This window comes from Vanacampus margaritifer, chromosome 11 (assembly GCF_051991255.1).
Source record: "Vanacampus margaritifer isolate UIUO_Vmar chromosome 11, RoL_Vmar_1.0, whole genome shotgun sequence".
Taxonomy (NCBI): Eukaryota; Metazoa; Chordata; class Actinopteri; order Syngnathiformes; family Syngnathidae; genus Vanacampus; species Vanacampus margaritifer.
In genome coordinates, this window is record NC_135442.1 from 22274834 (window position 1) to 22346922 (window position 72089).

A 72089-nucleotide genomic window follows, 5' to 3' on the forward strand; every position below is an offset into this window, starting at 1 on the left:
TGTAACTGAATACATTTTAAAAGTAACCCTCCCAATTCTATTAGCTAGTTTGAGAACTTTTGACTTGACTTTTGCTGGGCATCTGTATTTGGTGAAGATTTTCCCAGGAGTTCTTGAGACACACAGTCAGAGGCTGTTGATAGGTCAATAAAATCCATGAAAGTGGTAGTTTGTTTGCCGCAGTCGGTGTCTGCTAAAAATCATAGTTAAGGTAAAGTAACTTGTGGAAATAATATTGTCTCTCATGTAGGATCTCCTCAGGCAGCTTCTTTAGTCTATTGTTCATGACTTGGGAGATAATTTTCCCGGCAGTGGCAAATCCAGATTTGACATGAGCTCCAGCAGTCTCGGCGGCCTCCTTTCTTATTGTAAATGGTAATGATTGCGGCATGCCTGAAAAGTCTAACCCTTGCCTGCAAGCTGTTTTCTCGCGTGTGAGAATTTTGTGAGTTCACAAACTCCCGTGAATCCATCTTGAATAGAACCCGCTGATTTTCAATGATCCAAAACACTGGTGGTACAGACCAATCAGAAAGCAATATTGTGTTTGGGGGCGGGATATGCGGCTGTGATGAAAACAAGAAGCGAAACAATGCACAAAATTTACAAAAAAACAACACTGGAAGACTATCAAGAATTAACATCAGTGACTAACTTGAATGACATTTGCATAATTTTATGAACATAAGATTAGAATATGAACATAGTGGATTTTTTTTTATACCACAGTACGATCAAAGGTCTTGTCTAAATGCCAAACTACCTTACACAAATTCAGAAAAGCATAATCTTTCAGTTGTTTTGTAAAGTAGCAAAATGTTTTTCAAAGTCAAGCATGTTGAGGGCAAGTGCCCTCCTCGATTTAACACTTAGAGTTCCTAGGTGACTGAACCTGTCGTCAGCCATTGTTGTCCTGAGGTGAGTTTTAATCAGTTTTAGAGCAGAAAAGCTTGTCTCACAGAAAGTAGTGCTGACCGGAATAACAACAGCAATCTTGCAAAGTCTAAATAGGGAAATTGTCTTTGTAAGGTTCAAGAAACGATGGTCTGTTTAATCTACGTTTCACCTTCCGATCGAGAAGTCCCTTGGCTTGTTGTTCAATGTTGGGGATCAACTAGATCTGACAAAATCTGTGCAAAGACAGAGGATCACTATTTACGAAAGTTGCACTCTTACAGAGAGGGTGCAGAGACTGTATGCCTTGCATGATCTCAACTTTTCTTAGAAAAATGCCTCTACCGCGCAGTTATTAGTCAACAGTGATCTGGGGATGCCCTTCTCATCAAAATGCCTCAGTCCTGCAGCGTTGATCACCAGTGAGTCAATAAATCTTGAGCTGAGTTGTTAGAATAAATGTACATAAATTACAAAGCATGACTCATGCTTTGCAGCTGTAGGGCAGGAACTATGCCTTATCACAAGATAGCTAACAATTGGTGGATGAACTGTTGAACTTTGACTGTTGAAACCTTCAGCGCCGAAGAAAGACATGTATATTATTATCTGCACAGTGACTAATATCCTTGAAGGTTGCTGCTGTGTATTACACCTTCCCTTTAGAGCAGCAACATCTGTGTAACTAGGGAACATTCTATTAAAAGAGAAGACTCGGCGGAGTGTGCTTTGAGAGCGGGTAAAAGATTAGAATCTGTGCACATCTCTGTCCATTCTCCTCGTGAGTAAAAAATAATCTAAGAATCTAATCTTCCTTCCTTGTCTGTTGTTTATTAAATGTTCTAGGTTGACTGAAACTGTCATTAGTCCAGTACATAATGTGTGTTTGTACACCATTTTTTGCACTGCTTAGTTAACTGCTCAACCCACATTGTATAGTTCACTGAAGTAATTCTTATTTCTTTAGTCCTCAAAGGTAGTCTGTAAGGGTACATACAAACGGGATCCACACTCCACAGTCCTTGCTAGAAGAGTGCTGGAATGGAGCATGTCTGAAAAGCATTTGGCATCACCGAGCACCCAAAAGACTTATTTCTTTCACCACGTCTTTACAATGCGAGCTCATGTAACAGTCTTGGAACTGCTGGAAATCTCTCGCTCAAATTAGGGCATGCTGTTTATTTGCTCTGTCAGTGCTACTGTCAGTAGTATTCTCATAAAAAAAATCATTCAATGAAGGATACTTTAGACAGTTTTTGGCATCATACTATCTGAAAAACTTTCTCACCTGTAGCCTACACATTTTCTACATTGCATTTCTGTTACTAATAGCCATCAGAAATGAAATGTCAGGGGTGTAGCTCAAGTATACCCTAGTATGGTAGGTACTTAAACCTAAAATGTACCTTGTTGAAGTTGTCGTAATGAAATTGCAGTTTTGAAGAGACTTTTATCACTCCTGCCTCTATCTCTTGTGTCATTGTAAACATCCTCCAAAGTATGGTTTCTCTTGGATGATTAATTTCACAGATATTGAGGCTCAAAAACTTCAGAGCCATATTCAAAAAAAAACTGACAGCAGGTATGAGGTTCAACCTGACTTTTTTGAAACATTAACCACGTGGGACTGGTCTTTTACCTCATTTTGACATCGTGATTTAAAAAAAAAATAATCGTAATATTGCCAGGGGGATCTCTCGATATTGGTGGGGTTTTGTGGCTGTTTTTGGTACTGCATGTCAAAGCCTAATAGTGAAGATCACAGCAGGTCAATTTACCCCTCTCACTCACTTCACCCAATGTTGAAATGGCTCCCATCAGGCCACAGGTTGAGATCTCCACGCTGCAGAACACAGCAGAGGAGGGCAGAGCAGTAAATCTCTTGAACAGTGACCCCTCCCTGCCCAAACTGCGACTGAGAGACTGACGGAATGCATGTTGCACTTTAACATCAAGCACAGAGCACTTTTACTTGACAGTATTTGGAATAATTTTAACTGCAGCACTTTGTGTATGTTTTTGTTTGTTGGTGTAATGCCTGTCTTTTAATACTGCTTCGTATGCCATTGAATTGCCCCTCGGAGGCAAATAAAGTGTTTTTGAATTGATTTGAAATTGAATTCAAAAAGACTCCCAAGACTTATATTTCTACAGAATTTCATCTTTATATGATCCCTGGCCAATTGAAGCATGCCAATGAGAAGGTTCTCATTGCATCAGATGGGGTAAAATAATTTGCTGCCAACTGATGGTACATTTGAATGCTTTTGTAAGGTTACATTTATCCGAAGCATTTAGTCGCATGTATTTGGTTAATGGTAAACAAAAAACACAATTGAATTGGCCTGGGGTCCATTTCACAAAGCATGTTCAACAAACGCCGAGACTAACCCTGAACAGTGAAACAGCTGGGAGTGACGGTGATTGATTGCTTTAGTGAAAATGGCTGAGAGTGAATGAGTTAATTAAGTTTATGTACATTCTTGTCTAGCTTTATCGGTCTAACAACGTAAGACTTATTTTTCATCAGCAAGTTTCATTATTTTGGTACCACATGCTGCCTCTAGTCAAAATTAAAACAAAACATTTTAGTCTAGATTAATGTAGATTAACTCCAGAATTGGAGTGAGATTAATCTAGATTAAAATAAATAATCTATAACCAGCACTAGTTGAAATATATTTCAGTACATATTAAGCGCACGGAAGATTTTTGCACATAATGTGCTGTTTAATAACAATGCACAAAATGTACAGAAAAAAACAACACTGGAAGACTACCAATAATTAACATCTGTGTCTAACATGAATGACATTTGCATAATTTTATAAATATTAGATTATAATATAAACACAGTAGATTTGTTTTAATACCACAGTAAAACCAAAGGTCCTGTCTAAATGCCAAACTACTTAATACAAGTTCAGAAAAGCTTAATCTTTCAGTTGTTTTGTGAACTAGCAAAATGTTTTACAAAGTCAACCATGTTGAGGGCATATGCCCTCCTTGATATGACCCTTAGGCCAGTATACATGTAGCTGTTTTTTTTTGCAAACAGGAGATATTTTTCTGCGGCTTGCCCTGTCATCCACACGTCCGCTGGGATTTTTTTCTTTACAAACTTAAGTTTTTAAAAACTCCGATCAAAGTGAAGACTTGCGTATTTCTCTAGCTCCGCGGTCGCGTGTCCGTAGTAAAGGCAGTTTTACGTCGTCCTCTACACACGTCACTCTCAATCACTTACCTCAAGTTGTTAAAAAAGAAGGGGGGGGGGGGAGGCAGCGTGGATTCGCTTCACCACCGGGGAGACAATGTTTGTATATGTGTGTGTAGTGAGTGAGTGGGGAAAAAAAGTAAAGTACTATTAAAAAGTAAAACTTTTTAAGATTTTGTATTTATCCTCTTTATTTTCCTCTTTGCTCGGTTTATGATGTACTCATTGACTGTTTACAAGTATTTTTTTTAATTAATAAAAAACAAAAAGTCTTGATCCGCATATATACAGATCAGCGGCTGGCTGACAGTCCGTACCTGTGTGACACGTATGGTGAAGTGACGTCAAGAGATGAGCAGAATTTGGCTAACTACTGCCACCTAGAGGCTTGGCATGCATCTCCATGTAGGTCCAATTTTTGGAAGTGGTGTCGCCAGTCGGAGGCATACTCTGATTGGATAGGATTTGTTGCCACCTTAAGGTCCGGAATTTTTATGAACGTACTTAAAAATGCATTAATGCGGTTAGCTGTGGATGTTTTCTTTTCTACAAATGTGGTTGTGTGGACACTATTTTTTTCTACACCCAGAGGAAGGAAATATCCGTTTTTAAAAATACCCTGCTACGTGTGTACATGGCCTTAGAGTTCCTAGGTGACTGAACCTGTCGTCAGTCAGTAACCCTGAACAGCGAGTTGACATTTACTGAGAGAGGAAACTGCGTTTTCGGTTCCAGGACAGCTGATTTAAGGTAGTTATATCAATGCAGAGTTGTTTCACCTGGCGTTGCCGCCACACTAAAACGACCACATAAATGAAGCCCCGTTTTGCCACGTCACCATGGCAACGGAGAAGCGCTGAGGGCAGCACCACCATCTGCCTCCATGTTGTTGTTTTTTTTAACCCCTCTCAACTGAAAATCTTAATTCGATCAAATGGCAAATTTGAACATGTCTTTAGAAAAAAAGTGCAACACCGCAGCGGCTCCCCTTAGAGGAAGGCGGCGTGGGAGAACGTTGCTGATTGGGTCAATGCGTAAATTTAAATGTAGTCCTTTGCAATCACAATAATATTACACGGCAAACCTGTTGAATTGCATTACATTTAGGTGCAATCCTGCTGGGGAGAATTGCATTTGACTTGAGATGAAATATAAAAACATAATTAAAACGGTTATAAGAAAAAAGCGGAGCGCAACACACAATATATGCTGTGACTATGCCACCGGTAATGTTCCAAATGTAAGGAAGGATTAAGTTGTTTATGTAGATGATCGACTGTGATGTGAAACGGTACCGTTCAAAAAGATAACTGTCCGGAAATGCCAGCATATCTATGCGCGGCCTGATAATAATCTCACGACGAATATTTAATTCCCTGCGCAATATTGCGGCATCTTCATCAATAGTGTCATTGTTTTTATGAAACAGGCTAGAGTTACCTTATTCAGTTTCAGTTATCTCTCTTTCTGAAATAGAAGACTCAGTTTCCCCACATTTTAGAGTTTCTTGACCCAGGGTTCTGACTAAACCTGCTTTGTAAATACACCCCTGCTGTGATGTCTACTAATAGACTATAGCTGCGTTTCCATTAGAGTTTTTCGCAAAAATAAAAGCGATATTGTACCATTTCGATAAAGTACAATTTCAACTTCGATGTTTCCATTGAAGAGCGCAATTCTCGTAACGTCCCGTCTTGCGAGATCTAGCAGTTGTGTAGGAGGTTCTCATGATGTTTACAGAAGACGGACGCCCGGACTTGGTAAGATTACTTTATAAACATCTCTCTCCCATCATCGGGTGAATTCAAGCATTTGGTGTTGCGTGTGCGCTCGCTTATAACTTGTGTTATGGTGCAGACGGATGGATTTCAACGAGGATGTGCGCCGTTTGTCGCTGGATTGCTCGTTGCCCGGGGCCATTTCTTATGCAACGATATGGAAAGTGCATTGAACGGCAGCATATTGGCCCTATAGCTAAATTGATTTGTCCTTAAAAAGACTTGTTATCCCCTCAGGAGGCAGCTCTGAAACGAAAGCGCGTCCCCGAACTTCCTACTTCCTTTCCTCCGTGACCGGGCGGGGGTCACATTACTAAGGAATGTGCGAAGTGTCCATTACACTTTTGCGAAATACTTCTATTTCGACACGTCTCAAAAACCAATTCATGTTAGCGTAAAAACTTTTTGGTGATATTTGAGTTGTTTTTTTCAAAAATCATGTGTTTCTATTACCAGCTAGCTTTTACACAAAACTGGGGGTAATGGAAACACACCTAATAGCAGGATTAAAAAAAAAAGGGGGGGGGGGGGGGGAAATCACTGCAACAAAATGAGACAAAACACCCTCCCAATTTTTAAACATAATTTTAAGAAGAATTTGGTCTTTCAGATACTCAGTTTTTTTAAATGTCTTGATCCGTGTTGTTTGCCTTTTTATTTGGTTTCGTTTCGTGTTATGGTTTGTGTTCTTGTAGTTCATGTATTGTCTTGTTATGGTGTTTTTCATTAGGTGCGAGGTGATTTCTTCACATTATTCAAATTTTTTGACATCCTGTTTTCATGGGTTTTATGAGCTGGAAGCCAAAATAATGTAAAAATGGGCAAATAAGTACTTGAAATCACTTAAATTGTGGGCCTTGAATCTATAATCTATGAAAGTTTGAATTCTATTAGCTGAGCATCAAAGAATTCACACAAAAAAAAACAGTCATAACGCAAGCACACACACTTTAGCTGAGTAATAATCATTTAATTCACAAAAAAGCAAAGTCATCTTTTGAACAAGAAGAAAACACTCGTGAGGTGCAACGTCGGATCCCAATTCACAGAAGGAGCCCTCCACCTCGGACAAAACTTCGTCTGAATCGTCGCTATCATGACAATCAAGTTCAGTGGCTTCCTCTACTGTGTAGCTGGTTTTTGCAAGTCCTTTTGCCATATTTCTAATCAAAAAAAATCCCAAATCAAAGAAGGCTTACGCTCTGTGACGCGGTAGCAGAGAGACGCTTTTTTTGCACAGTAAGCTTGTTACGGTTCAAAGAGGATTTGTATTGCAAAGTATAGTGGCACTTACTTTTTACGCATAAGTCATTCATTGGCTGGTCTGGGTCTTTTCCCAGGGAAAACCCTTGTCGATTGGCTAAAGTGAGGTGTCAATCAAAGGCTTCAAATTTGGCCTTTGTTTTGATATCCCTACATGACTAATCTGCGCATGCTAAGTGAAGCTACGGGCACAAATACGTCAAAAATATTCATATTATATGGAAATTGGTAATGTTTGCAGCTGCAGATAACGTGGCTTTATGGATGTAAAACTTGTCGTGGACTAACTATTTTCCTAGAATACTTTTACTGGACCCTTGTCGACCTAATGGGACCATTTTTGATGGAGTTGGACATTCTCGTGGACATTTGTGAGGCTGTTATGGTGAGTCGCGATTTTTTTTGTTGTTTAGGAATGTCTGACTCAAGTGCTCGCTGAGCCTGCAGCTATCATTGCGAAGTTTTTGATATGATTCACATCTCCAGAAACTCAGTTTTCGAACGATGTATAACATGTTTGAGCACGTAGCCAAGTGGCGACGTGCATCGCCCAGCTTCTTTTAAAAACGGCGGAGGGTTTTCAGAACGATAAGGGGTCTTTTTAAAATGTAACAAGCCTATAACCTAATAACTGACCAATAGCACAATAAAAATCCCGAACATAACAACTTTTGGCCAATATTTTAATTGGCTGGTTACTACATTATTGGCCTGGTTAAAAAAAAAAAAATCTTTACAAACGTAAATGTAATAACTGAGTCAATGTACTAAAATCACTTTGACTATGTTTTTGGATCTAACTGTGAACATGTATTGTCTGTCTGTCTGTCTCGATGTATTTGTCTATTTCCTGACAGACATAACAAGAACAGTGTTGTAAGGATGATAAACTTGAAGAGTCCATGCATTATAAACATTACTTCTGCTGCAAGTACAATATTTTAAGAACAGTCCTCCATAGTTCTAGAGAAATTACTTTTCAGATTTTCAAAAAAAAAATAAAAAAACATTTGTAATGTAATGTCTAGCATTACAAACGTTACAAATTCATAGGCAACTGATTTTACCCCAACATATTTCATCATATTTTCTCACTCCCTAGATTTATCTTTTTAAATTCCTATTAAATAGCACTAAATTCTAAGATGTACCCTTCTTGAGCCCAAATTTTATCTACACTTACATTGAAGCAAGGTGGTGCACACCAGTACTTCTCTGACCTCCACTTACAGCATCAGTATGCACACCACTAATCAGATTAGATGAGACAAGGCTAATGATGCTGGGCTAATGGGGCAAGTAGGACACTGCTACGTCCATTAGCAGGCATAAGTGCTAATTAGTTATTGAAGTTATTTGCGGACAAAACAAGTAACACAAAATTCACCTAGTTCAACATGCTTATAAGTGGTCTTTCCATTACAAAAAAGTATTAGACTATAATTGAATACACAATTCCAACGCCAATGACACCATCATCCACAAAAAAATATTTTACTGATGTAAAAATGTCCAGTGATTGACTGTCTCTTGCAGGTTTTAGGTTTCCGTTCTCCAACACAGCTGATTCATATAGTATAATCAGCTCATTGGCAAGCTCTGCAGAAGCCTGATAACGATCCTGATCTTTAAAATCAGCTGTGTAGGACGACGGAAACATCTAAAACCTGCAGAACTAACAACATCATGGTTTTATTAGGGTTAAGAAGCAAAACATTTAAGGACATACATTGTAAAATTTCAGCAAGACACACCTCCAGATTACAGCAATTGCGCGGGTTAACTAATTCTAAAGGTTTATAGACTTGGGTATCATCAGTATAACAGTGAAAACTAATGTTATATTTACATATAGAATCACTAATCGGAAGCAGGTCGATAGTAAACAACAGAGGGCCAAGTACTGATCCCTGCAGGACACCACAGGAGACATTACACTACTCAGAGGTCACATTCCCATGGATTACACGCTGCATCATTTCTGAGAGATAATATCTAAACTAGCGAACCTTGGTGCTTGAGAACCACTGTCCTGCCTGTTTTCAATGTCTCCCTCCACCGACACACCTGATCCGATGAACAGGATCGTTATCAAGCTTCTACAGAGATTGCTGTTGAGCTAATCATTTGAGTCAGGTGTGCTGGCTGCTTTCGTGTGATTCATGGGAAATGTAGTCCTAATGCTGCGGTCCACGGTCAGACCCAATGCAAGCTGACCGTTCCAGCGGTATATTTACAGTGGTAGAATGCTGGACTGGCGTGGGGTAATAGCTTCCGGGACCAAACAAAAAAATGTGGATACTGGTAAGTGCATTGACTTGTTTAGCACTGTTAAAATGTCACCCAATATAACATTTAGCATAAGCTAAAGGTAATAACACAACCACTGGTCACCACATTGACTAGCGATTACATTTGTTATAGTTAGTTTGTGGTGAGAATTTATTTTATACAGTATTAGATTTATTTATTTTTAGCAAAGTTGTAGTGTCCTAGGCTCAGTTGTTCAATTCTCTGTTATTTTAACCACTGTTCACCCCCTAACCGGCGGTTGAATTCTAAACTCGCCGTTAGCTAACCGGTCGTTAAATATGTGTTGTTCAAAACACGGTTAGTCACACTGTTTATTAACGGCACTGTCAAAGTTAACCGTGCCTTTTACGTCACTGGTTAGCACCGATATATCCCACAATTCCTTTTTTTGTTTATTTCCGGGTCGGCGAAAGAAATGGATACTATCCAAATGACCCTTGGCACTCGGCACAAAAAATAAGCAGGAACTTTTCTGCTGACGAAGAAAACGTTATTTAATCAATGGTTGAAGCAATTTAGGAGCTTGTGTGATTTTTTTATTTTTATTATTGCCAATATTTGTGTAGCATAAGATTGCATGTTTTTTGTCTGATTTTGTTTCTTATATTTTTGTCTGTTTTATTTGTCTAACATATTTGTTTTTTTGATTGATTTGTATTTTTTGTGTAATATTTTGATAGAATAGTTTTTAATTATTTGTCCTGTTTTTGTATTTACATACATCTATGTGTGTATTTTTCGTCTAATATTTATAACTACTAATAATATTTGTGATTGTTTTAAATTAAAATTAATTAAAACAAATTAACTTATTCATTTAAATTTAATAATTAGCCGCTATTCACAGTGTTGTTGTCTGTTTGATTATTGACGTGATAGCAAGCATCACAGGTAACCTCTCTTTGGAATCAGCTCCCACTAAATGCTGGGCAAGCCCCCTCTCTGTCCATTTTTAGAACTAGTCTTAAAAAGCTTTTTTTTTTCCTTTCTCTTTTGAATCAGCATGAGACTTGGCATTGTATTATTGCTAAGTGGTAGCGTGTGCGTAAATCTTCATCAGAATAATCACCAATATCAAAGTCAAGACCTCAATAGACTCTCTCTCATTCTTGCGCTCAACGGGCATCATGAAGGCAGCATTGAGTCACGAACGCAGTTAGCCACACTGTTAAAACGTTAGCGTTGGTCCTTAGGTTTGTTAACTTTAACAGCAAATTAACAGCCGGTTAAAGTTAACAGAGTTTTGAACAACAAGATAACAGTGCTGTTAAAGTTAACCGTCAGTGAAATCTACTTAACCAGTCGATAAGATATAACCGAGTTTTGAGCAACCGGGCCCTGGTTTTTAATTTTGAAAATTTGATCACCCTAGTGTAACCAGTACCACCAGGCAGGAACTAGGCAGGCAATCTATCTTGATGGATGGATACGTTGAAACTTTACTTAACTTTTCTTGAAGCATATCTATCTTTCGTGTACATGTACAGCTTGAATCAGGTATTTGAATCATCGTCTCTCAAGTCATAGGTTGTAGATTAATTCCACAGTTCCTCTGTAGCCCTGCAAAGTGTCCTTTAACAAAAATGTATGAATGAGCAGTTAATTTTTCTTCCATGGTAACAAATACCATCAACATTAATCATTTTGTAAATGGATGAATGTTGTAAAGTATATTGAGTTTAAGTTTTTAGTGGTAGAAAGGCACTGTATAAAGGCGATTTACTCTTACAGTGCGTCTTTTTTCTTCAGTTTTAACTGAATAATATGCAGTCATAAATACACTTTACTAAAGGAATCATGAGAGTGAATAAATACATAAGCTGACTGCACTACTCCAGCTTCTTGCTTGAGCTCCTGCTCGATTTTTTGTGGCAGTTGTGAAATTCTTCTCTTTCGTTCCAGTGGCACTCATGTGGGAAGTCAATGCAAGTGACATGTTCCAACTTCTGACACATTTCATACAAAATGTAGAGCTATAGAGCAAAAATAAATCAACTGTGACTGTGTGTGTGTAATGTCAGAGTTCGGCCTTCATTTTGAAATGATGCCGTTTTATAGTAGAATAGTGGAAATAGCAGGCCAAGATAGACAGATGGAAAATATTTTCAAATGCTTCTATCTATAATTTATATCTCTAATGTAGCATGTAAAACAGAAATGTCCCTCATTCGAAACCATCGCAAGCAGAATACATTTGTTGATTCTGTTTTACTTTCAACTGCTAAAAGACACATACATAGTGAGAGTTAATGCATTTATTTTAAATTACTGAACATTTCATATAATTGCATTTAGTTATTACACAATGAACACATGCACAATTGTATATGTGATGTGAATGCATCTTATTTGTTGTGTCAGAGGTGTATGAATATCCATTTAATAGTTGGCTGCATTGGCAAATACTTGATTGCACTCGCATGTTGAAATGATCTTTTAACGTGTATGAGTCATGACTCATGGGGGGATAAAAGAAATAATGTCATCGCATAAATGCCCAGTTTGCCTGGAGAAACATCATGCCGGTGCATAAATATGCATAAACATGCATACCCTCCAGTTATCCATCAGTTTGGCCTTCAAACAATTCTTGAACACATTTCTCACTCATCATTTATCTGGATTATCAGTTTAAGCTCTCGGACGTCCCGTGCAAGCCATCAAGATCATTCTTCCTTGCAGTAATCCTTCCATTTTAATGCTTGTCCACAGTGGGACTGGCCTCGTTAAACTGTTGATTAATGATGTATTGATTTGGGCTGTTTTCTACCACTTAAGCAAGGTGCTGAGTTGACAACGCACTTGCTTATCTAAACCACACAGCCTGCTCTGAGGATTGTTTCCTCCAGTAAAATAAAACCTTGTATCATGCTGTTGCACAACAGTATCTTTTTATAGCATTAAAATAGAAAGCATAGTTACTAAAAACCTGGAGTTTAAAATTAAATCTAATTGGTTTCCTGTTTGGTGTCACTTTTTCCCAAAAGTGAAATTTAAGTGTTAGAGAAATAGTACAGTTTTCACAGAGCCGCAAAATGTGGTTTAAAAACAGTACGTAATAAATATCCATCCACCCTTCCATTTTCCTAAACGCTTATGTCAGGTTCAGTCAACCTAGAACATTTAATAAAGAGAGAAGGAAGGAAGACAAGAGACTTTCTTCTTACTCGCAAGGAGACTGGAAAGAGATGTGTACAGATTACAATCTCTCACCCGCTCTGAATCACATTCTTCTAAAGCCCTTTCTTTTTATTTCTTTACAGGGCGTTCCCTCGTTAGCCATTGCTCCTCTAAAGGGTTTGGGGCAGCAGCAGCAACGAGACAATCATCCCGGAAATAAGTCTTTGAGCAGACAATAATGCAGATGTTTTTCTTCAGCGCTGAAAGTTTCAGTCAAAGTTCAACAGTTTAACCGCATTATGTTCCAGCTGCTATCTTGTGATAAGGTCATAGTTCCTGTTTTGAAACTGCAGCTTCTGCTCTCTTCACAGATGACCCCAACCCACATGAATCAAACATAGGTCACACTGCTGAATAATTGCTTTGCAATACTATAAGAGTAAATATGGGTTAACTTATATACACTTATTCTAACATCTTATTCCTCACAAGGGCCCCTACCGGCTTCGGGCAGTAGCTTAGGTACACCCTGAACTGGTTGCCAGCAGGGAACACAGAGAATTAACAACCATCCAGACTCACAAGCACACCTAGGGACAATTCAGAGTCTTTGGAATGTGGGAGGAGAGCGAAGTACTCGGAGAAGACCCACGCAGTCATGCAAACTCTACCCAGTAAGGCTGAAGCCCGGAATCGATCTTATGCCCTCAGCACTTACCAGTCATTCCACCGTGCTGCCCTACATGATAAATAATTTCATGAAAATTAAATCCATCCATCTATTTTCTATACCTCAGTCTCACAGGTAGGATTGGATATCAAGAATCACTGGAACTGGGACTAACATTGTGGTTCTCTGAAAGTTCGCCGAGTAGAGGAAGCTGCCGAAATTGAACGAAGACCCAGCAGGAAGTGTGTTCGCACAGCTCGCGAGTTTAAAGAACGGACACTTCAGTGACCAGTGAGCTCAACAGTGTCCTGTCTTTGACTTTCTGCATCAACTTTCTTCCTTCACCTCCTACAACTATCACCTGATACCTCATAGACCACATCAAAGTCTGAAGTAAACCAATAAAACACATCTTACTGAGTCATTGACGCAGCAAACAAGTTGAACTAGAATTAAAACAGTGGGTCAACATACAGTAGATGCAAATGCCCAACTACAGGCTTACATGTATGTTTCCATACATTACGTAGATTATATAGGCTACTGTATAACAACCCAGAGAAATGCTGCTTTTGTATTTGCTGTTTTTCTTTCTATAGGAAACCTGGATGTGCTACTTGATTCACCATAGCATCCAAGGGAAAGATGTCAGTTCACCATATGGAAGAGGTCACTGAAAGGAGGCATATGTTGAAGGAATATTAAATTACTATATTAAGTGTAATCTTTGCGTGTCCAAAATAATTGTATTCAGGATCTGATGAAGAAGTTTTCTTGCAAGAATTTATTTAGAGGCCTCTAAAGACACAGTCAAGACAACCACATCTGTATGCAACGTGGATTCCCCCAAGTGTGTGTCAATTTACAGAATATCGACTCATTTATACAAAAAAGATAAAAGGTTCCTCCTCCTGGCTCTTGATTGAACAAAGGGCAGACATGTCATCTCCTAGTGACCAAATGTTGATGTTATTAGCAAGCAGACGTGATGTTATTAGTAAGCAGAAGTGATGTTATTAGTAAGCAGAGGTGATGTTATTAGTAAGCAGACGTGATGTTATTAGTAAGCAGAAGTGATGTTATTAGTAAGCAGAAGTGATGTTATTAGTAAGCAGAGGTGATGTTATTAGTAAACAGACATTTACATTCAGTTCCCCTTCTTGACTGGGGGAGAAATGCAATTAGGATCTACCCCAGACTTTTAGTCTCTAATGCCAAAAGGCTCTAAATAACATCATGCACATTCCTATCTTCAATAGCTTCGAGGGTGAGAGGATAAAATAAAGTTCACAAAATCATTACTCCACTGTATTCTATTAAACACTCATGATTATATCACATCTATATGTCTATAAGTAAATTCAAAAACAGTAAAACCACAAATTAAAAATATCAAATGTCTTCAGTCCCTTAGTTGAACAAATATATGTTCAAAATACAGACATTTATTCCCTCATCAACGGTCTTAAAGGAAAATTCCAGCTGGATCTTCATCGGATGTTGCAACAGCGGTCATAGCTTTAGAAGTTACAGATTCCATCATCATATAAGACGATATGTTTTTTACATCTTGCTTTTCTATGGCGGCGGAAATAAGCTGCTGGCTCAACGATCTTAAACAAGGAATACAGCAGCAACCACAAGTTGTTAAAAAAGCTGCGAAAACAGATACAGAAATTAAAATTGATGAAACCAAATTTTTATATTTTCCAAAAGCATCCATCCAGGTATCCCAAATTGTCGTATCGATACCGGACTGCTCTTTCATTTTTCTATTAAGTGTTCGGAGTCCCTCAATTGCAATGGTTAAACTTCCATCCGGTGCAGTATTATTAGGAATAAAAGTACAACACTGTTCTCCGAACATTGAACAAACACCCCCTCTTTCGGCAAGTAACATATCAAGAGCTATACGATTTTGAAATGCCATTAAAGATGTGGCAGACAACTGGCCGTGTACAGCCTCAAAACCTGCTTGAGTCCAATTTCCTAGTCTTTGAACATTGTAATGTACATAATTAATCCTATCTACATTTTTGTTAATGGTACACCACCAGCAAATCAAAGATTCAAACCCTGAAGCCACCTGGTCCGCAATCTTATACTCATCTGGAACCCCCCGTGGCACCCCAATCGCATCTATGTATGTGGGAACATTTTGATCCTGCCAGGTGGATCTTTTGGCTCTCTGAAAAGAATGAGGAAAATTTGGTTGCCAAGTATCAACAATATGCAAAAGGTTATTAACCGATGTAGGGAAAATATCTACTGGCAGAAGGAGGGTGATGAGAGCACAATATCCCTTCATATTCAGAGGTAACTTATCAAATATCCGGCTGTCCCCACACCACCACCATATGTCAGCTCTGGATTGAGGCTGAAATTTACTACCCACATTTGTCGCTGAAATGCAGTGAGTGGTGTGATTCAGTTTCCCCAATTGTTTCCCATTACCTGACATTTTAATACATGAAAAATCACCCTCCGCCACTTTATTTGAAAAAATAGGTTTAGTTTTTTGCCAATCAACCAGTGGATAGATTTTATCCCATTTAGAGCATTTATCATTGGGGACAGTTTTATTCATCAGTTCCATTACACATTTATCCTCTATTTTAGCAGGAATTACCCTTAATAAAGGTCTTGGGCCCACACATACGACACAATCTTTCCCGGAAGCATGTGCGGCTTCATTTGCTAACAGTAGCCAATTGTTACTGCCACCAGACAGGCCCGTTGTCACCCGAAACCATTCAACTACTCCGTCTATGTGGAAGCTAAAAGCCTTCACACCAGACTCCAATGTGTATTTAGTCATTTTAGGTTGTTCTGATTTAGTCATAGTTTTATCAATGCAAATTAAAATTGGAAAATAGGGATCAGTACCAGAGAACCATGCCCACAGCATTAGGCCATAACAGAAGGTGTTATTTATGGTTACATTAGGTGGCCGGATATCACCTTCAGGAAGAACCAGAGTTAATTCAAGTTGAGCTCCTATTTTACGCAATGTTACTCTCTTACTAAAGAAAACTGCTTCCCTGCTGGAACCTGACGGCCAGTATCGGCCACTTTGAGTAGTAATAATGGTACTCCAGTCTAGTCTTAAAACACTTCCAGTTAGATACCACCAGTACTTAAGCCAGAGACCTCCCTTAGTTGGCCCCCCACTACTAAATCCCTTCAAAGATTTAATTGGGAGACTGACAGATGTGTTTGTGTTAGGAGCGACGGTCAAGACAATTGAGTTATCATATGCCCAGGACATAATCCATGGAATTTGGGTAGAAATAACGTTTCTTTTATCACGGTGTGTTGTATATGAACTTACGTCAAGGGGTTTCACGAAAAACCAAAATGGCAAAACAATTAACAAGAGAAAAATCATCACAATGCAGTAATTAATAGCAGAGTTCTTCTTTGAAGCCATCTTGAGAAGAAGTTCTTCCGTTGAGCGTTGGTTGATTTGTTTTTCCGTTTGTTTGTTTTTTTTTTTTTTTTTTTTTTTTTTTAGGAAGAGGCGTTGTCAGCCTCTTTCTGAACCCTGGCTCACTGCCAGCGATCCAAGGAAAGGTCACGGGACTTCTTTCCCAGTGTGACTTTATCCTTGTGAATTGATGAAAAGGGGGTTTTGAGTGATTTCCCCCTTTCAAACAGCAGATTGACACTTGATCAGCTTTTCCAACTGTGTCAATCCGTGCCCAGGGAAAAGGCACTCCAACGAATCTTCTTTCCGCGACCTCCTCCTTGTGCCCAGGGAAAAGGCACTCCAATGAATCTTCTTTCAGCGACCTCCTCCGTGTCCTTGGGCAGCTTGTCAGGTAGACACTGGAACCGGGTGTGGTGGGATCCGTTAGATGGCTCCAACTGGTGTTGGCGTAGGTCAGCAGATGGTAGCCCTTGGTGGCAGCGTTGAGCCAGAACCAGCCGGCCTGGTAGACGAGAGATGAAACCAAGTATCCCCTCTCCGATACAGGCGCACCGCACAGGATGTACGTTCTTTCACCTTGAATGGCCCTAACCACCTGGGGGCAGACCATTTACGTTTAGTTACTTTCAACCACACATATTCACAATCATTTATTTTTGTAGGAACCTCTGTTTGGTTATTTGTTAGCTTGGAGAATGTAGATACTATCTCCTTAATTACTGGGGGCCTGGTAACCTGTGATTCTCCCAGCGAAACATTGGGGGCGGGAAATGGCCTGTTTTTGTGACCCTCAAACGGAGTCCAACCTTTAGCTGAATTTAATGACATGCGTACATTCATCAACGCGACAGGCAGAGCCTGCAACCAGTTCAATTTTGATGAAGCTAGTGCTTTTGCCAATTTTTCTTTGATAGTTCTATTCATTCGTTCAACTTGTCCCTGTGATTGAGGATGATAAACAGAGCCAAATGTGTGTTTCAACCCCAATGCTTTTTCAACTTCTTGTAAATGCTTATTTTTAAAATGACTGCCATTATCCGACCGAATTTTCCTGGGGAACCCATGTGATGGTATGTAATGATTAATTAAATGTTTCACCACAACTTCTGCTGTTTCAGACTTGCAGTGATATGCTTCCGGCCATCCGGAAAATGAATCCACAATTACCAGTAAATACCGGTAACCTTCAACTGGCTTTAACATATCAGTAAAATCCATTGAAATTACTTGACCCGGAGCTGTGACTTCGGGATCGTGAGTACCCGGAGGGGGTTTGGTTGTGGGTAAACAATTGAATTTATTACAAACACTGCAGTCCTGCAATTCACTTTTCACGATCTGTTTCATGTAGGGATGAGACCAATTTTGTAGCCTCCTCAAAGTTTCGTCTATACCAACATGGCATATTCCGTGGGCCTCAGAAATTAGGATTTTTAAGTGTTTCTGTGGTGGGATATATTTACCTTCTCTCAGCCAGATACCTGCGTCATTTTGTTTCGCTCCTTTTGTAAGCCAAACACTCTTCTCTTCCGGACTTGCAGTCAGCTGCCACTGTTTAATTGTTTCTGGAGTTATTTCTTGTCCGCCTCCTAATTCACCTTCGCTCACCACAAGTTGAAGGTCTGGGCTGTATCCGGCCACGTATTTCGCAGCTTTGTCTGCGGAATCATTCCCTACTGAGACAAAATCATCATTTTTTGAATGCCCTTTACATTTAATCACCGCTACTTTTCTTGGTAATAATAATGCATCCATTAAATCAAAAATGTCTCGTTGGTGTTTAATGGGAGTCCCAGAAGCAGTCATAAAGTCATTTCTCAGCCATTCTGGGATGGCAGTATGCAAAACAACATGAGCATAAGCTGAATCAGTATAAATGTTCACAGTCTTGTCTTTTGCTAGTGTTAATGCGGAAGTCATGGCGATGATTTCTGCCCGTTGAGCCGATTGTGTCCCTGTCAGTCTCTTTGCCATTTTCAGTTCAAAAGTTGAACCTGTCATTTGCATTACGGCAATCCCTGACTGAAGTCCGTTCTCTCCCTTAAAGCAACAGCCGTCCGTGAATAACGTCAAGTCTGAGTTGTCAAGTGGGATGTCGTAAAAGTCATCCCTCAGTGAGTTGTCTTGTAGAGTTCGCTGAGTGCAGCAGTGCAGTTGACCCTCGAGAAGACCATCCGCCATATTTCTTCCTTCGTGTATAAACAAAATGTGAGGCTGTGTCAAAACGGACTCAATCTTTCTCTGCCTTCCCCCTGTCATCGTGAACGCTTGGCTAGTCACATATTGTATTGTGCTATGTGACGTTCTTACCGTTAATCGATGGTGTAACACGATATGAGATGTTTTCTGAATCAATCGTGCTAATGCGGAAGAAAATGCTGCACATAAATGATGACGCTGCTCATATTTTTCAAGAGGTGTTGATGTGTACAGACAGACTTGTCTGTTGCCATCCACCGTTTTTTGGAAAAGTACAGCCGATACACTTGATGCCTTTTCAGAAACGTCCAAATAAAACATCTTAGTGTAATCAGGAACGACCAGAGCCGCTGCTGATGACAGAAATTGTTTTAGCAAGACAAAAGAAGTCTCAGCATTTTGGGTCCAATCAAGTACATGCGACAGGTTTCTCATACCTTTCTCATTCACCAGTTGTCTGAGGAAATGAGTCAGTTCCGCGTAATCAGGAACATGATGGCGAGAGTAATTGCACAAACCCAAAAAGGATAGCATTTGCTTTACATTTGTCGGTTTGGGATGGTGCAAGATGTCATCTTTGTGTGATGGAGAGATACCTGTTCCATGTTTTGATATGAGACGTCCCAAAAATGCAACCTGTGGTCGGGCAATTTGGAGTTTGTCCTTGGAACATTTCAAACCGACTTTAGCCAGATGGCTGAGCAAAAGCTGTGTAGCTTGCAGGCAGGACTCCTCGGACGGTGCAGCCAGGAGCAGATCGTCTACATACTGCACCAGGAGAACATCATTAGGGAGTTGTAAAGGTGACAACAACTGTTTTAGGGAAGCATTAAAAACTCCAGGAGACAACACAAATCCCTGAGGCAGACGAGTATATGAATAACAATCGTTATTCCACGTAAATGCAAAATACTTTTGCATAGACGCGTCAAGAGGGATGCAGAAAAATGCATTTGCCAGATCAATGCAGGAAAAATGGGTGTGCAGAGGACTGATTTGTGACAGCGCAGAATGAGGATTTGGCACCGGCAAGGCAGGTGTCAAAACTTTAGAATTGATAGCCCTTAAATCGTGTACCATGCGAAATTTTCCGGTATTCTTTTTTTCTACTGGGAGAATAGGAGTATTGTAGTTAGACCTATCAATTTTGCAAAGAACTCCCGCTTTTAGCAATTGTTTCTGAGATGCCAGCTCTTCCGACAGGTTTCATTTGGTACTGCGACACCCAAACGGAGTCGGGTGTTACTTCAAAGGTTACCGGAGCAATGTCACATAAGCCCACATCTGTCGAGTCTGTGGACCAGAATGCATCAGGCAAGGTTTTTAACATTTCAACAGCAAAATCGCTATCGGTTGACTCTCTTCCGTGATGCCGATCTAAGAGCTGATGCTCTAAAACAGACATTGGAGCAAACATGTCAGATTTAATCCAATAGGCGTCAAGTGATTTTGAATACAGCAAATCTAAGTGTATTGAACATTGCCAATCAGTTGCTTTTGTGCACGCGAGGACAAATGGACCCAGATCTTTCGCCGTGTGCTGGGATGACACCCTCAATGATATATGAGGATGGCATGCCGGCACAGATTTGTCAGGTGGTTCTGTCATTGCATACCATTGAGCTTGTTCCTCAGTCAGATTCACAGAAAATGCAACACCAGGCCTTCCTGCGAACAGATCACCTACCCGCAATTCCCACGTGTCGCCCACAACTTTCTGGAAGGCTTCACTGTACATGTCATCGCCTGTCCTGTCATAATATAGAGTACAATGTATACAATCTGTTACGACATCATATGTTCGGAGGTTACCAACCCAACGGGACCATTTTGACCAAAAATTCTCAGCATTCATCCACCCGGAGGAATCAGTGTCGATTTTAGCCCAGTAGATGTCAGCCGAGATGCAGGACATGGCGTGTTGAGGTATCACAGGCAACTGGGAGGAGACTTCAGAGGTAGTGGCTCCGCTGCAGTAGAAGGTATTTCCATCTGGGAATTTTAGAATTTTAATGATAGAGTTGTGCCCCCTACCTTAATATCCAGCATCGGTTCTGAGAGAGCAGATTCAGAGCTCAGTCATTGCGGATATTGTCCTCTAGTTGGCGGCAGGAACTCCTGGTTGGGAATAGAGGGATATTGTTGTCGTGGCGCTGACCAGCCACGTGTAGCTCCACGCCCCCTTTGGTGAAAGAAGCCACGGCCTCTCTGTCTTTCATTCTGCCGTCCTCGTTGCATACGCCGACCTCTGCTTCTGACACCTGATTCCGCCGGGCAAGTGTCTGCCCAGTGGCCTATTTTTCCACAAATATAGCAACGATTCCGACCATATGATGCCCCATTCTGAAACATAATCAAATCTGATCCAACAGTATTAGGGGATGACATGTCCACGGAAGCCGAACTCACAAAGTCCTCCTCTTGTTTTCTCAAAGTTTGTAATTGTAGCATTGTCAATTGTAATTCAGTATTCTTACGTTTTTCATTTTTTGATTCGATATCTGTTGCATACCTTCTCAAATGATGTTTAAGATGACTTAACCACCTTACATGTTCGGCACCTGGCAAGTCCGGATTGGTTTCCATAGCTTGCACAATTTGTTTTGGAGCTCCTTTTAGAATTGCAGACCGAAAAATTTGTGAATACAATACAGAATCGGTTGGCAAGTGTCCAGTCTTTAAGGAGAATTCGACAAGTGCCCGATCAATGAATGTAGCAGCGTCCTCATCAATTTTCTGAGTGAAAAATAAATCCGAAATTACAATTTCTGGAATCGGAAATAATTCACCTAATACTTCAAAAAGTGATAAATAATTCTCACGTGCTAGCGCTTCCTCATTTAGTAGAGAAGGCATCCCAGAATTAGACATTAAGGTCTCCAGTTGAGACAAGGGACACGCCTGTGTTAACAATGCACGCACATCCCCCGCTGTCAAAATCTGACCTACCACCTCTCTCTGCAAAGACCTCAGCCAATTCTGTCCTCCCGCCTGTAATGGCGGCAGTCTTTGAAGTAACACGCTCAGATCTGTAGGCAGAAATGGCTTATATATAGTAGCAGAAGTTCCAGTGGCCGGATCAACTTTCGTCAACATGGGTGCCTGCAAACTTGACTTAGAGCGAGTCACTATTTCATTAGAGGCACTGTCTAAAAGTTCATCTGGTACGCTGAGGTCACATGACCCAGCAACATTCTCCACCGCACATGTTAGCTTTGCTAATTTTCTATGTATATTTTCAATTTGACAGCTAACAGAAGCTTCTCCAGTCATCTCATGTTCTCGCTGTCGGATTAATTCCTCACGTTCGGCCCTCAATGCACAATTTTGTTCAACCAATTCATCTCTAGCGGCCTTTTCGAAACGCATCAGATTAGTACGCCATCTCGAACGCAAAGACTGTGGAATCTCCGCATGCCGAGCCAATTCCAATCCGAAATCTTTTGCCTTATTCAATCTGTCTTCTGGGTCATTTCTCATGCCTAACAATTTATTCAAATTCCATTCCATCTGCTTAATAGAAGCACTTACGCCCGCAGCTAATTAACTAGCCGCCTTCTCAACGGAGTCGCCAGTTAACGCCTCGTCGCGATTCCCCGACTCCCATTTCACATCGAGATTACCACCATTTACTGTCAATATAGGAGCTTGCAAATCCTGTAGCATCTGAATAGCCGTACTATACGGTGATTGAGTAAACAGGTTCTTAGGACCAAATTCAACACTCGCACTGGCTTCCGCATACGCTGGAGGAGTCATTAACCTAGCGTCAGCCATGCGGTCATCAAACACGTTGCCGTTAGCCGAGCCGTGGCTAGCGGACTCGCTCAACACAGCTTTCCGAGCAACTTTCACAGAGCTGCCCAAAGCAAGCATTCTAGCGTTGACCAACATTTGGTCCACGACCTTACATTGTCGTCTAACTTTCCTTCCATACGAAGAAAATATAGATGTGTTTTTCACGGAGTTAGTCAACAACCGGCGTTGTCTTACACACGCAAGCTCCACGGATTTCATTAATGCAATCAAACATACCTTAGACTCCAGACATGGAAACCAACCATCATCACAATTAGTACGCATCCATTCATATAAAAGATTTTTCGACTCACTTCTCTGGCGTGGTGGGAGCGCTTCAATCATCACGAGCGTTGCAGCCTTTATCTGTTCGCTCAGCGAAAGATTCAAAATATGGACCGGAAGTTTATGCAAATCAAACCAGCCGGAATCTTGATCAAAAATGTCGTCCATTATATGTATTAATTAGTCGTTTTCAATATTTATAAAGTCAGTGACGTCTCACTTATGATACTACGATATAACAGATCAAAAATATTCTCATTAATCCCCCCAAAAAAAAAAAATATATATATATTTTTTTTTTTCAGACAAACACAAACAAGACGAAAACGACACAGATATTAAATACCTTTTGCGCGACTTCAACAAATATATCCAGGATCTTCACGGGCGGCTTAAACCACACAGCTCTCGAACGTAACAATGTACGGACGGCTAACATTACACCACACACCGTTAATATACGGGTGTTCAACACAGCAGACGCCTTGTGTGATCAACACAGGCCGCTTAAAGCACAACACACAACAGCACTCACTTAAGTGTGATCAACACTTAGCGGCTAATAACACAACTACAATCAACCCAACAGCCAATCCCCCGTGGTACACAATCTCTTATGCCATTTACAACAGCGGAGCTCTCCTACTTGACGTCACTTCCGTAAACACGGGGCACTTTTATGCGCGACTTAATATTTTCCCGGCTTCTTATTTAACACAACATACACACACCGAGGAATTATGTCCCTCGGTTTAGAAATTCCACACAGCACACACCTTGTTACCATACAGGCGGCTAATCCACTCCGCACTCCCAGTAGTTCATATACTGACGGCTTATTCATACGAAAAAATAAAAACACCACCTATTCCACCGCGGAAAAACTCCCATGCATGGTTCAATGTCGTAGTAATTTTCAAAATCGAGGACTTTCCGTCCCACCGTAAGAAATACTACTACAACCCCCTAACTTGTTCACAGATCCCAAATACAACTTAGCACAGACGAAATGCAACTGTATTGATCCCAAACAACCAGAATTTCTCTACGTGGATAAAATGTCCACTCACCTTGTTAATATTTTTGCGCTTTAGAAATCCGGTGTTCAGGATCAATCACAGCTGTCGAAAAAACGTCTCAATAAGTCCACGTCGGCGTCACCATTTTGAAGGAATATTAAATTACTATATTAAGTGTAATCTTTGCGTGTCCAAAATAATTGTATTCAGGATCTGATGAAGAAGTTTTCTTGCAAGAATTTATTTAGAGGCCTCTAAAGACACAGTCAAGACAACCACATCTGTATGCAACGTGGATTCCCCCAAGTGTGTGTCAATTTACAGAACATCGACTCATTTATACAAAAAAGATAAAAGGTTCCTCCTCCTGGCTCTTGATTGAACAAAGGGCAGACATGTCATCTCCTAGTGACCAAATGTTGATGTTATTAGCAAGCAGACGTGATGTTATTAGTAAGCAGAAGTGATGTTATTAGTAAGCAGAGGTGATGTTATTAGTAAGCAGACGTGATGTTATTAGTAAGCAGAAGTGATGTTATTAGTAAGCAGAGGTGATGTTATTAGTAAACAGACATTTACATTCAGTTCCCCTTCTTGACTGGGGGAGAAATGCAATTAGGATCTACCCCAGACTTTTAGTCTCTAATGCCAAAAGGCTCTAAATAACATCATGCACATTCCTATCTTCAATAGCTTCGAGGGTGAGAGGATAAAATAAAGTTCACAAAATCATTACTCCACTGTATTCTATTAAACACTCATGATTATATCACATCTATATGTCTATAAGTAAATTCAAAAACAGTAAAACCACAAATTAAAAATATCAAATGTCTTCAATGTCGAGAAAAGTTTACATCCTTTTCCCAATGTAGAATCACCAACATTTAGGTCAATAAAGCAATAATGATAGAGCTAAGCTAATTAATAGACAATATTGAGCTCCTGTTACAGTATAGTAAAGGTGGTATGATGCTTGTTTTTGTTTGCTTTTAACATAGTAAAAAGCCTAACCACAAGAAAACCACTGCTCGGTTGTGCTCATGTGGTGGCTGGAGCAGTGTCACCTTATTATCACCTAGCAAATGGTGCTTTAAAAATAAAACTGCGTACAAGGGTTCACACCAATTCTGGTCCTCGGGGTCCAGCAGGTTTTATAGATGTTTCCGCCTACCAACACACATGATAATTAAGATCAGGATCGTTATCAGGCATGCTGATGAGCTGATAATATGAGTCAGGTGTGCTAGTGGGCGGAAACATCTAAAACCTGCAGTACTACGGACCTCGAGGACCAGAATCGGTGAACCCTGGCGTAGTCACTCAGAACCATTGTAGTGTTCCTGCTGTCACCGTTGGCAGAGCTGTTACGTAATACTCTGAGAGGTTGTATTTTAGAACAACAATCTATGTAGACATTTTAATTGGCGGACTTGTTGCTACAATATGTGTGAAACGTACAGAAGATTAAAATTTTATTCCTCTTGGGCACACAATACTACAATAAACAAGTACATCAAGTATACAAATAAAGACATTATATAAAATGAAAGTAAGAAATCCTAGGTGAAAAGGGTACAAAAGAAACACTTGTGCCATAGTACAGTCCAACATACAGTAAGTCACGAGTACCAAGGCACATGATAGATGATAGCACCTTGAGCCGAGTGAGTGAGTGTGTCAAAAGTCCATAGATTTTGTTTGAGTACAGGGAAAAAGAAGAGGAGGAGGCACTTAGTTCAGTTTCCTGATAGCCTGGTGGATGAAGCTGTCCTTCAGCCTGATGGTCCTGACCCACAGGTTCTGGTGTCTCCTCCCTGATGGCAACAGATAGCTTTACGGGTGAGGCAGGAGCTGTAGATGTCCAGGGAAGGAAGAGATGAGAGAGAGTTAGAGGGTCTTGCAGGGTCTTGCAGTTATGCAGTGCAAGGCTCCATACCACACAGTGACACAGCTTGAGAGGATGCTCTCTATGATTCCTTTGTAGAACAAGCACGTGATGCGAGTTAGGGCTGTGGCTTTTCTCAGCTTCAGTGACCTTCCTGTCTGAATTAATCGGTAATCTGTATTCCATCCAATGAGTTGGTCTAGGACAGAGGTGGGCAATCTCAGTCCTCGAGGGCCGGAGTCCTGCTGGTTTTGGAAGTTTCTCGCTTCCAACACAAGCTGATTCCAATCAACAGGATCGTTATCAGGCTTATGCAGAGCTTCCTGATGAGCTGATAATATATCAGCTGTGTTGGAGAAGGGCAACATGCAAAACCTGCAGGACTTCGGCCCTCGATGCCCACCTCTGGTCTAGGAGCAGTCCTCAGTGACGTGCACTTCCAGCAACTGGGTGCTGCTCAGACTCTTTACAGCAGCAACATTAATAGTCAGTAAGAGGAAAGCAGGAAAGCAAGGCAGAATGAATCACTACAAACTACAGGAAATTTTAAAAAGATGACAGCAATACTGAACCGACAGACAGAAAGAAAGCAGGGAACTAGATACGACTACAATGACTGTGTTTACATGTAGGCAATAAAACTTTAAAACCTGAATATTGCCAATATTCAGGTTTTGAAAAGCCATATAAACACGCGCAATAACCTTAATATGCTCTTGTTCGGGTTTTTAAAAACCCCAATAAGACCGTTGGGTCACCCGTTTCATAACCGGAATACTGGATCATATAAACCTAATGGGAATACTTACGATACGATACGATATACTTTTATTTTCCCCGTGGGGAACTTTTTCCTGGACTCCGTCCAGCTGCAGTTTACAGTAAGGAAAAAACAACAGAATAGAAAGAGATAAAATCAAAATTAAATAAGAAGTGCAGCAGTAGTTTACAGTAAGAAAAACAACAGAATAGAGAGAGATAATTAAAATAAATAATACACACACACTCCTATATATATATATATATATATATATATTGCACCACTTAGTTAATGTCGGTTATTAAGCAATTTGATGGATGTCGGCAGGAATGAGTTCTTGTAGCGGTTCAGCCTGGTTCTGGGGGCCCTGAATCTCCTGCCGGAAGGCAGTAGCTGGAACTCATGATGTAGAATGTGAGTCGGGTCAGTAACAATTTTCTGTGCCAGTCTGGTGACGGACTGCTCATAAAGCATCTGTAGGGAAGGATGATTCCTGACCCCCATGATCTTCATGGCAGTCCGCACCAGACCGGCAATCTGTGACCTTGACTGCACAGTCAGGTTTCCGTACCAGGCCGCAATGCCGTATCTGATGATACTTTGCAATGCAGCCCGGTAGAACAACAGCATGATCCTCTGCTCCACTCCATAGACCCGAAGTCTGCGTAGGAAATAGAGACGCTGTTGGAGTTTGGAGCAGAGACTTCCAACGTGTACCCTCCAGCTGAGTGTGTTGACAATGTGGACCCCCAGATACCTGTATGAACCCACCTGGCTGATGTGATTGCCTTTAATGACGACTGGCCCGTGGTCACCCACAGTTTTTGGATCAAATATCACCTCCTCTGTCTTCCCCACATTGAGCACAAGATGATTCCGGTCACACCACTGGACAAATTTCTCTATTTCTGAGAAATAGTCCAGTGGGCTAGCTACTTCAAATGAACGGTGCATTGCTTTTCGTTGTGCGCATGCTCACAACCTCTTCTTCGTCTCCTTTTTCTCTTCTTCGCTTATTTGTACTCGCAAAGATTTTTGTCTTTGATGTAACGACTTGTATGCGCAGCGCCGTCCTACACAAGCCTCGCTTCAATACATACATTTCTCCGCTGCGTTTTCGTGTTATGTTGTGCCTCTATGGCGAAAATGCCACAGTTTGTGACACGTTAACTATTCATGTGAGACAGACGCAACATCACTTGTTATGCTTAAACAATGTTTAGCTCCAGCTTGCACTGTTCAACAATACAGGTCCGTGTAGGAACATTAGATGACACACACATAGTTCCTCTTCATCCAAATAAGTAAGTCCGTGTTTCCGGCGTGTACCGACAAGAACAACATGTCTGGAGCGAGTAGGAAACCGACTACTTTATTTCGCGTGGTGAGTGACATGAATATAATGTATTTGTATACGTACAGTTTAAAGTTAGAAGTGGAAATGACGTCTATTTCTGCCATGACGTCGTCCGTGTTTCTCCCCCTTACATCAGGTTATTCTAAACTCCATCATATATGGGGGTAACTCTGTCAACTTGCGCATTGAAATGTGTTTTTCCGATTGTTTCAGAAACCTAAATTCGGGCCTGAATTGGATTTAATATTTAAGTAATTTTATCTATTTACTTTTGAAATGTAACACAAAAAATCGCCACAGTTTATAAAATTAAACAATTCACTATGTAACTGACTGACATGTTGCATGACAATAGTGTTTAAGAAATACATAATTTGTTCACAGAAAGTTTTCCTATGCTCTAGTGAAATGTACCTCCTCTGTTCCTTTTATCTTAATGTCCAAAGATACTAGACACACTCATGACAAAGCAAATTGAGCAACTTTTAACATAATACAACTGTTTACAAGCATGCTTCACCATCGCTAAAATATCATTTCTCAGAATCGAAGATATGGTAAATGGTACTTCATTTATATAGTGCTTTTCCTTCTTACAAGGCCTTCAAAGTGCTTTACATTCGACTATTCATTCACCTACTGATGATCAGGAGCAACTGGGGGTTCAGTGTCTTGCTCAAGGATACTTCGACGTAGTCGCAATGGCATGGGATCAAACCCACACACGCTGGGTTGAGAGAAGACCACCCTACCACAAAGCCACGCCGGCACCAAAGAACTGTTACTGAAGAGCCAAGCAAAAGGGTCTACCCGGTTATCATTCCGACCGCCCGGCTGCAGGCGCTACGCCATTTTCCAGAGCGCGAATTAGCCTCGGGAGACTTCGCCAACAAACTCTTAGGGGTTGGCTTCCGAATGGCACCTTGTTTGGTCCAATAGAAAGATGTTTTATCGGTCACAAGATCCACGCAACCCAATGGCTTTCTTTGTGCGTCAAATGATCCTCCTTCCACATCTCCCGTCGTTGCTTGAGCCAGTCATAGTGAAAGTTTTTGCCGATGAAGTTCCAAAAAGCTAATCAGATTCTCAAAACATCGACGCAGCTGATTGCCATAGTAACTCACTATTTGAAAAAAAACACCCTCCGCCTTTAGCCCTCCAATGTCATAAAGCCACGGTTTTGGTTGCTGCAACCTGCCAAATACGCACAAGATTCACCCATTTTTATGCTCGTTTGAGTTAGCACTCATGGACTAGCCTTTTCAACTAATCTACTAGCAAAAAAAACAAAACAAATGTGGTCCAAACCCCTAGCCTTCCTTTGTCTATTGTTAGAAGACTATTCGGGTAGAGAGAATCCTGATTTTCTGAATACAGACTGGAGATCGGTGAGCAGGTCCTTCGAAGGATGTATTTTACAGAATATTCTGGACACAAACAAGTTTACATACAAATGGCTGCAGTTCCTCTCGCAAGTGTGTCTTTTCAGCGGACCCATATCATTCTTATACTATCTTGAAAAAGTATTATGACTCCTCCTTTTCCCCCAAGCCGCCCCAGCTACCATATGACCCCAGCCAAGACAGACTTTTACAGCATTCAATACACATTGACAGATGGCCTTTTGATGTTGAAATATAGTAGGTCTCAGCCCCGGGACTTCACCTAGCATAAGATAAGACTTACAAAGGAATCATATTAACACATTTGCTTCAACCCCAGACAAATGGCCCATTGGTGTGGGAATAGAAAAAGCTCCCCCAAACATAATTTAAACACTCACCCAGCTCTACTGAGGAAATCAAAACAGTTATGACTAAATCTAAACAGTTATAACTAAATCTTAAACAGTTATGACTAAACTAAAACAGTTATAATTAAATCTGGGCAGAAGACTCAACACTATCATGGCCAATGACTATTGTTGTAAATGGCGGATTCTTACCATTTGCGTGTTCATGCCGTTGATTAATAAACATACATGAGATCAGTGAATTCAGGCATTTTCTTCACATTTACTCACGACATCGCCGGAAAGGAGAAATAGTCGCCACCCGCGCCATCTTGTATCTCTCAACTGTCCAGTTCCTCCCCCCGCTTGCTGGCAATATCCCTTGTCCTCCAAAATGTTACCTCCCAGAGTCACATGACTATGCCCCCATTGGTCACTATGATGTCTCAATACATTTGCTAGTGGGAATTTAAAGTGACAGAGAATTGTCATACAAAACTATACTGAGTAAATCAAAGCAATTTTGTCCAATTCTAAATAGTTATAACAAATCAAAACAGTTATAATTTAATTGAAAGAAATATTCTTTTTCACTATGCACGTAAAAGGCCCTCCCTCATACAATGCATGAACCAGTCACAGCGATTTCATGGTCATTGACATATTGAACAGCCAATGAGATTCTGAAGACGTCAAATTCTTGCTTGCTTTTTAGGTTTTTTTTGAAAGCCAGTTTGCCATACGTCATGTGAGAGAAAACATCAGAGAGCCTGAACGGTGGGTCATAAAGGCGCATATCTCTTTGATCCCTTACTTATAATTCATGTCAAAATTATGTCTAAATGTGGATAAAGTCTCTCAACTATGTTTAAAAATAGAATAGTAGCAGATTTTGATTTTGGGGAGAAAAATTTGAAGTGTTATCTTTAAAAAGAGACCATAATTATGCTGATAGTCCAAATGGTTCAAGAACAGCTTCAAGTTTACTTTGGGTGCACCTTTTTTAGGCGTTTTCATAAAAAATGACACAAATGGTAAGGGGTTTTAAATGTGCAGTGCAAGTGGCTTGTCAGGAGATTGAAATAATCACAGAAGATATGCTCTTTGTTCTGTTAAATGCTCACAGCATCTCTCCTAATAGGAAGGAAGTCTTCATTTCTGCAGTAGGGGACTGCTGCAAGTATTAAACATATTTTCCATCCATCCATCCATTCTCTTAACCGCTTTTCCTCACAAGGGTCACGGGGGGCGCTGGAGCCTATCCCAGCTGGCTTCAGGCAGTAGGCGGGGTACACCTTGAACTGGTTGCCAGCCAATCGCAGTAAACATATATTGTATTTGTTTATTTGGATATACAAATTCAAATCGGATGGAGGAATAACCCTGAAACCAGAATATATATAGGAGCAGCAGGAATATAATGAGGCACCCTATGCTAGAAGTAGATGTGAGGTGCAATATTTATCATCGATTTTAGTTGTACACTTTTGTATATGTGTATACTACAGAGCAGAGTGCTGTTATTACTGTGAAACCATACAGTATAAATGTATAAAAATCTCATCATATTACATAGACAAAACAAGCATTATGAAGTCACATGCGTAAGAACAGTTTTTTAAACTATTACTCAAGTTTATGTTGGTTGATAAGGGATTTGGTAAATTAAAAAAACATGCTTAAAATATCTTCACTTTATTAAAATTATCATAATTATTTACATTTCTACCACGTAACATAAAGACACATGACACATTTGCTTTAGATCTCTTGGGCCCGCTCTAGCTCCCATCCTTGTGTCTGACACTTGTGCTATTGAGTATTGAAGACATTTAACATTTTCAATTTATATTTTTACTGTTTATGAATTTACTTATAAGTATATAGATGCCATATAAACTGTGTAGTTAAAAAAGATCAACTGTGATAATGTTGTTGTGAAATATATTGGAACTTTTTACTCCCTTCCAGTTCTCATGAAGATAAGAAAGAATGTGGAAGTTCTCATGGAGATAAAAATGTGTGTGCCTTAAAGGGAGGCAAGTTCTCATTACTCATTATGTCGTAAAAACTGAAGGTCCAAGATCATTACCTGTCTACATCATATTTCCGGGCTGGTAGGAGAGCTGGAGTAAACATGTTGGTATATCACATATCTGCTTATTATAATTACTAACCCTTTGTCCAGCCTGTGAGTGGGAGAGGAAGCTTCTTCATGGATAAAAAGAGTGGGTGTTTTCTTATTCGACACACTCGAGGCTTAACATCACCTTTGAATGTAAGCATTTCACCTGTGTCTTTAAGAGCCCTTAAATAAATCTTTGCAAAGAAAGCTTCTTCAGATATCTCAATGCAATTATTTTGAACATGCAAAGATTACACTTAATACAGTAATCATTTTAATACCCTCAAATGGTGACCTCCGACGGCGATAAATTGGGACGTTTTTTGCGACAGCTGTGATGATCCTGGGCACTGAATTTCTAATGCGCAAATATTAACAAGGTGAGTGGACAATTATCCACGTAGAGAAATTCTGTTTGTATGGGATCACTCAAAGCTGCATTACGTCTGTACCAAATTGTATTCGAGATCTGTGTGAACAAGTTAGTGGGTTTAAAGTCGTATTTGTTACGGAGGGACGCGAAAGTCCTCGATTTTGAAAATTACTACGACATTGAACTATGCATAGAAAGTGATGCCCGTTGTATACGGAAGTGACGTCAAGTAGGAGCGCTCCGCCGTTCAAAACGGCATATGATTTAATTCCGCGGTGGAAAGGCTGTTTTTATTTTTTTGTTGTTGAAATAAGCCGCCCGTGTTGATATAATTCCACGGAGTGAGAGCTGTGAATTAAGCCGCCCGTGTGATATAATTCCTCGGTAGAGAGGCTGTGTTGAATTAAGCCGCCCGTGTGATATAATTCCTCGGTAGAGAGTATGTGTTGAATTAAGCCGCCCGTGAAGATCCTGGATATATTTATTAAGTCGCGCAAACGATATTTAATTTCTGTTTCATTTTTTCTTTTTCTTTTTCTGGAGAAAAAAAATATAATAATAATTTTTTTGGGGGGATTAATGAGAATAGTTTTGATCTGTTGTATTGTAGTACCATAAGTGAGACGTCACTGACTTTATAAATATTATAACGACTAATTACTACATATAATGGACGACATTTTTGACCGAGACTCAGGATGGTTCGATTTGCATACACTTCCGGTCCATAGTCAGAATCTCTCGCTAAGCGAACAAGTAAAGGCTGCAACGCTCGTGATGATTGACGCGCTCCCACCACAACGTAAGTTGAAAACTCTTTTAAATGAATGGATGCGCACTAATTGTGATAATGGTTGGTTCCCACCGTTGAAATCTGCGGTGTGTTTGATTGCATTAATGAAGTCCGTGGAACTTGCTTGTGTAAAACAGCGCCAGATGCTGATTAACTCCGTGAAAAACACATCTATATTTTCTTCGAATGGAAGAAAAGTTAGACGACAATATAGCCACGACTCGGCTAACGGAAACGTGGTTGATGACCGCGTGGCTAATGCTAGGTTAAAATCTCCACCAGCTTATGCTGAAGCCAGTGCGAGTGATGGATTTGGCCCTAAGAACCCGTTTATTGAATCACCGTATAGTACTACTACTATTGTATTATGACAGGACAGGAGATGACATGTACAGTGAAGCCTTCCAGAAAGTTGATGGCGACACACGGGAATTGCGGGTAGGTGATCTGTTCGCAGGAAGGCCCGGTGTTGCATTTTCTGTGAATCTGACTGAGGAACAAGCTCAATGGTAAGTAATGACAGAACCACCTGACAAATCTGTGCCGGCATGCCATCCTCATATATCACTGAGGGTGTCATCCCAGCACACGGCGAAAGATTTGGGTCCATTTGTCCTCGCATGCACAAAAGCAACTGATTGGCAATGCTCCATACACTCGGATTTGCTGTATTCAAAATCACTTGATGCCTATTGGATTAAATCTGACATGTTTGCTCCAATGTCTGTCTTAGAGCATCAGCTTTTAGATCGGCATCATGGAAGAGAGACGTCCGATAGCGACTTTGCTGGTGACATGTTAAAAACCTTGCCTGATGCACTCTGGTCCACAGACTCGACTGATGTGGGCTTATGTGACGTTGCTCCGGTAACTTTTGAAGTGACACCCGACTCCGTTTGGGTGCCGCAGTACAAAATGAAGCCTGACGGAAAAGCTGGCATCTCAGAAACAATTGATGGATTGCTAAAAGCGGGAGTTCTTTGCAAAATTGATAGGTTAACTACAATACTCCTATTCTCCCAGTAGAAAAAAAGAATACTGGTAAATTTCGCATGGTGCATGATTTAAGGGCTATAAATTCTAAAGTTTTGACACCGGCCTTGCCGGTGCCAAATCCTCATTCTGCGCTGTCACAAATCAGTCCTTTGCACCCTCATTTTACCTGCATTGATCTGGCGAATGCATTTTTTTGCATCCCTCTTGATGCGTCTATGCAAAAGTATTTTGCATTTACGTGGAATAATGAGTGTTATTCTTATACCCGTCTGCCTCAGGGATTTGTGTTATCTCCCGGAGTTTTTAATGCTTCCCTAAGACAGCTGCTGTCAAATTTACAACTCCCTAATGATGTTCTCTTGGTGCAGTATGTAGACGATCTGCTCCTGGCTGCGCCGTCCGAGGAGTCTTGCCTTCAAGCTACACAGCTCCTTTTGAGCCACCTGGCTAAAGTCGGCTTGAAATGCTCCAAGGACAAACTCCAAATTGCCCGACGGCAGGTTGCATTTTTGGGACGTCTCATATCAAAACATGGAACAGGTATTTCTCCATCACACAAAGATGACATCTTGCACCATCCCAAACCGACAAATGTAAAGCAGATGTTGTCCTTTTTGGGATAGTGCAATTACTCTCAACATCATGTTCCTGATTTTGCAGAACTGACTCATTCCCTCAGACAGTTGGTGAATGAGAAAGGTATGAGAAACATGTCACATGTACTTGATTGGACCCAAAATGCTGAGACTTCTTTTGTCCAGCTAAAACAATTTTTGTCATCAGCCGCGGCTCTTGTCGTTCCTGATTACACTAGGATGTTTTATTTGGACGTTTCTGAAAAGTCATCAAGTGTATCAGCTGTACTTTTCCAGAAAACGGTGGATGGCAACAGACAAGTCTGTCTATACGCATCAACACCTCTTGAAAAATATGAGAAGCGTCATCATGTGTGTGCGTCATTTTCTTCTGCATTAGCACGATTGATTCAGAAAACGTCTCATATTGTGTTACATCATCCGTTAACGGTACGAACATCACATAGTATGGTACAATATGTGACTAGCCAAGCTTTCACGATGACGGGAGGGAGGCAGAGAAAGATTGAGTCAGTTTTGACACAGCCTCACATTCTGTTTATACACGAAGGAAGAAATATGGCGGACGGTCTTCTCGAAGGTCAACTGCACTGCTGCACTCAGCGAACTCTACAAGACAACTCATTGAGGAATGACTTTTACGACATCCCACTTGACAACCCAGACTTGACGTTATTTACAGACGGCTGTTGCTTTAAGGGTGATAACGGACTTCAGTCAGGGATTGCAGTAACGCAGATGACAGGTTCAACTTTTGAACTGAAAGTGGCAAAGAGACTCACAGGGCCACAATCAGCTCAACGGGCAGAAATCATCGCCGTGACTTCAGCATTAAAACTAGCAAAACATAAGACTGTGAACATTTATACTGACTCAGCTTATGCTCATGTTGTTTTACATACTGCCATCACAGAATGGCTGACAAATGATTTTATGACCGCTTCTGGGACTCCCATTAAACACCAACAAGACATTTTTGATTTAATGGATGCATTATTATTACCAAAAAAAGTAGCGGTGATCAAATGTAAAGGGCATTCAAAAAATGATGATTTTGTCTCAGTAGGGAATGATTCCGCAGACAGAGCTGCGAAATACGTGGCCGGATACAGCCCAGAACTTCTACTTGTGGTGAGCGAAGGTGAATTAGGAGACAGACAAGAAATAACTCCCGAAACAATTAAACAGTGGCAGCTGAATGCAAGCCCGGAAGAGAAGAGTGTTTGGCTTGCAAAAGGAGCGAAACAAGATGATGCAGGTATCTGGCTGACAGAAGGTAAATATATCCCACCACAGAAACACTTAAAAATCCTAATTTCTGAAGCCCACGGAATATGCCATGTTGGTATAGATCAGGGGTGGGCAATTAATTTTTATCGGGGGCCGCATGAGAAACCTGAATTGTGTCAGAGGGCCACCAACTTTCTTTCATTGTAAAATGCTCAAATTAAATATTTTGAATAGCTGGTACTGATGATCAGAAGAATAAAACACTCTGTAAATATTTATATTAGGTTATGTGAAATTGTGGTGTATTGGTTAAATAAGAAAAACAATTATTGAACCAGTGCAATTTATTTTTAATTTGTTAATCTCCACAAACAATAACTTGTAATGTTTTCCACCTCATGTTACCTCTTCAGCGAGAATAATCCAGTCTGTTCTGGGCTTGAACAAGGGCAGTGAAATCTGGCGAAATGTCTGAAGTGGCTATGCGAAGGACAGCTGAGAGGTGGTCATCAGTCATAGAGGATCTGTGTTTGGATTTGTTGAACTTCATAACTGAGAATGTCTGTTCACAATGATAGGTAGATCCAAAGAGGACTAGGATCCTCTGAGCATGCCTCCTCAGGTGTGGAAAGTTCTCCTCTTTGAGGGCGGAGTAAAAGTCCAGCAGTGAGACTGACTTGAAGTGATCTGTCAGAAGTGTGTCAGACTGCAGATCAATGAGTTCCATCTGAACTTCACTTGGTGCATCATCCACACTGCAGTTGAAGGGAGAAGAAACCATGTGCATTTCACTCTCAAGAGTTTTGAAATCTTGAAATCGCCTTGAAAACTCTGCATGCAATGCTTCTAACATGGTTGAGTACTTTTGGAGATGATCACCTGATCTTTTGGCTTCCTTAAGTGTTGGCAAGTGGGTCAGAATGTTTTCCTTCACTTGGCTTGAGAGAAGCTGCAGTTTTCTCATGAAAGCCTTCACTGCACTGTACATCTCATGCACAAAAAGGCTCTTGCTCTGCATTTTGACATTTAGTTCGTTCATTAGTGCAGTCACATCCACAGCGAATCCGAGGTCTGCCAACCAGTCGTTATCTGAAAGTTCTGGGACGTCATGACCTTTCTGAATACAGAACTCTTGAATCTGGTCTCTCAGGTCCCAGACACTTTTCAGAACCTTGCCAAGGCTGAGCCACCTAACAGTGCAGTGATAGCTTATGTCACCATGTTCAGCCTCATTTTCCTCCAACAAAGCAACAAACTGTCTGTGATTTAAAGCTCTCGCTCTGATGAAGTTAACTATTTTAGTGACAGCATCAACGACATTTTTCATTTTTAACACTGTCTTACACAACACTTCCTGATGTATGATACAATGCAAAAATGTCAATTTCTGATCAGGGTTAATTTCTGTCACTTTATCCTGCATTCTCTTTAAAAGTCCAACATTTTTCCCGGTCAGATTTGGACAACCATCTGTTGTCACACCTGTAAGCTTGTCCCATTTCAGTCCTAACATGACCATACATGCATTTACCTCTCTGAACAAGTCATTACCTGTGGTTGTCCCTTTTATTGACTGCATGGCTGCCAACTCCTCCGTGATTTGAAAGTCTGCGGTTATCCCACGTAAGATGATGAGCAGCTGGGCGGTGTCACGTACATCGCAGCTCTCATCCAAAGCCAGAGAAAAAAAGTCAAAGTCGGCCGCTCTGTTCTTCAGCTGAAGCTCTAAGTTTCCCGCGATGTCCTCAATCCACTTGGTTATAGTGCGTCGGGAGAGTGACACGTTCTCAAACGCGCCCTTTTTCTCTGGGCACATCAGCGCAGCAGAGTCCAATAAACACTCCTTAATAAACTCTCCGTCGGAAAATGCCTTACTTTTTCTGGCGATTTTGTGTGAAATGACATAACTTGTCCTGACGGCTGATTCTCTGGGAGTGTGAAGTTTAGTGAAAAATCCTTGTTGGGTTTGTAGTTTTGCAAGCAATGCATCAGACTCCATTGCACACTCTTCACCAGACAGATTTCTGTATTTATCTTCATGCTTGGTCGTGTAGTGGCGATTCAAATTATATTCTTTAAACACAGCAACCTGTTTACCACAGACTAAGCACACTGCTTTACCTTTAATTTCTGTGAAGAAATATTTGGCAGTCCATGTCTTGTTGAAAATACGGAATTCATTATCAACTTTTCTTTTCTTGGGGTGTTCTGACATCTTGAGGGTAACCTGGCGCGAGTAAAAGTGCTACGTCTACGACGTGCATACGTAGTGACGTAACACTTTTCAAAATAAAAATTCAAAATAAAAGTTAAAAATTTTTTTGTTTAATTTATGGTGTTTATGATTGGCCTCACGCGGGCCGGACAGGGACGTACAAAGGGCCGGATGTGGCCCGCGGGCCGTAATTTGCCCAGGTCTGGTATAGATGAAACTTTGAGGAGGCTACAAAATTGGTCTCATCCCTACATGACACAGATCGTGAAAAGTGAACTGCAGGACTGCAGTGTTTGTAATAAATTCAATTGTTTGCCCACAACCAAACCCCCTCCCGGCACTCCCGATCCCGAAGTCACAGCTCCGGGACAAGTAATTTCAATGGATTTTTCTGTTATGTTAAAGCCAATACAAGGTTACCGGTATTTACTGGTAATTGTGGATTCCTTTTCCGGATGGCCGGAAGCATATCACTGTAAGTCTGAAACAGCAGAGGTTGTGGTAAAACATTTAATCAATCATTACATACCATCACATGGGTTCCCCAGGAAAATTCGGTCGGACAATGGCAGTCATTTTCGGAATAAGCATCTACAAGAAGTTGAAAAAGCATTGGGGCTAAAACATACATTTGGCTCTGTTTATCATCCTCAATCACAGGGACAAGTTGAACGAATGAATAGAACTATTAAAGAAAAATTGGCGAAAGCACTAGCTTCATCAAAATTGAACTGGCTGTAGGCTCTTCCTGTCGCATTAATGAATGTGCGCATGTCATTAAATTCAGCTAAAGGCTGGACTCCTTTTGAGGGTCATAAAAACAGGCCATTTCCCGCCCCCAATGTTCCGTTGGGGGAGTCACCGTTGCGAGGCCCCCAGTAATTAAGGAGATAGTATCTACATTCTCCAAGCTAACAGATAACCAAACAGATGTTCCTTCAAAAATAAATGATTGTGAATATGTGTGGTTGAAGGTGACTAAACGTAAATGGTCTGCCCCTAGGTGGTTAGGTCCATTCAAGGTGAAAGAACGTACATCCTGTGCGGTGCGCTTGTATCGGAGAGGGGATACTTGGTATCATCTCTCGTCTACCAGGCCCGCTGGCTCTGGCACTGGCTCTGGCTGAACGCTGCCACCAAGGGCAACCATCTGCTGATTTACGCCCACACCAGTTGGAGCCATCTAACGGATCCCACCACACCCGTTTCCAGTGTCTACCTGACAAGCTGTCCAAGGGGGGGAGCTGCACGCAGAGGAGGTCGCTGAAAGGAGATTCATTGGAGTGCCTTTTCCCTGGGCATCATTGCAGTTGATTCGCCTGGAAAAGCTGATCCAGTGTCAATCTGCTGTTTAAAAGTGGGAAGTCACTCAATGGTGATTGAGTCACATGCCCCTTTTCATCAATTCACAACGATAGAGTCACACTGGGAAGGAAATCCCGTGACGAATTCCTTGGATCTCTGGCAGTGAGCCAGGGTTCGGAAAGAGGCTGACAGCGCCTCTTCTTCTAAAAAAAAAAAAAAAATCAACCAACGACTGACAAACATCCTTCTCCTTCGACAAACGAACTTCTTCTCAAGATGGTTTCGAAGAAGAACTCTGCTACTAATTGCTACATTGTGACGATTTTCCTCATATTAATTGTTGTGCCAGTTTGGTTTTTCATGAAGCCCTTTGACGCGAGTTTGAATACAACACACCGTGATAAAAGAAATGTTGTTTCTCCCCGAAATCCATGGATAATGTCCTGGGCGTATAATAACTCAATTGTCCTGACCGTTGCTCCTAACACAAACACATCTGTCAAACTCCCCATTAAATCTTTGAAGGGATTTGGTGGAGGAGGGCCGACGAAGGGGGGCCTTTGGCTCAAGTACTGGTGGTATTTGACAGGTAGTGTTTTACGACTAGATTGGAGTTCACTGATTACCACCAAAAGTGGCTGATACTGGCCGTCAGGTTCCAGCGGGGAGGCAGTTTTCTTTAGCAAGAGAGTAACATTGCGTAGAATGGGAGGTCAATTCGAATTAACTTTTGTTCTTCTTGAAGGTAATATCCGGCCACCTAATGTAACCATAAATAACACCTTTTGTTATGGCCTAATGCTGTGGGCATGGTTCTCTGGAACTGATCCCTATTTTCCAATTTTAATTTGCATTGACAAAAACTATGAGTAAAACAGAACAACTTAAAATGACTAAATACACAATGGAATCTGGGGTGGAAGCTTTTAGTTTCCAAATTGATGGTGTAGTTGAATGATTTCGGGCTACAACGGATCTTTCTGGTGGCAGTAATAATTGGCTACTGTGAGCAAATGAGGCAGCACATGCTTCGGGAGAAGATTGTGTCGTATGTGTGGGCCCAAGACCTTTATTGAGGGTAATTCCTGCTAAAATAGAGGATAAATGTGTAATGGAACTTATGTATAAAACTGTCCCCAATGATAAATGCTCTCAATGGGATAAAGTATATCCACTTGTTGATTGGCAAACAACTAAACCTATTTTTTCAAATAAAGTGGCGGATGGTGATTTTTCATGTATTAAAATGTCAGGTACTGGGAAACAATTGGGGAAACTGAACCACACCACTCACTACATTTCAGCAACAGATGTGGGTTGTAAATTCCAGCCTCAATCCAGGACGGATATATGGTGGTGGTGTGAGGACAGCCGGATATTTGATAAGTTACCTCTTAATATGAAGAGATATTGTGCTCTCATCACCCTCCTTCTGCCAGTAGATATTTTCCCTACATCGGTTGATAACCTTCTACAAATTGTTAATACTTGGCAACCAAATTTTTCTCATTCTTTTCAGAGGGCCAAAAGATCCACTTGGCAGGATCAAAATGTTCCCACATACATAGATGCGATTGGGGTACCACGTGGGGTCCCAGATGAGTATAAGATTGCTGACCAGGTGGCTTCAGGTTTTGAATCTTTGATTTGCTGGTGGTGTACCATTAACAAAAATATAGATAAGATTAATGATGTACATTACAATGTTCAAAGACTAGGAAATTGGACTCAATCTGGTTTTGAGGCTGTACACGGCCAGTTGTCTGCCACATCTTTAATGGCTTTTCAGAATCGTATCGCCCTTGATATGTTACTTGCAGAAAGGGGTGGTGTTTGTTCAATGTTCGGAGAACAACCATTGCAATTGAGGGGCTCCGAACACTTAATAAAAAAATGAAAGAGCAGTCCGGTATTGATACGTCAATTTGGGACACCTAGATGGATGCTTTTGGAAGATATAAAAATTTGGTTTCATCAATTCTAATTTCTGTGTCTGTATTTGCAGCTTTTTTAACTACTTGTGGATGCTGCTGTGTACCGTGTATCAGATCTTTGTGCCATAGACTTATTACCACAGCTATTGAAAAACAAGATGTACAAAACAAGTCGTCTTATATGAAAGTAGAATCAGTAAATTCTAAAGCTATGACCGCGGGTGCGACATCCGATGATGATCCCGCTGGAATTTTTTTCTAGACTGTTTTTTAAGGGATTAAATGTCTGGTTTTGAACTTATATTTGTTCAATTGAGGAACTGAAGACATTTAACATTTTCAATTTATATTTTTACTGTTTTTGAATTTACTTATAAGTATATAGATGCCATATAAACTGTGTAGTTAAAAAAGATCAACTGTGATAATGTTGTTGTGAAATATATTGGAACTTTTTACTCCCTTCCAGTTCTCATGAAGTTAAAAAAGAATGTGGAAGTTCTCATGGAGATAAAAATGTGTGTGCCTTAAAGGGAGGCAAGTTCTCATGCCATTACTCATTATGTTGTAAAAACTGAAGGTCCAAGATCCTGTCTACATCATATTTCCGGGCTGGTAGGAGAGCTGGAGTAAACATGTCGGTATATCACATATCTGCTTATTATAATTACTAACTCTTTGTCCAGCCTGTAAGTGGGAGAGGAAGCTTCTTCATGGATAAAAAGAGTGGGTGTTTTCTTATTCTACACACTCGAGGCTTAACATCACCTTTGAATGTAAGCATTTCTCCTGTGTCTTTAAGAGCTCTTAAATAAATCTTTGCAAAGAAAGCTTCTTCAGAGATCTCAATGCAATTATCAGGGATATTCTCTAGCGCTTCGTACAAAATGTATGAACAGTTGTAAAATAAGCATAGAAAAACATAATTGATCTGAGGTCTATTCAAATGATGATCGCAATATCGCATAAAGTGCATTTAAGTCAACCATTATTTTTCTATACAATAAACATTGCCCATTAATAAAAGTCACAAGAAAGTATAAAGGTCTAAATAAGGCATGGATGACGAAGGGGATAGAGAATGCATGTAAAAAGAAAAACATTTTATACAAAAAAATTATTAAATTGAGAACTATGGAAGCTGAAATAAAGTACAAGACCTACAAAAATAAACTATTGAATATTATACGAACAAGTAAAAAAAGATTATTACCATGAATTATTAGAGCATATAATAATAAGAATAAAAAGCAACAAAAGAATAAAAGCAACACACAAGAAATATGGAAAATACAATAATATAATAATACAATGTAATTAAAAATAGCTAAAAAATAAAATAAAAAAAGATTATCCAGAATGTTTTATAAAAGATAAAAATATTGCTATTGAAAAAATTTCAGACAGAGCAAATTATTTTAATGAGTATTTTGTTAATGTTGGTAGAAATTTGGCAAAAGAAATCCCTGAGCTAAGAAACAAACATGAAATAGTTAAGCATAAATAAAAAAAATCCATCTGCTATGTGGCTTAATGCTGTTAATGATACAGAAGTATTAAATGTTAAAATATTAAAAAACAAAAAGTCCACTGACTGCTTCAATATTGATATGACATTAGTATGCGACTTTTCACACACACACACACACACACACACACACACACACACACATATATATATATATATATATATATATATATATATATATATATATATATATAATTTGTCGTCTAAAGCCGGTGTAGGTCCATTAAAAATGAAAATAGCACAGTTATTCCTATTCATAAAAATGGAGAAAGACATACAGGGTGTCCATAAAGTCCCTTTACCATTTAAAACATTTATTAAAAATGCAATTGATTAGATATTTTATTCAGATTTGTTCTATTGTATTCAGTGTTTAAAAAAACTGTGTTTATCATTACTGACCTTAAGCAAAGGGATTACTGATGCCATTGCCACAATTGATGAGGCTATGCTACAGCAAACATGGCAAGAAATCGAGTACCGTCTTGATGTGCTTCGTGCAACTAATGGTACCCATGTAGAAGTGTATTAACTCTTTGACTGCCAGACGTTTTCAGAAACGGGATGTCGCCAGTGCCAACCGATGTAAGCATTTTGACTGATCTTTCAAGGTCCACAGAAAATGTTGTGTTTGAAAATGTTGTGTTTGGACTATGGAAACACACATACGACCAAATGAAAGATTGAACTCTCATCTTTCATCAGAAAAAAAAAGTTTGTTTCTACCTTATTCTGTTCTTCAGTAATCAACAATAGAAAATGGTTAGTTTCACCGAAATGCTCTGTTTTGAAACAAAAAGCAGAGAAAAAGAGCTTTTTGTGAAACGATGTTATTTCATGCACTCTAGTGAATTGTACACTTCTTTTTGTCCATGAATGATGCCACAAACACCTAAATAGTGCTTTACTTCTGTAAAACGCTATCACCAACAATGAAAAAGTGTTTTTTGGTTGCAAAATATGTTTATTTCCATTCAACAGTGTAACAATTTGACAAAACAATTTCGCAAACTATTTACAAATGTGTGCAACTGTGGTACTATTTACAATTATGTGGATGTTTCAAATACAGTTTTTCTTTTTGTAACGCTCCCATGCGTGCAAGGAGACGCAGCAGGATTTGCCCAACAGATTAGTTTCACTTGCGATGGCTCCTTTCGCGTGCAGACGTTACACTTTCTTGACGGCCTTTTTTTCCGGGGCATAGCAAGTAGCAGACTGTACCCACTCCTCCGATGAATATGCATTGGACACGGGGCACTCTTCGTCGTTCGATTGAACGTCCGCCTGAGCGTGCTCGGTTGTGCTCCGCGTTTTCCGGTGTTAGCATCGCTAGCCGGTGAACCTTTATGACGTCGTCATAGCCGCCGCGTCAACGCTTGCAACTTCAGCGTCAACCTCGGAGTCACCATCATCATCATCGATGATGATCATCGTCGTCATCAATGTGCTCTTTAGCATTGGTCGATGCCTTTCGTCTTTGAAAAAAATTCCCAAGTGTGAGCTGCCTGCAACCGGTCGCCATTGTTCGCTTCTTCAGCCATCTAGCTCTGCCTCACGTCTTCTACTGCCGCGTCAATGCTTCCAACCTCGGAGTCACCATCATCCTCATCGATGATGATCATCGTCGTCATCAATGTGCTCTTTAGCGTTGGTCGATGCTTTTCGTCTTTGAAAAAAAACTGCTCGACCGTGAGCTGCTTGCAACCGGTCGCCATGTTCTCTTCCCTTCCCCAGCCATTGTCCCCTCTAGCTCCGCCTCACGTCTTCTACTGATGCCTACCCAATCTTGTCAAAAGAGAGTCATCGCTGCCATCTAGGGGCCAAAAACAGTCATTAGGCTAACTAGATCTGCTTGAAATTTTCACAGCAGCTGGCCAAGGCTTTCCTCCACCCATTTCAATTTTTTATTTTTTTTTTAAATTGGATGACGTCTTTTAACGTCATTGGCGGCCCTCCGTAGGTTTTTACTTGACGTCTTTTAACGTCCATGGCAGTCAAAGAGTTAAAAGAGGTAAAAAAAAAAAAACCTTTAATAAACGCTGAATGCAATAGAACAAATCTAAATAAAATATATAATCAATTCCATTTTTAATACATTTTTGAAATGGTAAAGAGACTTTATGGACACCCTGTATATTCACTAATTGTAGACCAATATCACTGCTGCCACAGTTCTCAAAAATTCTAGAAAAATAATTTTCATATAGACTGGACAATTTTATTGAAAAACATAAGCTTTTAAGTTAAAATCAATGTGTTTTAGAGAAAAACGGACCACCTCAATGACAGCCATGGAACTCGTAGAAGCAATATCTACTAACGTAGATAATAAAAAATTCACCGTTGGAATTTTTATAGATTTAAAAAAAGCATTTGATACTATAGATACTAATTGATAAATTAGAAAGATATGGCATAAGAGGTTTGGTATATAAATGGATGAAAAGTTATTTGGATAATAGATATCAGTACTTACAGTTTGACAATATACAATCAAAACACTTGAATATTACACATGGAGTCCCCCAAGGGTCTGTGCTAGGCCCAAAATTATTTATATTGTATATAAATGATATCTGTTGTGTCTCAAAAATATTCAAAAGTGTCTTATTCGCCGATAACACAACTCTCTACTGTTCAGGAGAGAACCTGAAGCAGCTTATGACTACCATGGAGAATGAACACATGAATTGAACACATTAAAAAACTGGTTTGACTTAAACAAATTGTCATTAAACTTAAACAAAACCAAGTTTATAGTTTTTGGTACTAGACAAACCACACAACAGGTCAAAATTATAGTAAATTCAATTGAAATAGAAAGAGTGTATGAAAATAAATTTCTTGGAGTAGTTATTGATAAAAAAAATGATCAGTCACACATAGATAATGTCAAAAGTAAAAAGTAAAAAAATATATAGGGATACTCTCTAAAACTAAAGATGTCCTGAATATGAAATCATTATACACATTTTATTGTTCATTAATATTACCATATCTGACCTATTGTGTGGAAATTTGGGGAAACGCATATAAAACAAATACCGATCCTGTTTTCAAACTGCAAAAAAGAGCCAGAGGAATTATAAATCGATCAAAATATACAGAACCAACTTATTCTCATTTATTAAATCAAATAAAATTAAATTCTATGACTTAGTTGAATTTAAAATAGCACAAATAATGTATAAAGTTCACAACAATTTACTCTGCCACAGTACTCAGAAGCTGTTTGAAATTAGAGAGAGTCCTATAACATAAGGGGTACAAGTGTCCACAAAAAATTACAACAAGAACAAATATTAAGCAAAGGTGTGTTTCTGTAAAAGGTGTTAATTTGTGGAATGATTTTGGAACTTGCTGAATTGAAAACATTTTAGTTAAAAACAATTACTTACATCAGCCATGAGCTGTTAAAATTGTATATATGCTGTAATTTATTTGAATGTATCGGTATGAGTGTAATGAAAATTGTATATGTGGGTATGAGGATGTGATTTATAGATGTATTGTGGTATGCGTCTGTTGATTTCGTGTGCATATGTCGCTGGCAAATGTGCGTATGTTAAAGTACACTTGTATATATGATTAGGTTTATACATTTCCTTTTGTTGAAATACATTATCTTAGTATTTTATTAACATAAAACGAATAAGGGGTAGGACTAGATAAGATAACTTCCTCCTACCCCTTTTGAACATATAAACTCATTTCTTGCTTCTTATTCTTGTTTTCTTTTTTACTTCAATTTATATTTTAGACTTGTAATGTGTTTTCTTTGTGTTTATATGTTCAATAAAGAACCACAAAAAAATCTAACTGAAAGCAGTATTGCCACAGTTGCATTGTAACAGTAGCTTAGTAGTTTACTCGATTTTAAAAGTATTATTAGTTAATTTACTGATTACTAGGTTATTCAATTAATTAAATTACTGTTGATTACAATTTACTTTATTAGTACATTTAACGCTGCATACAACAGTGCATCAATACAAGAATGACAAATTGGGTTTGTCGATGAGGTACTTTATTGGATTACCCTAAGGGGGCTATTGATTGCAGAGACCTGATTATTGGTCAACAATAGCCAGTCTCCTATTTTCAGAATATGAGATAATGGCTCATTTCTAAGTTCTCGTTTTTATCTCTTGTTTCTACGGTAATATATGCCTTTTATCATTGTGATTTGAAATGTTATTATTTTTCACTTGTTATTTAAATTTCTTTTTTGTTGAGTAAAAACAATAAAGTCAATAAACTCAAATATCACTATTTTTGTGGATTCAATTTAAATATTTTTGATATATTTTTTTAAATACTATGGTATAGTTTATTGGACCTTACAGCAACATAACGACGTTGTTACCTAGTTCACTATCTCTACGCGACATGAAGCTCTTTCAAAACAGTATAATGGTCGAATTCCCGCATTTGAACAGACTCTGTTTGAGAGCAATGAAGGTGTAATGAGAAGTGACAAACAGCAACAGAGGCAAACTTTAGCTGTTCCTCATCACAGACACTCTCGCAAAATTTTCATGAAACTTGAAAGGTCTGATTAAAACCATGGGATTTCATCAATCATTCAAAAAACTTAGTAATCATTTGACTTCCTACTTTTAGCTTACAGTAGTTTGCCTCACTGTCTCCAGTGACAATCTGAGCTTTTATGGTGCCCTGTGACTAACCTTTGGTGCCACCCCTAAAAAAATTAAAATAATCTTTATCAATCAAGCATTATGGCAATCAAATCAAGTATATATTTTTTTTATTAAAAATAAAAATGAATGTTTAATATCACTCAGATTCACCATTCGCTACAATCCACTCCACATTTTCAACACATATTACTACAGTAACGATTGAGAATAAAATAAGATGGATGAATGAGAATAACTACAAGCATACAGTAAGCACACATTGCAGTGTCATATCATTGCGTTTGTTATTCTATGATAAATGAAGTTTTCATTAGCAAACAGACACAGTGCTTTTCTGCACCTTGCTAGATGTAATGATTTGGAGATGAAGCTTTTGTTAACTTTTTCAAGTGTCGTCACTACTCGTGAACCTCAATTGATTTGGGTCGCTGCTGATGACGCAGCTCTTGTCTCGGTCATGTGAAATAAATACAAACAAAGGAACTGTGCATCATGTTGCTTATTGAACGGGGGCTTTATTCGCATTTCAGCAGCAATTTGCTATGACACTTCAGTTGCAGAATAAAAAGTTAAATCGCTGTAAGCTAGTGCGTAGCTGCTACACACACGTAACTTGTGTTGTCTCTCCTCTCGCTGGCGCACACACCATACTGAGATCACGATACTACTTTGCGCTAACACTTTGTGCCATTGTCATTATTCCTCGCTTCACGTCGGCGTTTAATTCATACATGCACTTGCTTGCAGCAGTTTTTATTTTGCTTGCGTTACCACAACATACTATTTCGTCCATATTTTTCAGCTTCAATTTTATTTTATTATATATATATATATATATATATATATATATATATATATATATATATATATAGTCAAACAGTCATTAAAAAAAAAAACTAATTAATCGTGCAAGTTTACATAATTAATCGCATGGAATCGCCAGGACCACAACAGTTTGACAGTTATGGATTTAAACCATGTGGAAACACCAGTTGATGCCTCCTAGAATGTGAATGGAATCCATACACATGAAATCATATATTTTTTATTTTTTTATTTTTTATTTTTTCTGGGAGATCTCAGTATTGATCATTTGAAATGTCACCATCATTGTTCTCCCTTTTTTTTTTTTTTTTTTGTATGTGTGTTTGTGCGTGCGTGCGTGCGTGCGTGCGTGCGTGTGTGCGTGCGTGCGTGCGTGCGTGCGTGAGAAAGAAAAAAAAAATAAAATAATTCCTATACCGTTCACCTAAACCGAACACTTCAAAATCCAGCCAGAGTCGTGGGGCCGCCAGGAGACCCGAAGGGGGACCAAAGAAAATAAAGAAAAGCGAAGCCCAGCACCGACCAGACACCACCCACCGGGCCACTAACCTTCACCAACCCCAGAGACATCTAAACTCCAACAAATCAGGGAAACCTCAAGGGCCCAAAGGAGAAACTGAGGAAAGGTAGAAAGGACAGACGAAGCAGAGTGAGATGCACAGACACCAGCCTCCACCGAATCAATGACCTGAGGGAGAAACAAATTGTGTCTGAGTCTCGATAGATGCTGGTGTGGTGGATCTAGCATGCATGAAAATCTCCACCAAAGCGGGGAGCCGTCGACCCCCGCCAGGACAGAGCAAGCGCAACACCTCAGGGCCCCCCAGGCCGCGGCCGCGCCAAAGGACGACCCCCGGGCCCCGCAGGAGCCACCGGCCGGAGAGCAAACCCCGGAGCAGGAGCGCCCCCCACCCCAACGCGGCCCGCGCCCCCAACCCAACGCAGCAGGACGGGGCACTGCAGGCCCACCAGGCACCCCACCGGCCCACAACCCCTGCTCCCCCCACGACCCCCCCCCCGCCACCCACCCCAACCCAGCCCCAACCGCCCCCAGGTCCCCAAATCCCCAGACACCCTCCCCACCCCAGCACCCCCCACCCCGGCACCCCCACCACCACCCCCCCACCAACCAAGCCGACCACCCCCCGCCGCCCCCACCCCCACCAACCGACAGCCCCCCAGCCCCCGACCCCAGACCCACCGCACCCAGGCACCCGCGCCCACCCCACCACGCGGAGGGACGGAACACCAGGGGCAGAAGGGGAGATGGGGGCACCGGAGGACGGGCGGCATCCCCGAACCCCAGGCCCAGCGGGGAGAGGCCCCGGTCGTCACCCCAACGATCTAAGTGAAAAACTAACCCTGTTACTAAGTTCGCCAGCTCGCCGACTGGCGAACTCTACCCCTAAACCGTGAGTGTGACCCCACCCAGTGTATATACATAAGTGTGTGTGTGTGGTGCATTAAAATTGGGGGCAGGTGAACCGGAGCAGAGGGAAATGATATCCCCCCCTGCTCCGATCCACCCGCCCCTCAGGCATGTCAATGAGCGTATGTGGTGCATTAAAATAAATTAATGGGGGGGGGGGGGGTGCACACGGACAGGCGACCGCAGCACTGCTCCATACTGCGGCCTGCCCCAAACGATGCCCCCCTCCCCCCCCCCCCCAGTTGTGTGGTGCATTAAAATTTGGAGGGGAGCTGCAGGGCGGAGACGGTGTCTCCACCCCACCCCACTCCCCCCCCAAAGTGTGTTATGTGCCCTAAAATGTATTGTGCAAAACTAGTGCAGTGAGTTAAGATGACATGAAATCATATCTGATGCTCTTTTCACAAGGTATACACACACACACACACGCGCGCGCGCACACACGCACAGCTGTTTTTTTTTTTTACAAAATGGGGACATCTCATTGACATAATGCATTTCCTAGCCACTTCCCTTAACCCCAACCATCAAAAATGATGCCTACCCCCATTCCTTACCCTAACCTCAACCATAACCTAATTCAAACTTAAATTCTAAAATCAAGTCTTGAACATCAAAAAGATGTCTGAAGAAAATAAGGACCTCCAAAATGTCCCCATTTGTAGGTGAGGTCCCCACTTGTCTGTGAAAAGTTGTCCCCATTTTACACACACACACACTGCTAAATAGGATCATCTGTGTGTCAAGTTGCACTCCGGCACAATTTAGATTCACAGCTGTACTTGGGTTGAAAAAAAGAAATCAGTTAAATACCGTATCACTTTCTCTAGCCCTCTGAAAATGTATGTCCTCCATTACTCTATTAATGGGGAATCTAAGAGGGACATTAGTGTAGCCACATATCTCATACTTTTATGAAGTGATGGTCATTTGCATTTCTACCCTCGGCAGGTCTGATCTTTTTTTAATTTAATTTTGACCTTTCCATAAATCCAGACCATTTCCCAGGCTAGGATATGGAAGAGATTATTGGAGTATTTCAAATTGAAAGAGCATCCAGAGTTTTTTTTAAACATAGATAGCCCAGAGATATACAGTGACAGAGGCATAAAAGGAATCCTTCATGCCTCATTATGAGGAAAAAATTTAACTGCAGACAGCCCCATCAGCGATCCCATGAACTGGTGAATATAGTACCTTTCTTCCATGAAATTATGTTGACATTAAAAAGGGGATTGTTCAGTTGTCACCTTATGTAATGAAGTAAAGCCACAAGGGAAATTGTCTGGCTCTCTGTCCAACAGCACTTAAGTAATTTGAGAAAGTCATCCTTGAGAAGGTCCTTTAACAAGATATTTCAGATCACCATGGAGATCTCTGAAGGCAGCTGCCTTAAAGTGAATACCTCATCTGATGATCAACTGACAAGCATTCACATAACCTCATTAAAAAGTATTATTCAACCTCTCAGAAAGCACAGCAAAAGATTTGTATTGCATTGCTTGTGCAGGGCAATAATAAGGAAGTATTTGTTTAATTGTGCTCTGTTATTGCAGTAGAATGGAGGCTTGCTATAAAATGTGTTTGGATGCCACTGTCCTCTTGCAGCAGCTGGCACTGAAAAGCCCTATGTACTTGTCAGCTGGCACTCAAGAGAGGCACACAAGCACAGTCATGCACATGTGAAAACTCTTTGTTGTGTTTGATTTAGTCTTCCTGCACGGCTGCATCTTGATTTCTTTCCACGCAACAGGAAATATCCTCTATCCGAATTAGAGGACAAATGAGAGGGGAGACGAATGGAAATGAGGAAAATGGAAGCAGAAAAGGGAAGTAATCTCTTTTTTAATGTGAAAAAATAAAACAATTTCCAAACATCCAGAATGAGGAATGGATTTGATTTGCAATTAAACACGCTAGGTTATTAATTTGTGTTTGAAGTTGATTGGTTTCCGGGAGAGTGGTTGGGCAGAAAGTTAATGAGGGGCTCTGATTCCTGGCGACCTACAGACAAGCAACATATGACCGGTCAACCCTGGATGAGACTCATATGCATCAATCATGCAAGCCATCCTCGTCAGACGTTCAACACCAGATGTTACTTCCTGTTGAATCCATCTCTGCAGAAACCTTTGACCCAGCCATCACAGCAATAGATGACAAAGAAAAGCATGAAATTTTAAACATAGTCAAATGTGTAGTAAGTAGAAACTCAATAACTAATGTGAGAAATCTCTTAACACTGTCAAATAAAAGCTAACGCATCTACATTTCCAAAGACCTTTTAAACCTTTTTATAAAGCAGCTGCGTCTTTGACCTGACCCGTAAAAACTCTATAATTCAATAAGCTAGAGATCACTTCTGATGGAGAGCTAATGTTATCCCCTTAGTCCAGCAGATGATTTAAAAGGCAGATTGGATTACTTTGGCCAGGTAATTGGCTAACGTGTGAAAGCTGTGAAACGGGAAACTATGTGAAAGCAGAGGGGCATTCAGAGTAACTGTAAAAAACGAATTATGTGGTATGTGCACATGTGTACGTTTTTAAGTATATACTGCTTGTATGTGATAAGTCTATAATTATGTACTTAAAGTAAATGGCAAAGTGCAAGACACTAGTGTGCAAGCTAATCGATTACGACATTAAGCAACTCATCCAGCATTGAGCACGGCTGTAATTTCCAATTGCATTCAAGCATCATGTTTTAATGGCTTCACACGACTGTACTGTCAGTAGCTAGTCATTATTTGATGCGTTCTTTCTAATTTCATTACATTTTGAGTTCATGCAAAACATCCTCTGCTGTCTTTTGGTTAATATGCAAGCAATTGGTCACAAAACTTTCTATTTGTTGTGTCACATTTATGACAAGGAGCGGTGAATGTTACAATGACAGAATGACATATACAATACATATTTCTTTATCCCTATGACCTCTTCAAGAGGAAACAAATTGATTTATTCAGTAATCAGTGCAAGGTTTAATGTAACTTCCCTGTCTTTAACATCTTGTTGAAGTCAGAAGTAAAACCCGTATACAAACCCCAATTCTAATGAAGTTGGCACCTTGTGTAAAACCTAAAAACAGAATACATTGAGTTGTAAATCTTTTCAACCTGTGTTCAATCGAATACACTACAAAAAACAGACATTCTATGTTCAAACTGATCAACTTTATTTACGACATTTGATGCCTGCAATATGTTCCAAAAAAGCTGAGACACGGGTATGTTTACGGCTGTGTTAAATCACTTTCACTTTATCAAAATAGTTCCTTTATTATTGTGATTAAAAACACTGAATCTCAATTCTCAGACTGTTCAGTAAATGTTTATTCATACACTTACTGACTTACATTTTCTGAGTTCATAAAAAATAGATATAAAATATAAAATTACTTTTGTGATCAAAAGCACTGATTTGAATCTCAATTAGGCTGTTTTGGCAATAGTTTTCAAATAAGCAAAAAATATAGCAATCAATTCATATCAATTTCACACTTTATTTTATCATTTATTTTAAGTGTGGACCCCCACACCTTCGGCAAGAGGTGCTGCAGTGGGGGCATACATCAAAGGTGGCATGTCACCCTGGGGTGGGTCGAACACTGTCCCTTATAACACAGAGATTTTGGTGGCCCGGGCTACGCAAGGACATAAAGGACTATGTCACGTCCTGTACGGTGTGTGCCCGTAATAAGCCATCCGGTCAGCTCCGCCCCCTGCCCATTCCCCACCGTCCTTGGTCGCATTTGGCGTTGGATTTTGTTACCGGCTACCTCCTTCCAATGGGCAGTCGGTGATCCTTACGGTGGTGGACTGATTTTCCAAGATGGCACACTTTATCACCCTGCCCAGGTTGCCCACCTCGTTGCAAACAGCGGATATCCTGATAAGGGACATATTCAGGATCCACGGGATACCATCCGACCTCGTCTCCGATAGGGGGCCTCAGTTCATGTCCCGGGTGTGGAAGGCCTTCTGCAAGTCTTTGGGGGCTACGGCTAGCCTGTCTTCGGGCTATCACCCCCAATCAAATGGGCAAACGGAGCAAGCTAACCAGGACTTGGAGGCGGCGCTCCGATGTGTGTGCCATCAGCATCATTCCTCGTGGGCGTCCCACCTCCCATGGGTCGAATACGCCCACAACACCCTCGTGTGCTCTGCCACAGGTCTGTCCCCGTTCAACGCTGCCTGTGGTTATCAACCCCCCTTGTTCCCTTCCCAGGAGGGCGAGGTTGCCATTCCCTTGGTCCATATCCACCTCCGCCGGGCTCGCAGGGTTTAGCAGGACGCCAGGAAGGCCCTGTGCCGCACAATGGACCGCAGCAGGCGACTTGCGGACAGGCACCGGATCCCAACATCATCCTACCGACCGGAATAGAAGGTTTGGCTCTTCACTCGGGACCTGCAGTTAGCGGGGAGTTCCAAGAAGCTGGGGCCTCGGTTTGTCGGCCCGTTTGAAGTCGACTCAGTGATCAACCCGGTGACAGTTCGGCTCAACCTGCCATTCACACTCAAGGTGCACCCAGTTTTCCACACGTCCTTGCTCAAGCCTGTCTCTGCCAGCCCATTGTGCCCGCCAGCCGCGCCCCCACCGCCTTCCCGGGTCGTAGGTGGGCAGCCTGTCTACACGGTTAGGGCCATTCTGGACTCTCGAAAGCGCGGCAGGGGGATGCAGTATCTGGTCGACTGGGAGGGGTACGGTCCCGAGGACCGCCAGTGGATCCCCCGCTCCTGGATTTTGGACCAGTCACTTGTCCGTGACTTCCATTCATCGCATCCGTCTCCGCCGGGTGGTCCGCCTGGGGGCGTTCGTTAGTGGGGGAGTACTGTCATGATTGGGGTCAGCTGTTTCTGTTTCCCTTGCAGTCACTGGGGAAACAGCTGGAGGGCGGAGCCCGCCAAACACACCTGCTGCCCATCAGCCCATCAGGCCAAGATAAAGGCCTGGCAGAAACAGCGAGGAGTGTCGGGTTATTACTCCGTGACGCTACTCACCAGACCTGACTTGTAGCGCTTCTACGTGAATCTACTCCGTATCCCAATGACTCGCCGTTTTGTCCGCCCTCGAGTTATCCTCATCCCTGCCGTGGCTCTCCTACCTTCCTGCATTTGGGTCCTCCACTCTCATACCGTAACACTTATTTCCGATCAAACCACACTCACTTCCAGTTTAGGGCACGCCCACCTCTTGTTTAGGCCACGCTTCTCCGAATACAAATACAGATCATTTAGATGGTTGAACAGATACAGACAGTGGTGTGCTCGCTCATCCCTATTTGCAAGACAAGTGTTTAGTAACTGAGAACGCTAATTGTAGAAACTTGGTAGGTAGACAGTAAATTCTGTAGAGTAAATTTGACTACATTTAGAGTGGGACCAAATAGACTCAATTTTAGAGTAATTACACATACAAGAGAGTAAAATAAATAATTGAAAAAAATAAAAGTCACTCAAGGGATGATGAACGAAATCACGAGCTTCAGCTTGGGAGACAGCCAATATACTCTCAGAGCCACGCAGATCCTGCTGTGTGTTAGTATATCGCTCATGTCAGCTGGAATCTTCTTAACTCGATAAGCAAAAAGTAGGAGGGACATAGCTCAGGTGGTAGTGTGGCAGTCTCCCAAGCTGAAGGTCATGAGGTCGATCCTCAACCCTTGATTGACTTTTATTTTATTTATTCATTTTTACAATTCTTTATTTTACTCTCTTCCAAGTATAAATATTACTCTTTAACTGAGACTATTTGGTCCCACTCTAAATATAATCAAATTTACTCTACAGAATTTACTGTGTAGAATTATTTCCCATATTGCTTGATATACAACTACATTTGCTCAACAGTCCAGTGGTGCCGTTGTCATATATTGTTGCTTCATAATGCGAGACAACAGGTCTGTTGGCAAGCCAGTCCAGTACTCAAACTTTTTTTTACGACAAAGCCGTAACTTATAACACATGCAGAATGTGGCTAGGCTGTGTCATCCTGAAATAAGTGGGGATGTCTCTGAAAAAGATGTTACTTGGATGGCAGAATATGTTGCTCTTAAACCTGTATTACTGTACCTTTGAGATGTGCAAGTTACCGATCCCATGGGCACTTAGGCTACGTTTACAGATTTTCTGTTTACAATATCATGTAGTCTTTCACATTACAAAAACAAATCTTAAGTGAATGGAGAGTGTCCGTGATGTAATAATAATAATAATATTTGTAATGCACTTTATATTTCAACAATCTCAAAGTGCTACAGAGTAAAAAAACAAACAAACTAAAAAGTCTAGCAAAAAGCTTTTGAAGAAAGAAAAGTTTTAAGAGCCCGTTTAAAATGCTAATAGGCTGTGGACCCCTTTAAGTGGTCAGGGAGAGCATTCCACAGCCTCTGAGCCACCGAGAAGATTGCCCGATTGCCCATAGTGCGGAGCTTGGTTTTGGGGGCTTGAAGGAGGTTTGAGGATGTAGAACGGAGGGTTTGTGAGGAGGTCTTTGGTATGAGGAGTTTTTTGAGGTATTGTGGGACATGACTGTGAATGCACTGATGGGTGAGGAGGGAAACCTTGTATTCTATTCTGAGGGACACCGGGAGCCAATGCAGTGATTTCAGGATGGGTGTGATGTAGTCAAATTTGCGCACCTCCATCAGGATCCTGGCAACACAGTTCTGCAGTGTGATGCATATGGGCACAACGTCGTGTGACGGGGACCCAAAAAATGATGGCGTGTAGCACATTGTTTACACAAGTATGGTCCTGTGTGTATGGGCTCATCTTATCTCATATAGACTGAGTAGCAAGGCAGGAGGAATATTTTTCGGGATGTGATGCAACTCTTCTTGATCTCCTCATTTCATGGAGGCGTCTACTAACAATGATGTCACGTCATTGCCAAACTTAACAATTGAACCGTCTGCATGAAAAGTGTGAGTGGCACTTTACAGTAGAGATGGGACGTTTGACACTGAGACTCCGGAGCATGTGTCAGCCGAGTGAGACAGACTGCTCGAAACAATGTATCAAAAGCCCCGATCAAACCTCCGTGATCACGTGCTGATGGCGTATGCGGCTTTATGCGCGCTAATGAGATACCGGAAATTACGTAACTAATTCAAACCTTTTGGTGCGGTGTCAGGCGCACAATTCCTTCATGTAGATATTTGCTTCACTTTATGTTCACCTGGAAAAGTTAGTTATTCGGTATGTTTCCAACAAAAGTACTCCCACAATGATGCATTTAAAGTTTCCAATTATGCATTATTTTTAAATCGTGTGTAGAAGATACAGGCTTGACCCAAGTATTTTCCACCGAATTGCTATAAGCGCGTCTCCAAGACCCTCAGTCACATCTCCCAAAGACTGATGTTGAAATACTTGTCATCTGGCTTCACAGCGCACTTGTGTCATATCCAAATCATGTTTATAAAAATCGAATGAGTAACAGGACATCACATTGAACCATAGTACTGGTACAGTGTCAAAATATTGCAACACTTCCATGTGTACCCGATGATCATTAGACAGACACAAATGTAAGGCTGAATGTACTGGTGTTATGTTGGAATATAAATCAGGCGAATCACTTTGAAGATTATAGCTGCTATGACTCCAGCTGACCACCAGATGTCACCAGTACGATCTATCTTATGGGGCTTTGAAACTTCAACTCTTTTTCCAAATCAATCAGCCGAAAGCCTCAAAAGCTTCACAAGGCTTCATTGTCCCATCTCTACTTTACAGTCACCCCTAGAGCCAGCTTTGGTTGATCTATTAGAGTTCCTCTCGACAAACTTTAGTAATGGTGGTGGAGCTTTACCATGAAAAATGTTGTAAACAAAGACACAATCAGTATGTTTTATAATGTTTTCCTAATTACAGTGATAATAACAGTGATGATATGTTGGGTGTTTTTTTGTTTAGTTTTTTGTTGAGTGCTTTTAGGGCTTGTTTGTAGATTTTGTGATTGTTACACATGATGTTGTCCAGCTTGATATATAGTATAGCATATGTGATACAATCATTGAATCAAAGTATAGCTTAGCTGTCTCAAATGTTAAATTATTTATATTAACTCTAAAATTGGACAAGTTAAACTTGATTCTGTTCACAATCTTTTTATCTGTTGTTTAAAATTAAGCTGCGAGTCAAGAATGACTCCTAAATATTTAAAATTTGGCACTACCTCAATTTTCTTGTTTTGGACAACATCAGGATTACTCACATTACTCACCATTTTTGTAAAATACATACACACAGTCTTTGATCAATTAAGATATAATTGAGACCTCTCAAGCCATTTATCCACAGAACTCATAGCAGTGGTCAGCTCTTTCCAAAAAACATTTTCAATGTGGACTCATTAGACCACAGATCACTTTTCCACTTTGTGTCCACCCATCTCAGACTGGACTCAGCATTGCATGTCCTCTTCTTTGCTAAGTCTCTTTAATAGTCCCCGGACAAGCCCCCAGTGTTACCTTTTCGGGTGTTGTTAGTAGCCACGATTACATGGAGCCATGTAATCCAATTAGAATGAATCCGAACGGCCAAACGGAATGAAAATGCTCCATATAAACACCTCATTCAGATGAAAAGGCTGAATCTGAATAAAATGAATGAATTTAAATTGGATGAACTGGGGTGGGTTATCCCTTTTGCCAATTCGAACTACAGTCATGTAAACAGTTGAATGGGAATGGTGAGGCTGCGTCTGGTATACGCATGCACTGTCTTGTCGTAAATGCATCGTCGTTTCTTTCCAGTAAAATGGCGGCATCATGACAAGAGCTCATCTGCGAGGGGAGAACTTGTTTTAAAGTCCTTGGAACTTGTTTTTATCAAGATGTTGCTTCAAGAAAAGTATTAAACTATTACAACTACTGTGCTAAATGATGAATGAACTCATTTTGATAAATCACGTGATCTATATCCGCGCGTTTCCCGACTGCCGCAGGGCTAATCTGATTAACGGAGTGAAACATGTAAACTGAATAAATCGGAATGGATCACATCACATTTAAACAGGTGACCATTGATCTTCAATTGGAATAATTTCAATTGGAAAGACCAACAATGTCTCCATGTCAACCTGGCAGGTGTCCTTAGCTCTGAACAATAGTCGCAGGCGAGCTGTCTGCAGTTGTATTTGGCTCTTTCAACTGGTAAGGTACCTCTCGGTCTGGTGACTTCACCAACAGCTCTGAAAGACAGACAAATGAACATTAAACATTGCTTATTCCACTGGGGCTTTAGTGAATCCCATTTCAGCAGCAAACAGTTTCCGATTGCACTCTCATTTTGTAACAAAACATTTTATCGCTTGTAGTTGAGTGCACTTGCTACCTACTCCTCACCAGTTGCCTTTTTTTCCATTTTTTTCTCTAGCCACTCATTCTACGTCACACAAGTTGTAGGTTGTGGTGTGATCTCTATAGATACACTTTGTAATAGTTTGGCCCACACACCCCTGTGATTTGGTATGTTCCATCTACCCGCGACATAGAGATGGGCGGGCTCTGACAACAGGAGTTCCGTGTTTGTCTTGTAAAAATAAAGCCTACATAGTGTTGGCAACGGCGTGGCAACCTCATAACAGTACTGATTGCTAAGAAGCTCTGCAAAAGCATTACAAGATGAAACATGGAGTCTTGTAGAATCTTTGAACATGTTCTATTGAACGTAGAACAACAGAATGAGTCCAACAGGACACTAAACATGAGTATTGACAGTTTGTTCTACTCTAAGTTAGTGTGGAGCCTTGGACTTACAACACAGACTAACTGTTACTTCGCCTGACAGGCAGTTTTTACCCGACACTGAAAATTATGAACATTATGTGAACACAGCAGTCTGCATTAAAAGCGAAAAACATAGTCTAAGTGTCATCCTGAAAATGAGAAAGCTTGAAACATTTCTGAGAAGTGGGCATTAGCAACTTTCCTTCTAAGCCAATGATGTACGTACAAACATAAAAGTTAAACCCTTTCTCCATCAGGCTCTGTGGAGTTGAAGCCTCTAAGCAAACAATTCACCTCACGTCATTTATTGACACTTAACAGTGCACTCTGCTAGTTTCCCCGGAAGCTCTGGTGCACTCATACATCGAATGCGGAAGTGTTTTGTGCATATAGTCCATAGAGCACAGGATAAATATGCAAGTGGGAGGCTATTGCAAGAACAGTAATGCTACAGTTTGATTAGCGTATAAGAAAGATTAGATAGTGTATCCTTTAGGGGTGTAAATCTCTCCTATCAAGACGATTCTATACACATCTCGATATGTGGGGTGCAATCCGATACAAGGACGGTTCGATTTTAAAATGGAACGATTCGGTTTGGTTAGATTCAGTAGGATTACGATTCGATTTTTTGGTTACTCAACAATTAGTCAATTATCAAATTAATTTACAATTATTTTTGAAACTAATTATTTTAATATTTTTTTATTTGAATATTTTATTTTAAAATAATCTAAATCTTGTAATTTGCACATTTACAACCATTTGCTTTTAATTTGGAAAACAGTGAGCAACATTTTTTAATATGTAATGTTCCGACATGTTACAGACCAAATTAATAACTATGAGTCTTTTAAAAGGCTGTTTTAACATGCATCTGCCTAATAAAATACTACACTCCTAAGTTCTAACTATTAATGAATATATTTTTCAACGTGCCATCTGGCTAAATGTAAATTAATTAACTTAAAACAGTTATATCTCAGTTACTTTCTGTTACGTTTATTCTTGTGAGTCAGTTCCTGTATACTACCCATACATGCAGTGAATAAGTTGATGTCTAGTTAATGCTTATCAAGGTTCTTCTTGTGAAAAAATAATTGAACTTGATCATCACGATGATGTCACCTATTATATTTCATTATCAGTAACGAGGGCTGGCACTTTATTGCTGTGTTCCACTCAACACATGCTTATGTTTTTGCCTGTGTGTGACTTGTTCAATACCCTGGATTTTAAAACAACTCACTGCGGCGTGATTGTCAGACAGGAATCTAGTTGCACATGATATCGGGGGCGCCAATGTTTTTATCATGTCCTGAAAGCCCTCATTCTCCACAACGCAGTATGGCTTAAGTCTTCAACAATAAGTTGGGTTATCATAAGAACATTTCCTTTCCTCTGGTCGAGTTGTGGATGCTTTAGTTGCAAGAAGTCTTCGCTGTCCGAGCGTGCGGATCCATGCCGGCTTATCAAGCATATACATACATCTCTCGCCCTTGCGGTTGACAGTCTCTGTACATGGCGACACTTTTATCCAGCATTTTATTATAGTATATAAAATAAACATCTCTTCTATACTTTGTACATTAAACTTGCCGGAGCATGTTGTGAATCTTGTCCGCATGACTGCGTCTCCATTCAAATTCTGTCCCAAACTAAAAGATCAATCTCAGGGAAGGCCTGAGGATACATTGAAACTGGCTTTCGTGTGGATGGGGCCTTCGAGTCAAGAAAATGCAGTTTCAATAGCTTGCTTGTATTATCATTCAGGACATTTAATTTGCAAGGCATTGAATTGATCGCAACTGGACTGTTTCTGTTGTTTGATAAAAACGTTTTATCAGCAACATAAAACCGATTTATAACGTCCCATCGGCTAGTTGAAGCTATTTTTTAGGACGATTCATTAGTCCGTGTGCCGGCGCACTTGCTTCGATTAACTCAAAATCGGATTTCTGGTTCAAATTGGTTCTTCAGAAATTTACACAATTTTGCAAGTGGCTCAGAGTGGGGCCAAGAGAAGGCATGTTAAATGTGCCTTTTTCTGTGTGTGAGCTATTTATTTTTTAATTTTGATTGGCTTATAACACGTTTACTGTATTTGCTGCTGTCATTAATTAAATTTTGTTAAGCTTAAAGTGTTGCAAAAACAAATTTCAGCATTTTGATCAGCAAAGATCATGCTAAAAATAAAATGAGAAGTTTTTATTACACTATTTATAATTTGGTGCTGAGATATTGTGACAGCATTGGAGTTTGACATTTACTGTAGTAAGATTTGAGTAAAAACAACAGTAACGTAATTAATTCAGAATTATTTTTTTTTAAACAATTTAACATTTAAATAAAAACTAATTATCGTCCTTGCGTGCATGTGATAATGCTAAGCATTTCCCACATATTATTGCAGCTATTGCAGTTTAATTTACCAATTTTGTGCTCTAGTGGGGAAGCTTTTCATTCCATGCAGCCTTCATATTACTTAATATCCATCCATTCATTTTCTGAACCGCTTATTCTTGCTATGGTCACGTGCGTGATGGAGCATGTTGAGGTTGTCTTTGTGCAGTAGGTGAGGTGCAATCTGAACTAGTCGCTTCAAGGAAGTATTATGATTATATTACTTATTATATACGTACATTACTATAATTACTATAATACTGACAATACAAGGTGACATCATAAGTTAAAGAAGTTGTTTTACTGCTTGACAAGTGAACACTCGTATGCTAGCAAATGAATGTCATTGTAAGTGGACCCAGCCTCTTGCCCAGTCGGCTGGGTTTGGCTCTTGATCACCCGCGGCCCAAGTGAGGATACATGGGTCTATAGAGCATAGAAAGATGGATGGATAGATAGAAATTTAATGAGATTATGAGAATGTTCAATGTTTCAGTTTTTGTAGGACCTGTAAGCACACCAAACACTTTTTTTTATGGGGTAGATGCCACAGACTTTCGACTTCTGGGTTTTATACATCAGCGCCATTTCCGGCCACGTTCCAACACTCGCACCCCCACTTTTGCGCCCCCCAACCGCACACTCTCGCGCATCGGCTATCTGAAATGCTTTGGACACTGAGACAGACACTACACACTCGCAGCCTCTCACCCGTCAATGGGATCGTGCAACCGAGGGGCACAAAGGCGTAAGCGCAAGTACTGGGACGCGACCCACACGTCGCAAACCGGAAATGGAAACAAAGTTGATGGGCGAAAACCCGGAAGTCGGAAGTCCCGCCTCCTCCGTGGCATATAGTCCATACTGTTTATGTACTTTAATGGCCACGCAAAACTTAAAGAAGCCAATGTTACAGCATTACTAATTTGTATTCATGTCTTGTTTGTCAGTAGAGTCAATCAGTGATGGAGCATTTCTTCATTGTTTATTAGAGGCAACTTGAAAAAACACAACCAGAAAAAAACTTTAGAAGTGTGTTTTCTTCACACCCCAATTGCAATTTTAAAAGTTAGATAGCTTAGTTGAAGACTTTGGCATAGATTTAGTAAACCTGTTGCAAATTAGAACCAAAGGTGTGAACCTTGCTGTCACTGTAGGGTATTTACAAAGAACTTAAGCCGTGACTAATGCTTCATTAATTAATCTGATTTGCATAAATAAAGTACAAAATGATTCCGCCTGATATTCGGTGTGTATAATAGCAGCTTCGGGGACAGAAATCTAACATTGCAGTGTTTTTCTGCTATGCAAATTGTAAGTTGGGCAGACGCTGTAGTGCAGAGGTGGGCAATCTCGGTCCTCGAGGGCCAGAGTCCTGCAGGTTTTGGAGGTTTCTCACTTCCAACACAAGCTGATTCCAATCAACAGGATCGTTATCAGGCTTATGCAGAGCTTGCTGATGAGCTGATCATATATCAGCTGTGTTGGAGAAGGGCAACATGCAAAACCTGCAGGACTCCGGTCCTCGATGCCCACCTCTGCTGTAGTGGATTTGTTAAATACAACATATTAAGGCCTGGATTCTGTCCTAAAATGCAGATTCGCGAATCATGCCTCCATCAACAAACAAATTCTGGTTGGATTTGTAACTTAATATGATGTATTTTCTGGGGGGAAAAATACATATTTCACAGAAAACAAATATGACTTAATGGCCTAAAAAGGTCAATGAAAAAGACCAGGGATTAAATAAATATAAGAAGCCAAATGGTTTCATTTCAGCCTTGGTCAGGCAGTGCCTACCTTGCCTGCCCTGACGGTACGTCACTGTTTACATGTGGCCCTAGTACGGCGTCGTACAGTACAGTATACCTTTTCAATTTTAACTCAATTTCATGAATTATGAAATTACTGTATCAATGACTAAAAGATACAGCCATACAGTATTTATATTAGTTGAAAAAAAAATCCACTTTTATGTTAGTAAGAAAATTAAAACTTTGAAAAAAAAAGTTTTATTGTACATTTAAAACAAATATAAAATTTGTGATTAATCGTGAGTTAACCATTGAAGTCATGCGATTAATTACAAGTAAAAAATGTAATTTTAATTTTAATATATGACCAGTTATTTTGTTTATTATTTGAAATTCCTACAAAAATAGAGAGTTTCTTGTGAAATCAGTTAATGCGGTTCCCAGGCAGTTTGAGGAACTGGTGGCTAATGCTGGAGCCCAAATTGAATTTTAAATAAAACCCGATGCAATACACCTTGTTCTCATCTTCTTTTATTTTTACTTTTCAGTCACCCTGTATACTGTATACTATTTTTACATTCATAAATATTGAAAAATAATAAGACTACAGCCTTTTCATTTTAAATAATTTATGTTGACAAAGTATCTATACATTCTATATAGTCATCATTATAGCCTCTCTGGCCCACTCACACCATATAAATAACACTAGAGAGCACACTTACTCCAAAAAACGGATTACAAAGAAAGATGTGTGAAGGTGGGGCAAGTGGTTGAGGGCTTGGGGTTGGAGTGGAATACAGGTTTGGAGAAAAGTAGACGACCTATGACCTGCAAAGTGAGAGAATGGAAAATGAGAAAGGTGTTGGTGCGAAAAAGAATGTGTATTCACTTCAGCCTCTGGCTTCTCAGCACAAACATAAAGAATTTAAGGACAAAAGGCATAGAAGGAACCAGTGGACACTATGTGTCTATTTATGTGTTTGAGAAAGAGAAAAGCGAGAATGTGAGGGACAGCGAGTTACTGTGTCCGTTTCGTTTAAGTGCTGCTATAATTTGTCTAATCTCTATGGAATAGTGTGAGTGCCTTCCAACTAGATGGCCAATTTCCTGTCAAAAGCTGTTAATCACACTGACGCTGACCTGGGGACAGACTATTATACCTCCAGAATTAAAAGATGCATATTTATTTTAGCATACTATACTGACTGAAGGGAACCTAATGTTGAATGTGTTTATGTTGTCGACTTGGTCTTGCTAATTCGTCCAAAAGACAACTTCAATTATCGCTACAATGTCGAACAGCGAGAGGTGCTTTGTGCATTTTAAGGTGATAAAGATGTTCGTGCTTAAACCACCCAGACGATGAGAACAAAGACGACATTTTCATTCATAGCCGTAATTGGTTAAAACAACAGTTAAGTAGACGTGCACAAGAACGTATCATCCAATCAGCAAAAAAAAATTGTACAGAATGTCCCGCTTTTCCCGAGCAAATCACCATGGAGCAGTCCCAGATTGATATTGTGGAGAACTCCCTTGAGTTAATCACTATAATCAATCTGGCTATTGCCAGGTTATCAATTTCCATCCTACCTGCAGAACCGCATCCCCAATGGCTACAATGGGGATTACCGAAGATGACGCCTTCATGCCCACCAGAAATTCATGTAAACTACAGAAAGTCAGTCAACTGAGTCTTTCTCTATAAGGCTAAACAAACTAACAGAATTGTATGATGCAGACAGGAGAGGGATTAGACCCAACGTGGGCCTGACTTTTTATTTTGATTGCAAAACCTCACACCACAATGTACAGTCTTGCTCACCATTATTGGCACCCATAAAGGTAAAGTACATAATGTGGAATATCTTCTGAGGGAAAAAAAAGAGTTAACAAAAACATTTTATTTTTTTTATGGAGAACTTGTGTTTTATCTGAAAGACCAAATGATTAAAAAAACAATTTAAAACAATAAACAATGGGCGTAAAAAATAGAAAAATTAAAAGTTCTCTGTCACTGGTATTGGCACCCTTTCCTGTAAATCAGTATGGAAATACATTGTGACTCACCTTTGGTAAATCACAAATGAGAATTTCCTGTTCTGAATTGTCTGCTCAATTGACATGAATTAACCAATGAATGATAACTTTGATGTTTTTAAAAGCCACCTGTTATCCCCTTTTCTTTTGTCAAAATCGTGAAAATAAAAGGAGCTGTCTGAGGACATCAGAAGTGCTATAATTCGCAAACACAAGACCGCCAAAGGGTATAAAGCCATCTCCAAAGATTTTGGTAGCCCCGTTTCAGCAGTGCATAATGTTATTAATAAGTTTGACGAGCATGGAACTGTCAAGAACCTCCATGGACGTGGGGGGACGAGATAAATTGATGACAGAAGTCTTCAACGGTTGGTGCGAATGGTGGAAAAAACACCACGTTTAGCATCCAAAGACCTGAAAGACAACCTGGAACAGTCTGGATCATGGTTTCAAGATGCACCATACGTCACACACTGAACCAAAAATAGGGTTTCATTCCTGAGACAGACATAAAAAAAAAAAGAATGACTAACCTTTGCCAAGGAATACCTGGACAAACCATAATTCTTTTGGGAAACTGTTCTGTGGACAGATGAAACAAAAATAGAGCTTTTCCGTAATGCCCGCCAACAATTTATTTACAGACAACGCAATGAAGTTTCCAAGGAAAAGAACACCCTCCTTACAGTTAAGCATGATGGAGAATCCATAATTCTGTGGGGATGCTTTGCTCCATCTGGTACTGGAGGCCTTGATCGTATCACAGTATTCATGAAACCAGAGAATTATCAGGACATTCTAGGGGGACATGTCCTACCAAGTGTAAGACAACTTGGCTTGAGTTGAAGGTCATGGGTTTTCCAGCAAGACAAAGGAATGGTTAAAAGGGGAAAAATACTGTTTTAAAATGGCCAGCAATGACTCCTGTTGTCAACTTGATTGAAAATCTTTGATATGAGCTGAAATGTGCCATTGGGAAAAGAAACCTGCAAACATTCAAGAGCTTGAACAATTTGCAAAGGAAGAGTGGGGGGAAATACCAGTGGACAAGTGCAAGAAGCTTAGAGATGGCTACAACAAGAAACGTTTGGAAGTCATCACTGCCAAAGTGTGTGCAACCAAATATCAAAAAGGGGTGCCATTATTGCTGCACATGCTGTGTTTTCTATTTCTTCTTTGAAATTACATTATGTAAGTTGAAAAACTATTTCCTTTGTGGAATTACTTTGGACATCCAATTAAAAGGTCCTGATGATATAACATTTGGTACATTTGGTTCCATTTATTTCCGAAGATATTGTAGAGATCATGCAAAAAATGAAGGGGTGCCAATAACAGTGAACAGGACTGTAAATGTATACTTTGCTACCCCTCAAATAAAACATAAAGGAATCCAACTTGGACCATTATTGTGGCATTAGTAAACAAAAGTCTGAACATGGAGATGAAAAATATGGAAGTTGTAACTTAGGCTAGATACAATTTTTAGACCTAAGTGTGGCCAAGGAACTGTTCAACAACTTAATAAACCCCTGATATACACTTGGAAATACATACGCATACACACATACAAAATGCCATAGCTAAAAAAAAATATTCAAAAAATATCTTCACCCAGTTTAATTTGTCTAGTGACAGCTAGATAAAGATTATTCCAAAAAAATATTACCCTCTTCTCTGTGTTTGTGTGACTTGCATGTATTTGCAGGTAAGCCATAAGGTGTTTTTAAATTGATGATGAATAATTTTCTTTATCCATTAGAGGCTTTGTGATTGTGACAGTGCTGCTGTCCATGCACAAATGAACATAAAGACACATATTGGTATTGGCAGTCCAATTTTTATCTCCAATCCAACCAATCATGCTGATACAGGCCCTTTTCAAAAACAACTCTAAACAGAATGAAATATTTATGAAGAATTCATTTTGAATTATTTATTTTTAATTTGATCTCTGCCCCCCCCCCCCCCCCCCCCCCGCAAAAAAAAAAAAAAAGGGGAGACTGTTGTGGGACCTTCCAAGTGGTAATTGGTGAGGGTAAAAGCAAACACCCTTAGAAAATGATATCAAATAAAGGTGCAACCCTTCTTCCTTGCTGATCTGTTTGGTTAAACACACTCTTGGTCCATAATTGAGTTTATTTCCTCTGAAATGGAAAACTCTGAGTATTTGGTTTTAGAAAAGTTGATAATAACTAACTCAACCAAGAAAAAAACGTTTTTTGTTGTTGTCGACGTTACAGCTGTTAAATGCAGGAAATTTAATTGTAGCCGAAAAGTGAAACTGCACACTCCCTTCGTCACGTACACACTGCACACATGACATCACATCGGCAGACAGAGGGCAGGAAATTCAAACCCGAATCGACTAAAACTATTGGCTAGAGTCTTGCAGGAGTACCCATTGTGAACAACTAAGGTGTTCATCGGCTAATTAGAAGATGTTTGAGACACAAATGGTCAAATAAAAAGGCTATTGATAAGATATTTTTGGGCAAATTGCTACATACAAAATGTCTTCCCTTGGATCAAGAATAGTGACCAAGCTGTTCAGGGAGTCCAACTCAGTGTTTCTGAATCTTCTCACAATAGCAGTGTTTCTTTGGCTGGTGCCACACCATGGTGTGTGACTACATGCAGTCAATATTCAGGTTAAGGCAGTACTGGACTGACACAAATAATCGGCCCTGCCATTTTGACTTCGGCCTGCCAGCTGAGCCCAGCCCAATTCCTGACCACGTAGCTCAACCACTGATGTTTATTGGTTTAATTTGCCCTCTATATTGTAAATGGATTAATGGGCAGTCTCTTGGGGTAAAATGGAGCTAAAATAATTATTGAATAGCACCACATCGGCACCAAAAGACACCGGCCCACCGGGCATTTGCCCTGTATGCCAGATGGCCAGTCCAGCTCTGGATTAGGGTAACAAATATGCTGTCCACATGGTATGGTATGCATTTATTTGAAAAGGAACAGCGTACAACAACACATTGACCAACACAAAATCAGGATGCTTGGTGCCAGATTATAGCAGGAATCCTTAGGTCATGAAAAGGTGTGCGTAGGAGAGAGTGGACCCAAAGTCGCGGACACAGATCAGGGAGACAGGAATTGTGAACAAAAGGAGAAACTTTATTGTAACAGGTGGGGACGGTGGGGAGGGCGCGAGACTTTGACTCCTGACGTAGACAATGATCCCACACGACTGGACAACCACAACAGACTAAATACACAAACACTAATGAGACACACCTGGGGAACACAATAGGAAGAGGACACCGATTGGTCAAACACACTGGGAAGGGAACAGGCACACAGGTGGACGTAATCAGACATAACGAGACAGGGGAAACACTCAGAAACACAAGACAAACACCAATCACAGAAAGACACTACAAACACACTAAAATAAACAAATCATTGGGGTGGACGGCGGGGGTCGTGGGGGGAGCGGGGGTTGTGGGCCGGTGGGGTGCCTGGTGGGCCTGCAGTGCCCCGTCCTGCTGCGTTGGGTTGGGGGCGCGGGCCGCGTTGGGGTGGGGGGCGCTCCTGCTCCTGGGTTTGCTCTCCGGCCGGTGGCCCCTGCGGGGCCCGGGGGTCGTCCTTTGGCGCTGCCGCGGCCTGGGGGGCCCTGAGGTGTTGCGCTTGCTCTGTCCTGGCGGGGGTCGACGGCTCCCCTCTTTGGTGGAGATTTTTATGCATGCCGGATCCGCCACGCCGGCATCTATTGGGGCTCGGACGCGGTCTGTTTCTCCCTCGGGTCGTTGAGTCGGTGGGGGCTGGTGTCTGTGGATCTCACTCTGCTTCGTCTGTCCTTTCTGCCTTTCCTCGGTTTCTCCTTTGGGCCCTTGTGGTCTCCCTGGTTTGTTGGAGTTTGGATGTCTCTGGGGTTGGTGAAGGACTCTGGTAAGTGGCCCGGTGGGTGGTGTCTGGTCGGTGCTGGGCTTCGCTTTTCTTTCTTTTCTTTGGTCCCTCTTCGGGTCTCCTGGCGGCCCCACGACTCTGGCTGGATTTTGAAGTGTTCGGTTTGGGTGAACGGTATGGGATTTTTTTTTTTTTACACGCACACACACACACACGCACACACAAACACACATCCATATACAAAAAAAAAAAAAAAAAAAGGGAGAACAATGATGATGACATGTCAAATGATCAATACTGAGCTCTCCCAAAAAAAAAAAGGAATACTCCCCAGGTCAGATGGATTTTATGGAAACAAATATGTTTCATAAATACACTCCTTGGTCATACTTTGTAGACTAGGCAGCCATTAGTGTTTTTTACTCATCTTTGCTTTTACTCAGTGAGCTATAATATTTTTTTTCTCATCTTTAAACCTGGGTCTCACTAGTTTTGCATGACCATACTGACTACTGTATAGTGTTTTTAACTTATTCCTTGTCTGTTCATAGCTGGCAACACCCACGGTAATAGCTAAGCTCCATGTTCTCACTTTTACAAAGCATCAAACATTCATGGCCATTGCTGTGCAAGGATATGACGTGGTGACCATGCATGTATGTGCTTTTTAATGCACCATTCTAAATAGATTGTGTATCTTTCCTACTGTCTCATTTACCCTTTGTTAAATTAGTCTAAAATTGTTTATATTAATCAAATTCTAGTCTAAATTGTGAAGGTGTCAAAATGAATTGATAATCAACAGCTAAATTAATAATCGAGTAATCATTTAGAGCTATTGTTTAACTTAAAATTGTCCTGATTTCATCCTCTCAACAGAAATTATTTTCTGATTTCTGTAGTCCTTCATTATTATTAATATTATTATTATTATTATTATTATTATTATTATTATTATCATCATGAACGCAGACTGACTATCTTTTGTGCATAATCAAAATAACTCAACTCAATTTTATTTGTAAAACACTTCAAAACAACCATCATAGTGCATACAATACACGTACATGGACTAAAAATGATGTCATAAAATCAATCAAGTCATCCAATAAAGACAGGTTAAACAAAATAACAAAAAATAAATTAATAAAAGTCGTAAGTAGATTAATAAGTAAATAAAATAAATAATAAATTAATAACAAGATAAATGAATAGATATAAGTAGGTAAGTAAATCAAATAGATATTAATAACACAAAATTCTTGTCGTGTGACATTGCTTAGTTGTTGTTTAGTTGTTTTTTTCCAATTACTGAACAATAACAAGTAAAAAGCAAAAAATGGTTAAGTAATCAGTGAAAAAAAGTTTTGTAACGCACTTTAATGCAAAATAAAATTGTAACTGATTATCCAACTAATCGAAATTTCCTCTACCTCTTTAATCTCCCTTTTATCGTTTTACCTTTTATCCACATATAATGTACCGGCATGTAGTTTTATGCCATCCATGGATATTAGCAAATTATTTCCTTCCAAATTTAGCATTCTGGAATCCTCTAAGTACTGGGTGGGATTGGCTGTTAAAACAGCAACATGCTCTGTTGCGGCTTCACCGAATCACCATCTTGTGACTGCGAACCTGAACTTCAAACTGCTCAACATTTGATCCATCACTGTCCTATTCATTGGCTCCACAATGACGACATGAAGCACTTAACTAAACCACAATCTAATGGCTGCGGCGCCTAAATGTAACAGTGTGACGAAGATAAAGCAAATGCTATGGCAAAAGCTAGATGCCATGTTCATGGTCTTGTGAGTGATTATATGTATCATTAATTTTGCAATAGTCGTAGAAGTCAGCACTAAAAATACATGACTAGTAGAATGTTGCACACACAGCAAGGGCTAAAATAGAGCCTGTGATCAAAAGCCACCAGAATGGATAGATGCAGGATGGATAAAAAATGACATTTTGAATAAAACTCTAAATTTGAAGAAGTGTATCACAAAGATTTGTGTTGGTAACAAATCATCTACTTTACTAGTCTGTCATGTGGCGGGTGGATCCACTTGAAGGTGATAAATGTTTCATTCATATGCATATTTGATTACCAACTTAATATATCATGAGTTCACTGCAGTACCACATATTTTAAAACTTTATTGTATCGTAATCTAAATGAGTGTGTCCAATTTTTACTGCACCTGTATTGTACTGTTTCAGATTGCCCCAAGTGAAAATAAACTTTCACATTTTTAAAAAGTATTTCACATTGATTGGCTATGAGGTTATAAACTCGTAGCTAACCACAATCACATTTCTGCCTAGGTGGCTAAATGTGTGGTACCCTTGGGGTATAGTTTATGCTCTCACACAGAGTGATTTTACATTTTAGAGCAGATGGTTACAGGTGGACTTGTGCACGACAACTAGTCATTCTCTCTGTTAAATCATGTTGCATTCACGCCTCAGTGATTATAGCAGCCCACAGTAGTTTATGAGCTGATCATCAGAGCAAAACACTGGATAGTGTTCTAATTTAAGC

The 72089-nt window shown here is 40.3% G+C and overlaps 2 long non-coding RNA genes and 1 pseudogene across 2 annotated transcripts; all 3 read right to left on the reverse strand.

Moving 5' to 3' along the window:
• Positions 1–14010: 14010 nt before the first annotated feature.
• On the reverse strand, positions 14011–25183 carry LOC144060363 (uncharacterized). The gene is made up of 2 exons (XR_013295910.1): positions 20916–25183; positions 14011–20851 (listed from the first exon to the last, which is right to left on the reverse strand). It is a non-coding gene; the product is annotated as an uncharacterized LOC144060363 (long non-coding RNA).
• Positions 25184–25445: 262 nt separating this feature from the next.
• LOC144059994 (uncharacterized) lies at positions 25446–30074 on the reverse strand. The gene is made up of 2 exons (XR_013295819.1): positions 25923–30074; positions 25446–25837 (listed from the first exon to the last, which is right to left on the reverse strand). It is a non-coding gene; the product is annotated as an uncharacterized LOC144059994 (long non-coding RNA).
• Positions 30075–36242: 6168 nt separating this feature from the next.
• LOC144060411 (general transcription factor II-I repeat domain-containing protein 2A pseudogene) lies at positions 36243–37649 on the reverse strand (annotated as a pseudogene).
• Positions 37650–72089: the final 34440 nt, after the last annotated feature.